The sequence below is a fragment of the Mercenaria mercenaria genome, chromosome 9 (genome assembly GCF_021730395.1).
Source record: "Mercenaria mercenaria strain notata chromosome 9, MADL_Memer_1, whole genome shotgun sequence".
NCBI lineage: Eukaryota > Metazoa > Mollusca > Bivalvia > Venerida > Veneridae > Mercenaria > Mercenaria mercenaria.
The window spans coordinates 26,200,965-26,272,177 of NC_069369.1; the positions used below are offsets into that span (position 1 = coordinate 26,200,965).

Genomic DNA, 71,213 nt, shown 5'->3' on the forward strand with positions numbered 1-71,213 from the left:
TCCGTCAGATGCACTCCAGTATGATCCTAATGCACCGGTTGTATTCCACACTGTCAATCTCAAAACCGGATTCGTAGAGTCGTATCAAACAGAGAATTTCTTCTTTCTCCATCATATGAATTCGTTTGAAAATGAACTTGGAGAACTCGTTATAGACTTAGTTACGTACCAGAATGGTTATGCAATGAATATCATGAACCTTAAAAAGTTGGTAAATGCGACCACACGGTCATGGTTTCAACCTCCATTAATCAAAAGATTCACTTTAAACATACCAAAAAAGACAATCGATGTCAGTACCTTTGATAACCTTACACCAAATCTACCCTACACTTCCAAATTCGACTTCCCAACAATAAACGAAAATTTCAGATTTGAAAAGTATTGTTACGTCTACGGAGTAGTGTACGCTGTAAATGGCTCAGACTTCTTAGACATGGCGTTGGTGAAAAAGGACGTTTGCACCGGAAAAACGGATAAAGCTTGGTATAAGAAAGGCAGCTATTTTAACGAAGCATTTTTTGTACCACGACCGGGAGGAGTCGAGGAGGATGATGGAGTTGTTTTGGTGGACATTCTAGACACCGTCACAAAAACTTCCGCCATGGTTGTCTTCGATGCAAAAACAATGACCATAATCAGTACCGCTCAGTTGCCGACAAATAACCCATTTGGTACGCATGGGAGATTTTTCCCTGAAATAGTGTAATGATTTGTTAATGTAAATTACTGTTGTGGAAACTAGTAAAAATAAAATCCTGAATTTATTGCATATCTTTAGTTGCTAAGCAGCGACCTTTCCACAGTGCTGATAAAGGGAGATCAGTATGAATATCTTTTCTTTAACATTCTGTATGTTTACAGTGCATTATAAATGTGAGTGCACACAAATACATAGCAGAACAACTAAGCTAACGGATCAAAGATTACCTATATCCATTCCACAGGAAAAGAAGCATTTCTAATATACCAAGACAAGTAATTGGTTGAAAAGTTTAGTTTTGAGTAAAATAAAAAAGATCTGAATTTCATATCATCACTGAGTTCAGCAAAGGGATCGAGTCCCGCGTCTGCCAAGACTTTTCATTAAAAATAATTGCATAAAGTATTATTCTTATCTAAATCATTGACGTACAGAACCGTTAATACAGGGACGTACAGAACCGTTAATACAGGGACGTACAGAACAGTTAATACAGGGACGTACAGAACAGTTAATACAGGCATTGACGAAAACCAACTTGTCGTTAATATCGACAGCTATTACTCAGCTGTTACTTAACGATCTCGGAAGCCATTTTTTGTCTAAATGGAATGGCTCTGCTCTGCACTGCATGTTACTTATTCACATGAATATCCTAATCAGACTGTCGTTATGTTATCTCATTATTCAGCTCCATTATACGGCCATGGAAACTGCGGGATATATAAGACAAAATATTTTTTTCGAAAGTCATTTGGTTACATTACCAGAGCTTTTAAGATTTGTAACACAAATGCAGAGGCAATACTTTTGAATTTCTACGAAACATCTAAAACTGTAATAAAAAGTTACACTTTAAGATTAATAATTTTATATCAGAAAAGACATATGGCGTATGTGGGACTCGAACCTGTCGTTACAGAATGAGCACTGTTGCATCATTTTTCTCCACATCACACGTGTAAATGGTAAAATAACGTGTGATGTGGAGAAAAATGATGCAACAGTGCTCATTCTATAACGATAGGTTCGAGTCCCACATACGCCATATGTGTTTTCTGATATGAAATTATTATTTTTACGTGGCCATTTATATTCAAATATGTGATTTTTGCAGTTCAACAATTAACTTTTCCGAGGATATCTGTAATCCTTCTTACCTAGCTGATCTTTGATCCGCCCGCCCTAGTTGTTAAGGCTACTGATTTTTCTGTTTAAATGTTGTTCGGGAATGTAAATTCCTTGCCAGTGTCTCATTGTAAACAATTAGCGACATACTTTGATTACTGTGAAATGGTTTGTTAATGACAAAACATCCATAGTGTTCCTAATCATATAAAGTTGTGCCTAAGAAATTGCCTACCGATTCGGGGACAATTTTTCTGGTTGTTCAAATGCTCTTCATTGCTAAACTTTCCCAAATAAAAAACTTGATATCTTTATAAGTTCTTTTGCCCTTTTTAGAAAATATTTTTCTTTTTTTTTTCATGAAGGAGGACTATTTCATTTTTGGATACAGTCAAACGTACTACCATTGTAAACGATAGGCAGTATAAAATAGTGTAGGTCATTATTAGACTTACGAGGGATGTTCGAAATGAATTGCTTATTTCTATCTGGAGACTTCAAATTTCAAGTTAGCCCAAAAGGGCTCATTTCATGCCCTCGAAGTACTCCCCGTGGCTAGAAATGCAAAGTTTCAGCCAATGTATCCACTTCTTGAAGGCGTCACGGTACGCTGATTTGAGCACAGTAATAAGGTACTGATGAATGGCAGATCCAAGTGCCTGTCGGGACTGGTATTTCCGCCCAGCAAGGAATGATTTCAATTCTGGAAACAAAAAGAAATCACATGGGGCAAGGTCTGGGGAATACGGTGGGGGGAGGGGGGGGGGGATTTCGGTGCATTTTTGATGGACTCTACACCAGACTCAAATTTCTTTTTCCACCGTCGAACTGTGTCATAAGACACACAAGAAGGTCCATAAGCAGTAGAAAGTTCAGTCATCAGCTGCTTCCAAGAACAACCAAGTTTTGAGCGAGTTTTGATGTAAGCCCGTATTTCATCTTTCTTGTCGACGCTTCTACCAACCATTTTTACTACGGTGGTCAATGATTGCATGTATTCAAATGGCAAATTTTATGTCTTACACTTAGTCTAACATGTACATTTATACACCGTTGTGTAGGTATTGAATAACCCTATACAGGTAGGTATTGGTTTTTATCGTGCCCCACGTGGATATCGAGCTAGAGGACAATAAGCAATTCATATCGAACTCTCCTCGTACACATCAGTTGAGATCAAGAATTCTTGTCTACAAAGAGGAGAAAGACAACTTGAAGGTAGTAGCACACCTTACGATTTTCCTTAGGGAAGAGATAATCTAAATAAGCGCAAATTGACGTCCTACTTTGACGTCACAGTGTATGAGCGATATCTGTCTATATTGGCGTAGGAACGATCTCAATATTTGGCGGAGGGGGTGGGGAGTGGGGACGGGCCCGGCCGGTCGGATCTATGATATCATATGTGAAATAAAATGTTTCCTCTTTCTTCGTGAGCGATCTTCCTGTTGATACAATTGCAAACATTTTGATAACACTAGTTTGCTTCTTCATAACCAAAATCTGCAGGTTTTTATCACTAAGTAATTTATTTATATATATATATATATATATATATATATATATATATATATATATATATATATATATATATATATATATATATATATATATATATATATATATATCGAATAGCTTGTCCCGCAAAATGAAAAAAAAAATGTAATATTTTAAATGTAAAATATCTTTAATTGCAGAAGTCAGCAAAACTGAAGGGAGTAGAACTCGTGTACTGCTAGTCATCAAACAGCTGACACCATAATTCTAGATATGGTTACTAGTATACCAAGTTCTTGAAATTTAACAAGAGACTGAACCATTATTGAAAGACATAATGTTACTGGAACTATTTCTTTGAGTAAAGAAATATTCATACATGTATATAGTAAAAGCAACTTTTAACTACAATTTTATTACGTGTTTCTACTGATCTAGCAATTTTTAGACATTGTAACTTGACAGACCTGTTTCTGATAATTAAATACATAAATATATAATAACAAGTCATTTGGAAACATGTAACACGATCAAGCAAAATCATACATGCAGTAGCAGACTCTGTTTAATTCAGTCTTTTCGTTGATAGCACGAAATGTGCAACACCTTTCATGCCCCTAGCACCGGCTTAAGCGGAACTCCATTATCCAGAAGCAGGATCTCAAATACTGAGTCCATATACGTAGAGATCAATATGGCTGATGAAGACTTTGTTGTGACAGTTAATAACATCTGTAAAAAGATCCTTTAGAAGCATATCAAATGTGACCAAGACCAAGCAAAATAACACACTCGGTCTGATAAAGTGCAAAAATTGCTGCTAAAAGGTACTTGAAGACTGCTGTTGTGACTGCTGCTAAAAGCTGTATGAAGTCTCTTCGAAGCACAGAACACAGCCTTTCAAATATCAGCAGTGTACATTCATAAAAAGGTCATGAAATGTGCTGCATATCTCAAGTCCACTAGCACCAACTTTTGCGTAATTCCCTTATACATATTCGTAAAATGAATTTGTGGTTAGAAAGTATTAAATGTCTCCTTTACTATTTTACTATGTAAAAATTTCAAATTATAACATGTTTTTATCAGAATTTCTAGCCTTTCACTTCTTGCGAGACTACCCTTGTCTTGAAGGCAAAACTATGGGGTTGGCCATAATGCCGTGAAAACATAGTCATTTGACTGAAACACGTGATGAAATCGCTAATATTGCGTAAGAAGACGTAATATCTACTACTTTTGAAGCATATAAGGTGGCTTACATTCCTTTTTACAGTCAAGCATCAATAAAGCTTATATTTGGCATGAAAATGGCCTTTACCAGGCGGGAAAATGGTACTAAACGTTGATACATTATCCAGAAGTATCAGAAGATACTGAGTCTAACAACGAGGAGATATCTGACGTCCGCCACATGTTACTTAAAGACTGATGCTGTGAACGCAACCAAGTGTAGAAATCTCGTTTTTCACTGCGTCCGTGAAAGGTAATGAAGAACTGTGCAACACCTCTCACTTTCCCTATCTCCGACTTAATATATTCTAATCTATCATTTTTCCTTGATTTTGTTTGTAATAGAAATATAATAAATTAATAATATTATCATTATGATACGTTTGTCTTATAATATAGGACAAAACAAATTTATTGGCGTAGGTCTCTCTCTAATAAAGGCGCGAATACTTCGGAGTCAATGGACTGTTATCACCTATTAATAATCTGTATGTAATACTTTAAACATTTTTTTTTCAAAAAGAAAACAAAGCCATTAATTTAATCAGAATAAATAAAACTGAAGGTAACAGCTATTTAGTATCAATATTCATTATTCATTAACAGTCATGTTTAAGTACATGTTAGGACAATTCATTTAAATAAACTTTGTAATACGTGTCACACGCATTAAACAGCATACTTTACGGACTTCAAGGTGGGTTATAGTAATGAAAATTATGTTGCCTTGGTCTCATTAAATTGAAGGGATTGTGAGAGGAGGTGTGGCACATTTCAGAACCTCTTAAGAACAGACTCAATCAAACCTTGCTTGCGTTCTATATTTCGAAACGACTTTCTTCTAGATTTTATTATCTTATTTATAAAGAAAATACAACACTTTCCAAATATTAAAAAGACGAAGTTGATACAATCATTGCCAAGAGAAAATATTTATACTTTATGGAATGTCGACGGAAACGCATGTACAGATACAAGATATTAAATGTTTATGGAAAAATGAATCAAAAACGAATACCTTTTTTTTATTTTAACTAGTATGAATAGTAATCAAAAGGTAGCAGTGCATGGCAGTTCATAATGCTAGATTATGTAATCGAAGAAGCGCCCGTGTGTACCGAAGGGAAGATTATGTGGTAGTTTTGCCGAATTCATTGGTGTCAGATCGGTAGCATTGAAGATAGTAAAGTTGGTGCTTTTCGTGGTCATATCAAGGACCGGTAGAACTAATATCCCATCATCCTCTCGACTTCCTCCCGGTGCAGGTATGAAATAGGGTTCGGCCAAGTATTCTCCAGCTTGTGTATACGTCTTGTCATTTCCAGAACAGAAGTCTTTTTTAACAATTGCCATATGAAGAAAATCTTTATGGTCATAGTTATACGCAATGCCGTACGAATAACAATATTTCTTAGACCTATAGTTCTCGTTTATAGTTGGGAAGTCGAAAGCATTGACAAAAGCCATGGATGCATTACCAGATTCGAATATATGTACGTTAACTTCACCGCTCTCAAGATCAAGTGTGTACCTTTTCAGAATTGGTATTGAAGAATTAGCTCTTTTAACGGGGTCATGGAGACTGCTCATTTCCATCTGATGTAGACCTCCAGTGTCTTTGAATGTGCAAACGTCTATAATTACTTCATTACTGAATAAATCCGATTCATAAGCGTTGACGACATGGAGAAAGAACATGTTCTCTGTTTTGAGTGTTTTTACTTGCCCAGTTTTCAAATTGATTGCATATAATTTTGTAACGTCTGTACTTATCCATTCAAAAGCATCCAGGGGTCTGAAGTCTTTCAGCATGCCGAGTGGATTCACGTAAAACGGAACAGCAAACAATACAGCATAATGTTCTGTAACCGCAAAGGAATGCATGTACGACGCCTTGTCAACTTCTATAGTAGCTATTGGCTGCCTTTCACTTGAAGACTTAGTCCTTGTTAAAATAAGTTTGCTTTTCTGCCCTGGAATTGGCGTAGCCGCGGATACAAATGTGAGATAGTTATCTGTGCCGTATTCCGGAAGTGGATGCGCTGAGCCTAGGACTATGGCTTGGTCAAGCCCGGCAGTTGTGTTTGGTACAGGTGGATGAACTCCTTTTAGAGTAACAAGAGAATAAGGGTCAATCGTGTACAAATTCCAGTAGTCGCTCACAATAACAAAATCTATTCCCTTGCCGCCAAAGTTGAATATGTTTACGTCCATGTTATCTGGACCATTCTTGAAAGATTCCAGTTCTTTTACAATATCAAATGGTGGTACAACTTCATCAAGCATTAAATATGGTGCAATGTCATTTGTAGCCAAAGATAGGTTGTATGAGTCGGAATAAACCATCCTCGTGCTGTAGTATGCTGAACCATTTCCAGGGAACCTCCAGCTGGCAAGTTTGGCAAACCCATCTAGTGCGTTTGTGTATTTTCTATTACCAATTTCAAAGCGCCCTACGCCATTTCTCATCTGCAAATAAAAATTGTTACTTAGTGTTATGGAGTAGCCAGTATAGAATACTATCATGGTGATTTAAGATCTATCCTTGTATATACCTTGTTTTATTTGCATTCGAAGCTTAAATATGACTTTAATCGTTTCTTATACATGTACATGAAATAATTATATATCCTTTAAGGAATTATAAAACAGTTAAACTTACTACCCGCCTATCAAACCTCTTTCGAACGATGCGGTTTTATAGCACTTTATTAACTCCCATATAATTTAATTCTGACACAATCATTCAGCGTATGCCTTTTTTGATAAATACATATTTTGCAAGCTTATGTAGCTGACATAAATAAAATTTACTTATTACATTACTATCATAAAAAATCTGATCATTGTTACACTGGATAGCACATTTTTGACAGGTCTATCGCACAAGATTTACTCGTAATGCTCGATTTAATACGGTCTTTTATTTGTAATGACCAGTAAATTCAAATGCTCCGCAATAAAAAGAATGCAAACGCTGAGTACAGCTTTCTCCAGCCAAGTGAGATTATTTAATAAACATATAGGACCCCATTTGATTATACATTTTAAAGTGATCATGAAATAAATTGTCGATGTTTTCCGATCTATCTATGGCTTTTACGACATATCATGGATCAATAACATGCCCGGTGTGAAACGAAGGGCACGTATTCATTCTTTAAAACCTATACAAAGAACACTTTTTTTCAGCGAAAATATATTAAATTTACTCACCATAGTTCCTTTAAGCCATGACGGTAACGGTTTGTCGAAATATATAGGCACATTCTGTAACTCTTCAAGATTTGTCGAGAACAAGATGTCTGCAACTTCGTCAGCATTAATCGTAAAAATCAAACAGAAAATCGTCAGAACCTTCATTGTTGCGAGAGCAGTACTTCAAACATTAGTCTGGACAATTTATCTCTGAGCGTGGTCCATATCAAGTTCATTGTGTCCTTGTATAAATTTATTGTATAATGATAGTCTGTGTCCTATACACCTGGCACTACTGTGTCCACTACTGTGTCGAGGTCAATATGTGAGTTTGTTATCAAAACCTAAAAGTGGTCAATGACGAAATCCATGGTCAGCAAAAAGTTCAGGTGAGTAAAGCGATCGTAACGTAAGTGTCTACCGTGAATAACATTCATATCATCCCAGAACACGTTAACAATGTACTATAGTGCTTGCCTTTGTATTTCTGTCATTTCTTCTAAGTTTTGGTCAAACGTCGTGGGTCCCTTTAGAGGGAATTTCATTTTGTCGGTGTGCCGATTTGTAACATATTAGTTTCTATTTTGTTAAGCAGCTATTTTTCCATATCTACCTCTGAATTTCATATCGGGTGTAGCATGTTTTTTATCCATGCCAGCTTTGTCAAATTTATTCAGGCTTTTGAACAATTCATAATATTCGTGTAATATCAATGTGTGTAGATACGTATGTAACAAGAAGGTTAGTAGCTTTGCATCGAGAAATATGCACTCGTTCTTTATCCAGATAATAACACTTTCCTAAAGTTGCGCAGAACTCGTGCGTATTTCTTGATACAAAGATACTAACCTATAGATACAGATTTATTGAAAAATAAATATATTTATGCAAGTACGGGACGGTACGGGTTTTAATATTATTCAATTGCGGAGCACGAAAAGCTTACGCGCAAATTATCAAGAACTTCAAAATTGTCAATAGAAGAGGTTCTAGCACGTACAGTTCTGGTGTTTTACTACAATTTGATGTCCAACACAATGTAATGTTATGCTGCAGACATCGCCGTAGTGTACAACACTGGACAATCGTATTTGTATGGTTTTAATTTTCTTTATTCGTACTCGGTCATTTTCGACCCAGTAATATAGTTTACTTGGTGCTAGAGATGTCTTTGCTGTTCATGGGAGATTCTCATAGAGCTCAATTTCTGGCGTATATTTATAAACTGCAAAGATATGATTTACTTAATATTGATTCGGCAATTGACGTGAAGTTCTGTGGAATTAGTGGCGGTTGTTTAACAAACTCGAACCATGTCCTGTTCTTTCAAGATTGATTAGTGAAGCATCGTCCTGACTATGGTGTCATGTTCATTGGTGGTAACGATATTGATTAACCAGGCTCTACTGCATTAAATGCAGAGACCATAGCATTACGAAATGTTTCAATTGCTAAGCTTTTCTTACGTTGCTACAATCCGAAACATATCTTTTTTGCCAATTTATTCTAAGGCAACACACCCGCCACATCCCAGCGTACATACACAATGATTTTATTACTGAGAAAAGCAAACAGGGTGTTTAAGCAAGAACTTGGAATACTTAACGTACTGGAATTTGAAAGGAATGAAACATTCTAATGCTAACATTTTACAGATAGATGGTGTTCATTTCAACAACCTGGGATTTGAAATTTTTCCACAATGTGAGAGAAATGATTTTGAAATGCATTGCAGATATGTAATTCACACATGTACTGGAAGATACTGTATTCTAATTGGTGGCACATTTGTATCTATATTATCAAATAACAGTAAGTATAGACATAGTAAGTATATTAGCCGTCATATATGATAGAACCAAACCCATATGGGGTCCATTTCAGTTAGATAAACAAGACTTCCTGCAGGTTTATGAACATGGCAGATCTTGTATATCACAAATTTTCTGTCCATTTGTGGTAAAAGACTAAATGTAGTTAAATGGACTAATAGAATTATAAAGTCTAAACACATTGTCTGTATTTGTTTACATAGTTTAAATGTAGTTAAATGGTCTACTAGAATTATAAAATCTAGACACATTGTCTGTATTTGTTTATATTCTGTTCCACTATATAAATAATGGTTACAGGCAAGTAATCTGCAGTCAAATACACCGCAATTTGTCAAATGGGCAACAAAATATGATCGTTTTTGACAGCTGTCTACATTTATGTAATCAAATGGGCTGCATGGAGTCAAATGGGTTACTAAGTCTATGTTACTCAGATATTTTGTCCATATTGATGTAGTCAAATGGACTACAGTGTAGTCAGATGGACTTCTTTTGTATAGTCACATGGACTATATGTAGTCATATGGACTACTTTATTTAGTCGATGGATTATTTTTACTGTATGGCTAAACACAGGTGACTGCCATACACTTGTAAAATGTTACAAGAAGACATTGTTGTAAATACAGTATTATCTCGTGGAAGTTGATCTTTACATGCTCTTTTAGTAAGTATAGATATAGTAAGTATATTAGCCTGTCATATATGATAGAACCATTTCAGTTAGATAAACAAGACTTTCTGCAGGCTTATGGACATGGCAGATCTTGTATATCACAAATTTTCTGCCCGTTTGTAGTAAAAGACTAAATGTAAGTAACTGGACTAATAAAATTAGTCTAAACAGATTGTATTTGTTTATACGTTTGTGGCCGATTAGTTAAATGGTCTACTAGAATTATAAAATCTAGACACATTGTCTTTATTTTCTTATATTCTGTTCCATTATATAAATAATGGTTACAGACAAATAATCTGTAGTCAAATACACCGCAAGTTGTCAAATGGACAACAAAAAATGATTGTACTTGACAGCTGTCTACATTTATGTAGTCAAATGGGCTACTAAGTCTATGTTACTCAGATATTATGTCCGTATTGATGTAGTCAAATGGACTATAGTGTAGTCAAATGGACTACTTTGTATAGTCAGATGGACTTCTTCGTATAGTCAAATGGACTATATGTAGTCATATGGACTACTTTATTTAGTCGATGGATTATTTTTACTGTATGGTTAAACACAGGATGACTGCCATACACTTGTAACATGTTACAAGAAGAGATTGTTGTAAATACAGTATTTCTCGTGGAAGTTGATCTTTACATGCTCTCGTATATGGTTTTCTATTTCATATGCCACCAAGACAGCGAAGGCTGCTGCAGCTGGGGAAGCTGCTAAAACCGAACGAAGAACAAACCAAATTGAGCAGGTTTCAGAAGCTAACACATCCAATTTATCAGAAAAAGACTTGAACACAATTATATCAAATGTTGTTCCTGCTGTCACACAAGGTATGTTGTAGGTTTTAAAAGACTTGAAGGTACTACCGCCTGACTATTCAGAACCAAAACTTCGGAAAAGAACAGATACCTTTGGAATCCACACAAAGCACTTCAACATCTGCTCCAACACCAACTTTGCCAGCTTCAGTTATGAATCAAAATTCTGCCACATTTTGCATCCACTTTTTCTTGGTATTGATGAAAAAATCAAAGCTAAGATTGTATCAGATCAGTTTGTGGAGTTAGATTCCATATAAAATAAAGGTGATTATCAATATCATTTAGTCGAAAATGGCAGTGGGGAACTCTCGTTCACAGACACCCAACATCTGCTGCTACTTTAATGAAACATTGCGACACAGTTCGTAAACTTGCAAAGCAATCGGGGGATTCCGCTGCCATTTTTACGATAGACAATTCAGTCTCTTAAAAGAAGCAAGATTGGCTTCGATTTCATATGGGGAAATCGATACCCAGTTATACACGCAGGCACTGGTCATGGGGTTAATTAAACCAAAACAAAAACAGTCTTTTCTTGGCGCAAGATCCCACCCAAACAACCCGTGCTTTGATTTTAACAACGGGTCTAGTGCCAGAAAATCGTGCATCTTTCAGCACAGATGTCAAAAGTGCCCCGGTCCTCATGGACGAATTGTGTGTTTTTAAAAAGGTGCAATCAAATTTCAAGTCAAAGAACTGATAACGTAACCCTATGCATGGTGCCTGCAGTCTTAAATAAGGCTACTTTTCATATTGTTACACCAATTAATTCTGATAACCTACGATACTGGCTCCAAAGTACGACTTGGAATTAACTGAATATTTGATGAATGGCTTCACAAAGGGCTTTAAAATACCTTTTACAGGTACTCATTCTAATAAATTTCCTGGGAATTTGAAATCTGCGACTGAAAATTTAGAGGGCATAAAATCACTGTTTGAAATTGATGCGGGTCATGTTCCGGGTCCTTTGAATGAACCACCTTTTAGCAACTTTATGACCTCAACTCTGGGTTTAGTACCAAATCAGGAACCCAGTGAATTTCGTGGAATACATTATTTATCATTTCCAGAAGTCAATCTGTTAAGGCTGAAATCCCATCAGAATTGTGTTTTGTTCAATATCAAAATATTGATGATGCAGTAGAACTTGGGAAAACTATTGGACCTGGTGCGCTTCTGTCAAAATTTATGTCCAAAATGCATTTGAAATCATTCCAGTTCAGTTGTAGACTTGGTAAATAAACAAACATCTCAGGACCTAAGTATTATATGCCTGGTCAAAAGATTAGTTCTACAATGTTTGAAATATAACTTTTTGTTTTAAGACACGCATTTTAAAAGCATTGAAAGGTTATCATAATTTAGTTCCTAAAACAGACACACGTTTGCCAGTTGCATAACTTAATACGGTCAATGGACATAGTTTGCAATTCGCAATTTCTACGTATACTGCTAACAGCCATTTGTTTATTGACCTTTCATGTTTTCTTTCGAGTTGGAGAATTTACTTCTTCCTCTCCCGACTCGTAGATTATAGTAGTAGAACATGTATATATAACATTCAATCGAACTAAATAGCTTTGACTTGGTTCTGAAAAGCTATAAATATAGTCGAGGCAAGACCCATAAACTGCATATATCATGTTGTCACTATGAATTAGGTATGTGCTCATTGCATGCATTGTACTCGCATTATACATTAAGTAACGCTCCACCTGGCCCACTATTTTCGTTTTTGATAATCATCCAGTGACAAGATATTTCTTTTGTACCAAGCTTCAAATGTCACTCACTCGGTTAGGTTATAGTAATGACTTTTACAAAGGTCATAGTTTCCGCATTGGTGCGGCATTGCAAAGAGGTTTATGGGGAGTTTCAGAAGAAAAAATCGATCTTTTGGCAGTTGGTTTTCAAACGCTTATAAAAAGTATATTCGCATTCCTATGGGAGAAAAATTAGATGGGGTCCAAGCTCCAATAATATAGGTACATCATGGTCACAAATGTGATGGGGTCAAGGGTCTCTCACCTTGTGATTATCATGTTAACGAGTATTCTTCAGTTATCCTCTTAAGACAAATATCAGTATTGGATTTTAGAAGTCATACACCTTTGTTTGGGGTGGATCATTTTTATCAAGTTAATATCTAGTTTTCTTATGTTTGTAATTCTTATTGCTAATGGTGCGATGGGATCATGGGACTCTCGCACTTATGTTATCATGTTACATGTACACAAAGTTTATTAGTAGGCAATTTTGCATGTTTTCATGAGTTACTGATATTTTGCTTGTGTGATGGTGCCAAGGGATGCTCGCCTCTTTTTGTCATGTTAAATATACTTGTACCATTGTCTACAATTTCTGCATGCTAGAGGATGTAACACTTCAACAAGTATTCTTCTGTTATCCTCTTAAGACAAATATCAGTATTGGATTTTAGAAACCATACACCTTTGTTTGGGGTGGATTATTTTATCAAGTTAATATCTAGTTTTCTTATGTTTGTAATTCTTATTGCTAATGGTGCGATGGGGTCATGGGTCTCTCGCACTTAAGTTATCATTTTACATGTACATAAAGTTTATTAGTAGGCAATTTTCTAATATTTTGCTTGTGTGATGGTGCCAAGGGATTCTTATATTCTATTTTGTCATGTCAAATATACATGTACCATTTTCTACAATTTCTGCATGTTAGAGAGTGTAACACGTTAACAAGTATTCTTCTGTTATCCTCTTAAGAAAAATATCAGTATTGGATTTTACAACTCATACACCTTTGTTTGGGGTGGATTATTTTTATCAAGTTAATATCTAGTTTTCTAATATTGTAATTCTTATTGATGATTGTTATCAAGTAAATATTTAGTTTTCTTATGTTTATAATTCTTATTGCTAATGGTGCGATGGGGTCATGGGTCTCTCGCACTTATTTTATCATGTTACATAAAGTTTAATAGTAGGCAATTTTGCATGTTTTTATGAGTTACTGATACTTTGCTTGAGTGATGGTGCCAAGGGTTTCTCACCTCTATTTTGTCATGTTAAATATACCATTTTCTACAATTTCTGCATGTTAGAGGGTGTATCACAACACATGAGTAAGCTGTTGATAAATAAATGATACACTCACTTTCTTCGGATGGGGTTATTGCTAATAACTTAATAAATGGAATCCATTTATTATGTTTTTGCAATATGTGGCATAAAGGTTAGATCCCCACCTTTGATGATGCATATCAACTGTTAATATTTGTCTTTTCTTGATAAAATTAGTCACCTATCACATATTATGTATGATGCTGTAACAGAACCATTTATTGTTAATTGTGTTTTCAAATTCGTCATTTAGATATTAAATGACAGATTTCAATCAAAGATACGTGTTGGGTTTTGATTTGATTTACTACATCATCAAACAGAGCTCATAAAGTGAGTGTAAGATATATACCTTGGTTATATGGAGCTAATGCTACGGAGCTTGCATAAATATTATTATTTGCATTACAATGATTCATTTACCTGTGCACATAAAATGAAATATTATTTTTGTAAAACTTTGTTAGAAAAAAAATTATGGACACTGACTCCAGGAATCCACTGACACAGCTTGTTAAACTTACAACTAATGAATTATTATTATACCATATTTGTATAGCACTCTTTTCATACAAAAGAATATACAATGTACGTTCAATAGTGCTTAACAATAGAATGGACATACATGTACAATATATAGTTATAAAAATAAAAGCAATAATACGGATCAATTCTGCAAATTCAGATGCGTGTTTAAAATAATTAAATAATAATTAAAATGATTAAATGCTAAACACAGGTTACTAACATGAAAATTAAAACAATACCGCACTTGCAATATATCTATGCATAAAACTACGAATAGCGCAATTTGTCTGGTTAAACACAGATTACATCTAAAACAGTTTTATACAGAAAACAACACTGAAGTGTTTAAAATACGATTCATAATGAGACTAAGAAAATAATTAAGAAGTTGGTAAGCTGACACAGTCACAGTCAGATTATCACATGTGCATTGTCACTGTCCATAGTATTTTACAAATAAATGTGTTTTTAACGATATTTTTAATTATGAGAGTATTCCACAGTTTCTTATGTCATGTCATTGGGTAGAGCATTCCACAATCATTATCTTGGTGCAGCATGTCGGAAACTTCTGTCACCGTATTTTACAGTACGTGATTTTTGCCCAACAAATAAATTTGAATTTTGTGATCTTAAATTTCTTGAAGGTCTGTATGTATCAAGCATGTCCTTGGTGTACTTAGGGGCTTGATCATGAAGAGCTTTATAGGTGTGGGCCAAGATCTTAATCTCCACTCTGTATGGTACAGGAATCCAATGTAGTTCTTTAAGCACTGGTGTTATGTGCTGGTTACGGCGTGTCCTCGTAATTATACGTGCAGCTGCATCTTGACCGTTCTGAAGTTTGTTTAAACAAGACCTTGGAATGCCATACAAAAGTCCATTACAGTAGTCAAGACGTGAGATAACCAGGTAGTTTACTAGCGACCTTGTGGCATATCGGAGGTGGTGTAGTCCCTTATATGAAGCATGGCTATGCATGCATGACATTTTGAATTAAAATGAAATTTACTTGTTCATGACAGTAAGAATGGAAAAATGTATTAGAAAATATGTGAATCAATTTAATTACACCTTTAAACATTTCAATAAAAAAATCCGAAGCCGATATGGCAGAGAAAAGTTTAGCCTCATATCAAAGATGATATTAGTTAAATGCATGTGCAAAAAAAACAAACGAATAAATAGGAAAATAGAAAAGTGAAAATACGTTATATGATAAATATATGTATGTAAATACATACCAACAAAGAGAAAGAAATGGCAATTATGGTCACAAAAAGGAAAGACATAGATAAAATGATCTTAAAAAATCTTCATGAGGATTCGAACGCTTATACAAAACAAAAAAAAATGGGCAGCTAAACTGAAAGCAATAGTGATATTACTTTTCTAGTTATGTCCAAGCAATATTAAGCTGCGTTTTTTTTATCAGTTATCATGAAATTGGCGCCTCCTCACATATGCGCGGGAATCACGTTATCATTGTGGATTAGTATTTCTAATGTTATAAACAGTCAAACAGTCAAAATTGTCTATAACTATAGATAAATAAGACTAAGGATGAACGCTTTGATGCCTGGAACATCGAGAAGCCGTCATTTTCAATCGAATATTTTTCCGTATCAAATGGGATATGAATACAGGATTTTGTTTTCGTTAGTGAAATACAAAGTCATCTGTATTTGAGACATAAAATTCGTAGGTATTAGGTATGTGTGTGTGTGTGTGTGGGGGGGGGGGGGGGGGGGGGGGGGTGAAGGTGGCAATAAGATCTACCAGACTTTTTTTCATAGGTACCAAATTGTTCGGCAGGACCAAGTTTTAAATCAATTTAAATGTACCAAACAGTTTTGATCTGTTCTGAAAGTCTCTCAGTGTTTTCTTAAATAGTATTTTGTAACACTGATGTTTTTTTACTCCAAAATAGGTATGTTTAGCTAATTTGCATAAAATTAACCACTACCACAACCAACGTCTCAGGAAACAAGATACCACTAAAATTTGATAAAATGATATAATTAATTGTTATCAATAAAATAAAATTGTGTGAGCTATATTGTTTGGAAATGTAGTTTTAACACCTTTATGAAGGAGGAGTCAGTATGTAACATACTTTACACATGTTAAGTTACCATTTCAATAACCTTGTTTTATTACATCAATTATTTAGAAAATATAGATTAGACAGTTTTGATTTGGTCTTAATGTCTCTCAGTGTTTTCTAGAATAGTATTTTGTTACTCCGAAGGTAAATATGCTTTTCTTTGTTAGGTATTTCAGCTAATTTGCATAAAATTAATCTATGCTAAAACAGACATCTCTGGAAACAAGATATAATCAAAACTGAACAGCATGATGAAATAAACTGTGATCAATAAACGTGTGTTATTTGAGCTATATTATATGAAAATATAGTGTAAATACTTATTTGAAGGAGGAATCTGTTTGTAACATACTTTACACATCTTACGTTACCATTCCAGTAATCGTGTGTTATTGTATCGTTATTTTCTCAGAAAATAGTAGAGAAATATTTAGTTATCAAGTAATATTAAATACTATTACAAAATAGTATAGTTCCATACTTCTCAAGCAATGAGATTTTTTTCCATAACGGCGCTTTAAAGTACGTTACCGCTGTATTTTGCTGTATTTAGAAATATGTAGGAAGAAATTTGAATTATTGTTATCAATATTATGATATCATTAATTTGTTAAAACTTTAAAGTATCAATTCTAACATTCTTTCTTTACCTTTGTCAACCAAGAAATCATCTGAAACATTTATTACACATTCAATGTTCCTTTTTCATTTTGAATTAATGCATCTATCAGTTCAATTTTACTAATATCAGTTTTTTAATTATGTTGTTCTTTTATTTGATGGTTTCAATATTGTTGTCAATAATTACATTTTACATTGATTATGTATTTTTATGTATATATCCTGTATATATTAATTATGTATAAATCCCTGCTAACATCCATACACTGATAATAGGGTTACAATTTGGGGCTGCCTTTCATGGAAAATGTTTTTTGATGGAATGTTTATCTTGTTTTGTTTGATGGTGAAGTGTATCTATGCAGTTATTTACGTGAGAAATAAAGCATTTTGGCTTTGAGTTTCAGAAAAACATGCATTGTATTGAGATATTTATGGGCTTATTAATAAAATATTCACTGTTGAAAAGCAGCACTGAACAAAAACTAAAAAAAAAAAAAACAAGATGAAATATTCAGGTAGTTTAAGTTATCTTTAGATTTAAACTTACGAAACTGAAAAAAGGCTGTCAAGAATGTGAACAATATTAAGTGTTTGAAAACCAAAATTGTTAAGAAATCAATTACATTATGCTGTTCAAAACTTCTAGGACTGAAACAAACAAATATCCTCTATGTGATAGCAAATATTTTTTAAGATGATTTTTTGGAAGCATAACAACACAACCAGGCAAAGTAGCAGCTGACTTGATTTGATTGTGTCTGTTCGTTAGATGTAGTGAAATGAGAAATTGCTCTCACACCCCTAGCACTAGCTTACACAGTGTTCTGTTATGACAAAAGAAGATCATAGGCTCTCAAAAATCACTTTATTTTTTATGAATGACATTTGATTACACTTTGATTTTGAAGCAATTTGTATCATGCTCTCGAGTTTCTTTCTACAGTTTGAACTTTTGACAAAGACAGGTCATAAAGGGTGTGTAAAAAGTTCGTTCTTATTTTCACCATAGTCTTCATTTTCAAATGAGTAGGCAACTGCCGCAGTTATTTAATCATTCAAACAAGAACGCATATCAGTTTTAGAAAATTGAATAAAAATATTATAATTTCCGGGCAAACTGGATTCTTTGTCTATAAAACACACACACACACACACACACACACACACACACACACACATATATATATACATACAGTTTACATGTACTGGTCACTTAAATAAATCCATGATCCTGGCTAAAGTAACTTATAGGTATGTTCATCAGAAAATGAAAATGTTCAATCAATATCAGCTACGAAATGTAAAGCTAGCCTGTAAAATATCCAACAGCTTGATTTTATCCGAAATGGCATTATCCAAACTTGGCACATTCTTTAAATGTGAAATCTAGCTTACGGTCTACATGCCAAATTGCATTTGATGGCATTCTTGTATATCAAACAGGTTTTACAGTAACAATGCAAGACGTGCAACAAAATCCATTCGACACTATTCAGTTATTAGGGTAACAAAAACGAATAGGAACGAATTTACTACACACCCTTTACCTTTGTCATAACCTTTGGTACGTAACTTAATTGATAATCAAACTTTATTTGTTATGAATGATGCATAATTTCTCTTAGTAGTGTTTCTCTTAATGTTCTGGTATATCCAGGAATATTCCACCACATAATACAATTTAGTCCTTGTATGTACAATTTAAAATATTAAAAAAATATTTTGTACATTCTGTCATTCTTGTAAATGTTTCAAAATGACTACAACAGTCTTCTTTATTTCATATCTATAAAGTTTTATATATTTCTTATATTTTGATTTCGTATCACTAAAACAGTTTTTTCAACCTGGTACAAGTTTTAAATCTGAAGTTTTTACTTAAATACCTGCATATTTTCTTTTGTTTGTTAGTTTTGGTTTAGCGCCGCTTTGCAACAGAAATTCAGTCATGTAATGTTGAGCAGTTAATCTAACAAGTGTCCATGGATTCTGTACCGGAACTACTCAATTCTCTACAGGTAAGTGCTAAGTTCTCCGTATTATACAGGTGTAAGTCTATTGACATCAGACATGATATCTTTATTGAATCGTCATGAAGAGCAAAGGCCTTATCCAGATATCTGACTCAAGACCCTATGATTCGTCCTATCGAGCTAGACTTGGTTTTGTATATGTTCTTAATAAAATGCTACTATTCTAAAATTTAAAAAAAAAAGAAGCATTTTATAAAACTTGATAATTAATACAGGAAGACTGCGCATATCAGCTGTATGATCATAATATTATCAACGCACAGATGGATATTATTGTTTGTTTTATTGTAAGTACATCTAAAATTATAGTTACATGGATGGTGCAATATATATTTTAGACAATTTCTGAAATAACAGAAGAAAACCGTCTTGATACTTACCGCTAACAGTTTAAATAAATCAGTTTGTGGCAATTTGGGCTTCAATTCTTTTTAAATACCTTTTTAAAAAGCAAACATATTTTTTTTTTTTGGTCATTTTGTAACATTCTCATTAATATTCATGAATATGCAAATTAGTTTATTAACATAAAAATGCTGCTATTTAAAGGCCAGTGTCTTAACTCCATTCTGACACCATTTTTATTGTTTTATCACCAAAACTGACAAAGATATGACTGATTACCATCTATATGGTTGTCCTTTTCAAAAATGAACGGTTGCCATGGAAACATTGAAATCATAAATAGTTCTAAAGAGTTTTTTCATGGGAACAATTTTTATTTTGAAAGAGTCGGTCCTGCCGAACAATTTGGTACCTCTGAAAAAAAGTCTAGGGGTGCATGGTAGACCTTATTGGCCCCCGTACTATGATATGCAGGCTCCGAAACCTCAGATCCCCTTCCTAAATTCCAGTTTGTTTATTTCTGCCCATTGTTTTCTCGTTAAGGCAAGCCAGTTATTTTAACTAGGGACCTTATGTCGTTTTTCATGGAATTACACACTAGTGTATCATTGAAGGTTCCGTGTGCACCGCCGTATGAACACATCTCGAGGATAAAGGGCGTGGACGGTGTAGACCATGAACAGACTCAATTAAATCGAGCCTTCAACATTTCAGTTTTTGTCGTGTTGAGCGACCTGTGGAGTTGCCACTTTTTCTGGTTTAAAGATGACTTGAAACATTTCCTATTAGCAAATTTTCTCTTGCAACACATGATACGCCATATCATGAGCACTGAAAGCGATAATTACGTCACGAGTTGAACTATCGATCACTGGTAAGCTCATATAATTTGGGTATCATTTGAAAGTGTATTGTCTACTGAAAAAGAAAAAAATAAATTACATGACAAAAATATGTTATAGAATGTGTATATTTTTTTTTAATAGTTTGTAATACTTTAGCAGAAATCCAGTTATTACAGTGCAAGATTCAAAAACATGTCTGTAATGATTCTAGCATATTATCTATGGTCATCTTATTTGCTAATTCTTGTTCAGCCGACACAACTCTTTCTAATGATACAAAAAATAAACTTGGGGTCACCAGGCATCGAAATGTTACCCATTGTGAACCTGATACCTTAAGTTAACGAATCAGAACACTTGACCTTGGTCAAGACTGTTGACCTCAAACAAAATTTTAATTCATTTCGCTTACACAAAATCTGTTGTTTCTGATAAAGCAAATGAATCCTTTTCCTTATGAAAGTTCGTGATTATCCTAAGATAAAATAAACTTAATTTGAAATTGAACTTTGAATGAAAGGTCAGTCAGAAACCACAAGCATGAAATAGTATATTGCTGACCTGTCACGCTCTTCGATCTAAGCGGTATAAATACAACCCGAACAGTAACAATAAGTATATCTAGAAAAAAATGGTGTTCCTATCTTGTTCTCTAATTTTGTGTCTGCTCCAAAGCTCAGCATTTGGCGATGTTGGGTTCGACATGTTTTTCAAGACCAATTTAGATGAAATGTCGGATTCTCCGATCGTGTTTGATAAACCTTTGCCACCATGGTTACGAGGAAGTCTGGTAAGGCGTTATATTTATTAGCATATAATTCATTTACTAGTTCGGGTATAAACGAAGCACTAATTCTGCAGACTTGAGGCTGGTTATTTCATTTGTATGAAGGAAATGTGACATAACTGGTTTATGCTTAAGTCGGCCAGTACATTATCTTGTAAAAATCGGTTTGAAACATAAAACTAAGTATGTAAAGTAAATTATACCAATAATCGGTGATAAAGTCTATAAACTGTAGTTATTGAAAGAAAAGATACGTTAAAATTATGTCATTCGCTCAACAGTTATTTAAAGTTAAACGAGAATTTTTAGTTTTGCATATAAAATCAGATAAAGTCACTTAAGAATGGTTGATCCTTCCCCATTGAGCATGCCCATATTGGATAAAAGGTACTGAATAAAGGCCGATTTAAAAATTTGAACGACGTCAGTTCTTGTTCGTGATATTATTGTTATGTGTGTAAAAAGCAAATGTTTCCACGCCTTCTTCACTATCTCACCATTTGAATGTTTTTATTTTAACAAATTAAAAAAGCGATGGTCCAATATCAGCAATATATCGACTTGTTACTGATGGGCAACCAAATATCTGTCCGATATACAAATAATATAGGTCCGGAGATGGCTAGATATAGGTTCATTGGTAAGGCCCGAAATCAGTTTTGTATTCCGTAAAGGCATGTCAAATAATTGCCGGTAACGGTATTTACGCGTTTATCGATCCGTTATTTAAGTCCGATTCGAATTTCAGCAAAGGTTTCACGCATGTGCACTGCAGCGCAAATACGCTTTTAAAAATGAGCATATAGAACACCTCATGAATAAATAACCTTGTCGGAAAAGTTACATTTGACACAAGGAAAAATGTAAATAAATACTTCTTATCTGACTGGTCTTAAAGATCAAAAAAGTCCTGGTAATTTTAAAGTATAAATAACTGGTCACCAACCTTTTTGTCTATTTAATAAAATATTCAGACAATGTTAGCAAGGCTATAAACAAGTCTGGAAATGAAACATTTCACTGGAAAATGAATGATTCATAATTTATGTCTAAGGACATCGAAATACTATATTATGGTTATATTATTATAGATTTGGGCTGTCTCTTTCATTCTTTTGTTATCTCCAACACTAAAGCTAAATGAAACTTCTTTCAATCTTAATTTCTCTCGGGTTATTTTTCTGAATTTTGAACCTTGTCAAGTGATACATGTAGAGGAATATTTTTATAGATCTATATACATCATTCTGCAATTGCCGTAGCATGGTACAATATTTGATACCAATGCTAACAATTACACAAAAAAGTCATTAAAAGAGGTTCAAATAAAAATTAAATTACGGTAAAATAATAACATCAGTAATAGTAGAAGGAAGCTTTCTGTGGTTAGCATACTTAAATAATCTGATATCATCATCAGAAAATGACTGAGTTGCCGTGAAGCGTTTTTACTGATATACGCATATTTGTACATGAACAAATAAATGACTCGATACTTTCAGTTTTATTAGACTCTATGGGGTGTTCCTCGACAAGCAACAGTTTACACGTTTCCTGGTGATTATCTTATGTCAAAACAAATTTGTAATTTTATTGCAGATAAGAAACGGAATCGGGAGGTTCGAGATGGGAAGCCGCCATGTAACCACGGCCTTGGACGCATACGCTAAACTATCAAAATGGACGTTTACCAACAACAGTCTAACACAAACTGCCCGTTTCTCAACCAAGTTTGTACAGTCTGACTCGTATAAGAAGTCCGTCGCAGCTGGAGATATAATGCCATATATGATGCTTGCCGCTACAGACCCTCCTTTCGCCCCCTGGCAAACAATGGAGTCGATGTTTTACGGAGCCGACAACATGAACGTTAACGTCTTCAATTACGGTGGAAGCGGAAATAACAGTGAAGGTTACGTTATTACCAGCGACTTTTGGAACTCTTACGGAATAGATCCTCATACCTTGGGCACACTGAAACCAATCAAGCCGCCGGTTCCCGGTGCACCTACATATGATAAAATGATTGTCCTAGGCTGTTCACACTCGCTTCCAGAGCACGGTACCAGCAACCATATCACTTTCGTCTCTCTTGCAAGCGCCATCCCAGGACTCAAAAGTAAATACGTGTTTTACAGAGCAACTTCAGATGAAGGAAGGGAAAAAATTGCAGAGATAGAAGTTGACAAAATATCGTACATTCATTCATTCGCCTTGACGAAGAACTATATGATACTTGTGGCGTCGCCGTTATTCATCGACCCCACGAGAATTTTCCGTACATTGTCACCAGAAGACGCAATGGCATGGGAACCAAACACAGGTGTACAATTCCACACTGTGAACCTCAAAACCGGTTTTGTAGATACATTTGTAACAGAGAATTTTTTCTTTTTGCATCACATAAATTCATTTGAAAACGAGTTTGGAGAGCTTGCCATAGACTTAGTTACGTATAAAAATGGTAATGCTATGGCTATAATGGACCTGAAAAATCTGATAAATGCGACTACCAGGTCAATGTTTAAACCCCCATTAATTAAGAGATACACATTAAACATGCAACGGAGGACCATTAACATAAATACCTTTGATAATCTAACACCCAACCTTCCCTACGCCGCCACATTGGACTTCCCAACAATAAACGAAAATTACAGATTTGAAAAGTATTGTTACGTCTACGGAGTAGTATACGCTGTAAATGGCTCGGACTTCTTAGACATGGCGTTAGTGAAAAAGGACCTTTGCACCGGAAAAACGGACAAAGCTTGGTATAAGAAAGGCAGCTATTTTAACGAAGCATTTTTCGTGCCACGCCCTGGGGGTAAGGAGGAGGATGACGGAGTGCTGCTTGTAGATATTCTGGACACAGTAACAAAGGAATCTGCTATGGTTATCTTTGATGCAAAAACTTTGCAAATCAGTAATAGCGCCCTTTTGCCGACAAATAACCCATTCGGAACACACGGACGATTTTTTCCTGATATTGTGTGAGAACTTGTTCCACGTTAGTTACGTAGTTTTTTTACAAACCATCTTATAACAACAAAAAAACATCGTTGTTTCCATTAACATTACAGAATTTCATAATCGTTTGCAGACGCTGATATAATGTACCACAAATTATTCAAAGCATATTTTAACAAAAGCTTGTTGTTAACTACATACATAAAGCAAATCAGAACGGTTGCATATTTTAACGATAAATTGTTCAACACAAACTACGGTATTATTCTTGTAACAAAATGTAACTGTGACCGCGTTGTTCCTATAATTAAGCATAGTTATAGCTGCAGATTGGTCCGAAATTATTCAGTATTTCACCGTGTTTGCAGATTTTCTTGTGACGTGTTTGCTGACGTTTATATATATAACATTTATCAACATAAATATCTTTTTAAAAGCTTAAGAGATGCTGATCCGATCAACTGACGTACTGTTTTCATAGGCATTCAAATTACATATAGGGTACATAACATAATCATTTTGTGCAATTTCAATGTTTGTTCAAGAAAATTATGACCGTCTCGTAACGTTATAAGCTAAGATGTGCAGTACTGATTTTGATCAAAATGCGAAGTGAAAAGCTTCAATATGCAGATGTGATTTGTATAAGAATAAAAGTGTCATTTCTGATATGTTCTTGATATAATGTGAATTAGACTTTTGTGTTGTTGTGTCGGGTTTTTAAACTACAGCCCTTCAGTAAGCCAGTGGGACGGCTTCCTAGTATGAAATAATTCTCCTAACCTAGCGAGGTTTCAACCCCACAACGGTGAGTGGCAATGGCAATTTTTGAGACACTTGACACTCGTTAACAAATGCCATAAAACTGTATAATGGAATGTGGTTAGTTGTTATTTAAGTAAATTTCGTCCGAGGTATAATATACTGACGATTTTTGATTTAATTCCGAGGCCAGTTTTACAAAACTTGGTCTAAAAACTGAAATTCTATACTATGCAGTTCTTTGTCGCTAACTACAAATGCCATTTCAATACTAGCTTCCTAGTACTAGTGTCTCGTTAGAGCTCAAATTTACGATGCCTAGTTTCGACGCATAAAAATCTACATGCTGGTCCATTTATTTGTTGACGGACTGCTAAAAAACATGTCTTAAACCATGGTCATCGTTGTGTGTTTTATGAACAGGGGTGAAATTTGACCTTTTTCAAAACCATGAACAGAGGTGTAACTTTCATTAGAATCATCAAAAAAAAATCACCAAAATAAGTCTGGTTTGTTCTGGTTAAATGAAACTGCCTATTCCTCTGGGAAGAAATGCGACCTTGATATTTATGATAGATGACTAACATTTCTGCCAACTATCTCTAAAACCAATTTGTAGAACCAGTAGTTAACATGTAATCATACTACAGAAATTAAGAACAAATCACTTCCCCATCGCCTTAAAAAACTTAAATCTTTTATTTTTCAGTCTGTTGACTGTTAAGACTTTTCATAAAAATAATGGTAGACTCTATCCGATAGAAATAACAAAACTAAAAAAAAACAATTTGTTAGGAAGGAATAAGTGTACCTGAAGATTCAACCTAGGATTTCATCCTAAAGTGCAAAGTTCTAGGCAATAACTGTTGGAATATCCTGTTGCAACTCTGTTGTAAATTCACTGTATCGAATAAAATATGCATTTAAAAAGACAAGGATTTATTATAAGTTGTGCACCAGCAGATTTGATATCGGATTCAAACAGTAAAAGCTCTTGTATTTTACATAAAATGGACAATATCTGTTGTATCAGAATAGTAACCAGATTTCAACATTAAGGAAGATTTACTCCTTCACTTTAAGCCATCCTTCATGAAGCAGTGTTCCGAGATAGCGTGCCACTACAAACCTTTCCTCCACAAGTAACGTTTTAATCATGTCGTCATAGATAACAATTCTAACATTTGTAAGAATATATGTATACCCACTTCAACAATTTCTTGAATAGACTGCTTGATGATCAAGCTTGATTTGCTGGAAGACATAAAACAAGAGGGTCATGATGACCCTATATCGCTCACTTGTTAAACTTGGCTTTGGAATCATAAAGATAAATATTCTGACCAAATTTCATGAAGATAGGATCATAAATGCGGCCTCTATCGTGTTAAGAAGCTTTTCCTTTTAATTGACTGGTGACATAGTTTTTGACCCGGTTTCGAACTTGGCTAGGAATAATCAAGATAACATGAACATTCTCACAGTTTCATGAAGATAGGGTCGTAAATATGGTCTCTGTGTTTGTTTAACAAACACTTTTGATTTCAGCGGATGACCTAGTTTTTGACTCCACATGACCCAGTTTCGAACTTGGCCTTGGAATCATCAAGAGAAACATTATGACCAAGTTTAATGAAGATAGGGCCATAAATATGGCCTAAAGCTTTTCCTTTGATTTGACTGGGTGACCTACTTTATGACCCCATATGACCCAATTTTAAGTTTAGAATAGAATTCATCAAGATAAACATTCTTGCCAAGTTTCATGAAGATAGGATCATAAATGTGGCCTCTAGGTTGTTAACAAGTTTTTCCTTTGCTTTGACTTGGTGACCTAGGTTTTGACACATGACCCAGTTGAGATCATCAAGATAAACATTCTCTGCAAGTTCGTATCAATTATAGCATAAATGAATCTTCTATATGGCCGAAAGGAGACAGTAAATCTAGAACACATGATGGAATCTAGCCGGTTCCGAAATTAACTGAAATCTTATTGTGACTCAAGTTGAGTTCGAGTGTGGTTAAAATTGAATGTAAAATGGCAATAACTGAAACCCATGATGGGATTTGGCCAGCTTTTAAAATGAACCAAGATGTCATGCAAAAACAAACTGTGTGCAAATGTGATTAAAATCAATTGCAAAATGTGGTCTCTATCGTCTCACAAGAAACTGTGGACAGACGATGACGGACCGACGACAGACGATCACAAAAACTCACATTTTCACTACGTGACAGGTGAGCTAACTAGAGCTGTCACACGAGTGACGAATTATACCCCAACAATATGGCCTGGTCACAGAACTAAGCCAATGTCAAAGCCGAACTTGCTTGACCTTTGACCTACTGACCTAAAAATCAATAGAGGTCATCTGTTGGTTATGATCATCCTCCCTATGCAGTTTCATGATCCTCGGCCCAAGCATTCACAAGTTATTATCCGGAAAAGGTTTGAATGTTCCGGGTCACTCTGACCTTTGACCTTTGGAACTCAAAATCAATACGGGTCATCTGCTGGTCATGACCAACCTCCCTATTAAGTTTCATGATCCTAGTCTAAAGCGTTCTGAAGTAATTATCGGAAAACACTTTAAATGCCCTGGGTCACTGTGACCTTGACCGGTGACCTACTGACCTCAAAATCATTAGGGGTCATCTGCTGGTCATAACCAACCTCCCTATCAATTTTCATGATCCTAGGTCCAAGCGTTCTCAAGTCATCATCCGGAAACCGTTTAACTGTTAGGTGTTATTGTGACCTTTGACCTTCTAACCTCAAGTCTACTTTCTGTATTTTATCATGTTACACCTGTGTACAAACATTTATGATCCTAGACCCAAGCGTTCTCAAGTTATCATCTGGAAACCGTTCAACTGGTCCGAGTCACTGTAACCTTGACCTTTGACCTACTGACCTCAAGTCGAACTTGACCTGTATTTCGTGATGTTACACCTGTGTACAAAATTTATGATCCTAGGCCCAAGCATTCTCAATCCGTAAACCGTTTAACTGTTCAGGGTCACTGTGACCATGACCTTTGACCTACTGACCCCAAAGTCGAATTTGACCTGTATTTTCTGATGTCACACCTGTGTACCAAAAGTTATTTAAATTGATCAAGCCCTTCTTGAGTTATCATCTGGAAACCATGAAAACCAACAGACCTACTGACCGCCAAGCTCACTCCTATATAACCCCTCCAAACTTCGTTTTGTGGGGGTATAACAAGAGCTGTCTGTAAAACGCATGCTCAACTTTTCTCAGTACTTGACTCTGTATTAGAGCTTTGCCAGTAAAAGGGGCATAAATCTGTCAAAATTCTAATCAGAGTTGTGGGGATTGTTTCTTATGGTGTAGCCTTTGATAGAAAATAACTATTTTAAGTTTCAAGTCCATAGCTTTGATAGTAACAGATATATTGGATGTTATATAAAACTTTAACAAAAATTCTTAAGCTCGGAATATAGGTTGGTGGTGATTAAACAACTTTAGGAGTGCATCAATCCACATTTATATCCGACTCTAACATACCCGGCTACATTAAATAGTGTAATATTGTAATGATAGCTTATTTCTAGAAATCTGCTACTTCGTTCTTTTTGGTCATTTATATGAAATTTCAACTGCGGAAATTTGAATTGTCTTTTAGGGAAAGAAACAGGAATTAGCAGATGAGTTTTTTGCCAAGCTTAGACTTAGTCTGGCACAAAGTGAAGCATTTGTGCACCTCACCAATGCCGAGTTTATGCTTGACAACTCAATCATTGATCCAAATTTAGAAAAGCTGAAGAGAGAAATAGTTACGACAGCTACAAAGCAAAGTTATTGGGATGAGTTATACCCAGCAAGATGGGCTATACTGGAACGATCGCTGATGGAATTTAAGGAAAGAAGACACACGGTATGTTATAATCTATTTGCTTTTACAGAGGATGTTAAAAAAAGATGACCTTTGGATCCAGTATACAAATACAGACAATTAAGATTTTTTTATGAAATACGAAACAAAAATTAGAATTGATTGTACGGCATATTGTCTTATTTCAAATTTAATTTTATATTAATTCTCGACATCTAAACTGATGATCTTGACAGTGATTTTTCAAACGACATCTCTTTTTTTTTTGTGCATACGTTTCAACTTCACATATTAAATTTTTGATGCAAACATTCTCATAACTCACCTGTAGGAAATTAATTTCACATTATATCACGTTTGTAGAGACAATATCAAAACAGTGATTAAGAACTTGTAAATATCGTCATCTAAGTTAAAAGGATACTGATGCAATAAAATAGACGTAAATAAAAACTTTGAGCTCCACAGTTCATGCAATAGTCAGTGTCAAAATAAGCCGTTCTCGTTTAAACCCTGCATTTAGTTAGTGTATGGTGTTGAAACCTGGATCCATTCTCTAAACTATTAGGCTGTATTGTATATTTCACAATTGAGAACAGAGTAAACCGGACGCATGTTTCACAATTTCTCATCAGATATCATTCTTGTCCGTGAAGGAAATGGTCACAATACATCGTCATGTACTAAAGTCTTATGGTTCGATCTACTTTTCAAGACTATGAAGACGCACTCATTGGACATTTTTCAGAGTATTGCGGAAATAAACAGTGTTCCTGACTATATCTACTGTAGTAGCACATCTTCTTTTAGTGTTTGTAAATGACTAGTGTATATTAGAGTGACCTACGTGGCTGAGTATGGTTAAGCTCATTGAATTTTAATTACTTGCCCTTCGCTGATGTGGACACTGATGTGGATTCGAAATATAGCTTAGGATGTAGATGGAAATAACTACAAAGCAGTTAGTAATACTTGAAAGGAATGTGCACACATTTTAAACTATGCTAAACAGATCTTTCGTGTACTTCAGTTATCCATAAAATACATCAGGTATAATGAAAAGGAAATCCACATTCACAAAAGGCACGTGATCTCGTATGGAAAACGTAGCTGATATAATCGTTTTAAGCTGACTGTAATGGTATCAGTAACTGAACTACCATATACAACCAAATACTAAAAAAAGTAGGACTATAAATATCATTTTACCCATGACAAAATGCTGTCTGCATTTCGATGTTAAAGTTGCAGAAAATCTCTATACAAGTGACATATAATGTTTCGTTAAATCACAAACAGGTTTTGGAGAAAAACGTTTTAGAAGACGCAAACAAGAACATGCCTTTACCGATAGAAACTTCAGAGGAATTGGAACTTTTCCTGCGATTTCATCATGAGGCAGGATTCATCTTGTACTTCAGGTAAGTATTCGTTTAAAATTTACATCATCGTAAAGAATTTTATCTCTCTCCCAAGTACTAGAAATGTTAATGAACAACTGAATCTACATCAACGATACTATGTATGCTGGTACAGTGATGGTCTAGAAAGGAAAGAGTCTATGTAATTAACGCTAAACAACCGAGTCTTTCTTACTACGTCGATTTATCTGTGATAATCTTTAGGTATTTTCCAGAGAATACAATCAAATTTTTGTTGATCAAAGAACTTGGCTCTTGTTTGATTCTACAGTAGACACATTTACACTATCTTTCTTTTAAACGTAAAGATTGTTCGAGTGAAGCGCTGGCGGGACATTATGAGTTAACATTTAGTAGTTACTATTTAGTACTTATTACTTAACACTTAAAACATATCACTTGGAACTACAGTACTTATTTCGCAATATTGCGCCAGAAGAAAATATCAACCAAGATGGATGCCAACAGAAAAGGTAAGACAACATTTATCATTTTATTTGTATCAGACATAGAGTTTATTTATTCGTTTTGCCTGTCCTTCCCTCCCTCATTCTTCTTTCTACTTGTGCCTTTGCACTTCCATTTCAAACACTCTAAACATGCTCGTCTAGAAATAGGCCTAAGTATTATATGTTTCAAGTCTCGCTGTGGTTGCGTGCAACGCCATTATCGTTAGGACACCAGTTACTTTTTTGTACCATGAAGTGGTCTGGAAAGTGAATCAATAAGCATCATATCTTGTCAGAATTAAACTAACTGAACTCTATTTTGTAATTTTCAGTCACCAAGAGAAAAAAACAATAGCAACAATACATCAGTTGTCTATTATGCGGGCCTTTTTTTACTCTGGCGAAAGTGCATGTCTCTGTTAAAAATGCGGTAGTTCCTACAGATCTGCATGTATCTGAAACAGGACTTGAGAGACTACAACAAATGCTGATGTATTTCGAGCAAGGAAAGAAATTGTTTGCATGCTGCTTGTGCGATATAAAATTCATCTATGTGTAGGACAACTGAAAATAATACTGAAGAAGAACGGTTTACATCGACGGCGCTGTATGTATACACCGGTTTACGAGGTTATTGCCTTTGTGAACAGTGAATTTGTGAACAGTGAAATGCAAACAAGTGACCGGTGTCTTGGATACAGAGCTGTGTGGCGTTGCCTGGTCAACGACAGTGAATTACATGTAAAGCAAAAACTATATTGCAAATACTACGCAATATTGACCATATGCTACGTTAATTAAAGCTTTTCTCTTTGCTTTATTATACTAAAGTTTGATTAGAATACACTGATATGACCACTCATTGCTCAGTGAGTAAGAAATGGTGGATATTTATTGGACAATGTAAATATGCATGCATAACAACGAGACATACATTTATACATCTTTTATTCAGAACATTTTGACATTATTCAAAATATAAATATGGACCTTATAATGACGCGTCAAGTTTCATCAAACAATTCGAAGTTATTTCTCGAACTGTTTATTGAAATATGAAATTGCTGCAAAGATACGAAAGCGTCAATTTATGCGGATTCATTAAAAATTACAATAATTTCGTTGTATTTGCTTTACTTTGATTAATATTTCGTGATTTAAAACTGTCAAATGAAAATCATATACATGTAGATTCTAATTTTCAATGAATCCACAATAGTCTATGACTGTCCCTTTAATATACAAACATGTACATGCACTTGCCATAATGTTACATTTCATTACAAATAATTCGCAAAATTTTCAAGAAACGAAGCAATCTTCAGATCGAGGTAATTTCTCTAACCAGATGGCCTAATGATAACAAGAAATATCTTTAAAAATGATGGTCGGCGAATTGTAATAAGGAAAGAAGTTTATGAATTTTTCATCTAATATTCATCTTTCATGTAACATTTTGCAAAACTAAACACCGCACTTTAACAATTTAGATGGTTCTCTTTTAATTTTTCGCAAAGGTTTCGTAGGGTTGCAATTTTGTTTCGTTTATCCTTAGACGAATAATTACAGCAGTAGTTTGATGAAGATTCATGAAGCGGTTCATGAGAAGAGGTCATTAAACGTGTTTATATTTTAGCTAAATTGGTCCCTATCCCCATTTGTAACAAAATAGCAAGAGACCTTACGATATTGTTACACATCGAGTTTGATAAAAATCCATTACATTTTAGTGGTTAATGCAAAGAAAGGCATATCTACTTTTAGCTATAGTGGTCCCTAATAGGGCCCAAGTTCCTATTTGGAAGAGGACCTTATAATGATGCTCCAGACCAAGTATGACAAAGATCCACCAAGCTGTTCATGAGACGCTGTATAAAGGCATTTCTAGTTTTTAGCTCCAGCAGCCCCTAAAAGGGGTTAAATGTCCCAGCTGAACAAAGTTGGCTGCGGGCCTAATATTGATGCTACAAATCAAGTTTGATTAGAATACATGAGAAAAAATCAATCTAAGGATTTTTTAATTTATTATTTTTATTTTATTTCTAAAATAGGCCAACTGATCCCGCTTTAACAAATGCATATTTGCTATTCATGAATCTTTGGACATTGACGTCACACCTATAAAAAAGTGAAGGTCAAGCAAAACATACAATTGTAATTATTTCAATATTTCTGTTTCATAAGCAAAGTTTGACCGTAGTCATATCACATAGATAAACTGTATGCAGCGTACCTTCATTTCAGTGTAATGAGATTCAGTCATTATATAGCATATATATAATAAAACAGATTTCAACTGAGTTCAATATTTGCATACCATACTAAAGAAAGATATTCATATATAATAAATCAGTTAAATAATTTATAGCAAATATATCAAAGCAATTGAATACTCATTTTAATATGCAATCTGAATAAGTCACAAAAGCAAGAAACCTTTTCATATACAGACGACAATTGTTACAAGGAAAATCTTTTAAAGCACTTCTCTACATAAAAGACTCTTATCACACCCTTATTCATGTGATACGCAGACCGTATTCAGCTCTTTCTTTAATTTGATATATGTTGGTATTTGAACAGGCTTTTATCATATTTATTAAACTTACTTATCATTTTGAGATATATCAATATTCTTGCTAAATATACTGAGCCAAAGTTAGCTTTAAAACTGTGAACAGCGTCGTTTAGGATAAACGCTTTGTCTACATTTCACTCAGCGTAGCACAATCAACAGAGTGATAGAAATTGACACTCTCGTCCAATCAGGCAGAGTGTTGCATAAATCATCCATTTTGATAAATTATCTATAATGCGTTATCAAGTAGTTTGATTTGCTAACTGAAGTCACGTGGCATAGGTAACGAAAACGAATTTAGACGGCGTCGCCGAAAAATATGTCAGAATCAACTTTCAGCGTCAAAATATTTTGACTAGATTCTCCTGGCATTACGAATACACCAGGCTTATACTGTCCTGGCAGAGAATCGCCAAACTATTTTTAGATGTGATTAGTAGCAGCACAGCTGGGCAGACAAACACCATGAATAAAAAATATCTCTCTCACACCTTCGATTAGGTGAGGTAAAATAATAAATATTTGACTTACGTGACCCCTTCTTTTCTATCGTCCATCTTAGTTGCACGTCGACTTCTGGCGCGAAACTTTAGTTTTAAGTGTTTAGTAATAAATTTTAAGTCATAACTCATTAGTATTAACTGCTAAATGTTAACTCATAAATGTCCCGCCAGCGCTTAATGTCTCACAAATTTGTAATGAAAAACAAGTACCATTATAAGTCTGCTGAAGGTTGTGACCAGTTGGCCACGGCCTTCATTCCAATACATATTCAAATATTTCTTTTCTTATTTTAAAATATTTTCCAGTGATTGAAACCCGAAAGTCTTTTGAATCAAGAAAAGTACTTAAATAAGGAAGGAAGGATATTGTTTCGCTGTGAAACAAATATTTTGGACTTATTTCTGTAATTATTACAAAATGCCCATTACAGTGTTAAGTCACATGGCGACTTCCTGGTGTATATGGTAGAGGAGGACCCAAAATGGCCCTTTGGACATTGTCTTAGTCATAGACGGGCACCTGGTTAGAACCAACCTCCGTAAGCCAGCTGAATTGCTTCCGTACATGGAGAAGTTTACACCTCAAGCGAGGTTTCGGACCGCCTTGGTGAGGGGCAGACACATCTTTTTGTTGGGAATAATGTTAGAACGACAAAATAGGTCATATGGCGTCTTTCGAGCTTTTGAAGTTAGGGGTAGACCCTAGTTGCCCTCCATGTATCGTTTCATGAACCATCGGCCTTCCATAGAGCCAGCTGAATGGCTTCCTCACATGAAAGAATTTTATACCCTAAGCGAGGGCATGTGTTTTGAAGTCAGTGACCTTAACCATTCTGGCACGGAGTCTCCTGCAAACAAACTTTCATTTATTCAAACATGAGTTAAGTACAAAATGATTATGTTTTATGGTAACCATTATTTGGACTTAAAGCAAAATCACAAAATCACTTTAAGCAAAATCACAAATGACTCGGATCGATATTGTTTCAAATGAAAATAATTTTGTCATCATTTAAACATCTTTCACCTGAAGCAATACAATAGCAATATACGAGGGGTGTTCAATAAATACCCGGAAAAGTGCTCTCATTTCTTTATTTCTAGTCCCATTTTGCTAAAATTTGAAAATAAGATGGATTTGGACATATCAAATACGTTACACGTATATCTAAATTACAGATTTCATGACATGCACAATATTTGTTTGCTGTCTCCTAGGCAACGTCACTACCTCAAAAGCGGCCCAACATCAACATCGTTGTCATATCACATACAATTAATCAATACAACTCGTGACTACCATTGTTTCAATGTTTATTGCCATTAAATGCATTTTTACATCTTCCGACGAATAAATAAAAACTCGTATGATATTCTTGTCGTATTGAAGAAATTGGACACTGACCTGTGGTGCCATATCAAGGAGCTCTTTAATTTATAAAACGTGACCGAGAGTTATTTTTCATGTCTGTACCACGAGTCGTCAGCAATATTCTTCTCGTGTGTTTAACGACCCCCCGGTCATTATTCTATAGAAAAACTGACCCCTCCAAGTAAAATACTGACTCCCTAAAGATGACTCCCTTCGAATCTCATAGAATAACGACCCCGGTTATTATTCTATAGAAAAAGTGACTCCTTACATGTAAAATACTTACTGCCGAAATTACTACATTCGAACTCTCATACAATATCGATTCCCGGACATTATTCTAATTAAAAATGTTACTCTTTCCGTGTAAAACACTGGCTCCAAAAAGACTTTCGACGATAATATCTATTAAAAAGTGATCCCCACCAAACCTAACGGACAATTATACTAGATCTACAACTCTAATACCCTCCATTGCCAATAGTTAACATTTTGATTGTACTACTCCTACTGGTGCCGCTACTTCTATTGCTATTACTACATGTACTTCTTCTTCTACTACTACTTCTACTACTTCTACTACTGCTACTACAACTGCTACTACTTCTACTACTATACCTGCTTCCACTAATACGTCTTGTACATCTACCTCTTCTTCTCCTGCTGCTGTTGTTGCTGTCACTTATTCCTCTGCTGCTGCTGCTGCTGCTGCTGCTACTGCAACTGCCACTACCACGGCCACTACTACTACTACTACTACTACTACTACTACTACTTTCTATTGTTGCCGCTACCGTACTTTACTGCCCCTGCTAAGTATTGCAACTTCTATTAATACTAAGTTCTATGCTAGCAGTTTCTTGTGCAGTTTTCTTCTGAAGAATTACTTCATACCGAAGTTTGCAGGGATTATTGACACTGGTGTGTTTTGTGAACGTATTGTGAATTGTTATTTTCCTGAAAAAAATGTATACACCAAGATACAGCGTCTAGAAATAGAATCCCTTTTCCCGTTGCGGAATGCTCTGATTTCTGTGTCAAGTGATGGTATCTGGGGCTAATGGTCAAACGGAAGGACGGACGGACGGACGGACAAGGGCAAATCTATATGCCCCCTTCCCCCGAGTGGGGGCATAAAATGCAGCAGTTAGGCCTTAGATACATGAGGTATCACTAAATTTGACCAAAAGACCGGGGGTCGTTTTTTTTATGGGAGACAATATTCTTCGTGAGGTTCAGTTTACTTCACGTGGGGGAGTCATAATAGTATGATCTGGAGGTCATAATACTATGACCGGGGGGTCACTTTTTCTATAGAATAATGACCCCCGGGGGGTCGAAATACTTCATTACACCGGCACACCTTGGTTAAAGTTTTGCATGCAAGTAAATACAGCTATCATATAAAGGCATATAGTTTTGAAACTTATTTTTTTCCTTTTCTAGGTCAATTATCAACCTCACTGGGGCAAGTTCCATAACTTTGACATGTATTTTGAGCAAATTGTGCCCCCTTTTGGACTTAGAAAATCCTGGTTAAAGTTTTACATGCAAGTTACTATCTCCAAAACTAATGTAGAAATTGAATTGAAACTTCACATGTGCCTTCGGGGTTATAAAACTAGTTGATAGCACCATGTTCCATAACTCTGACCTTCATTTTGGTCAAATTATGCCCTCTTTTGTACTTAGAAAATCCTGGTTAAAGTTTTGCGTGCAAGTACATACAGCTATTACTAAAAGGCATATAGATGCCCCATGTGGTTCTGGGACGATCTGTGTATGGAAAGAATTGGTACCACTGTCTTACCCTTGCATGATCGTAAGAGGACTAATAGGGTCTTAACACTTGGTTTTGCAGTAACTCTTTGATTCCAGCAGGCATGCAAATTTTGATTCCACGCTTCATGTTTTTATTTCGATGTAAATGAGATATGGAACCAAAATTTGTAGTCCTGTTTGGCGCCATTTAACCTATACTGTGTTGGTGAGCCGTAAAAATCCTGGTTAAAGTTTTACATGCAAGTTATTATCCCCAAATCTAATGCAGATATTGAATTGAAACTTCACATGTGTTTTACGGGTTATGAAACTAGTTGATAGCACCAAGTCCCATAACTCTGACCTTCATTTTGGCCAAATTATGGTCCCTTTTGGACGTAGAAAATCCTGGTTAAAGTTTTGCTTGCAAGTACATACAGCTATTACTTAAAGGTATACAGATTTGAAACTAATTTTTTCTCTTTTATAGATCAATTACCAACCTCACTTGGTCAAGTCCCGTAACTCTGACATGTATTTTGGGGAAATTATGCCCCCTTTTTGACTTAGAAATTCCTGGTTAAAGCTTTACATGCAAGTTATTATCTCCAAAACTAATGTAGATATTGAATTGAAACTTCACATGTGTCTTCGGGGTTATAAAACTAGTTGATAGAATCAAGTCCCGTAACTCTGACCTGCATTTTGGCCAAAATATGCCCCCTTTGGACTTAGAAAATCCTGGTTTAAGTATTGCGTGCAAGTACATACAGCTATAACTTCAAGGCATATAGATTTAAAACTTATTTTTTCTTTTTCTAAATCAATCGCCAACCTCACTGGATCAAGTCCAAAACTCTGACATGTATTTTGGGCATTTTAAGACCCCTTTTGGACTTAGAAAATTCTGGTTAAAGTTTGCGTGCAAGTTACTATTTGCAGAACAAATGCAGATTTTAAGTTGAAACTGCACATGTGCCTTCGGGGATATGAAACTAGTTGATCGCATGAAGTCCCATAACTCTGGCATGCATTTTGGTCAAATTATGTCCCCTTTTGAACTCAAAACTTCTGGTTAAAGTTTAGCAATGCAGGTACTGGATTGAAACACTTTAGATATCTAATATTTTGGATATTGTTTTCCTGCTTCTATGACAATATTTCGAATAGTCGAGCATTGGCTGCCTTAGGGACAGCTCTTGTTTCAATGTTTTAATTGGTAAACACAGAAAACGCATGTTGCTGTTTATAAATGCACTACCCTTGCAGGCATTTTGGCGTTGAAATAAGAAACATTCTCTGTATTTAAAATGTTTTGGGTTAATTTGTCCTTTGTTATATCGGTAGAAGTGTGAACAGTGGATAATAGTTTTGGTATATCGTTAAACTGATATCTTTGATTCCAGCTGAACACGTACAAAGTCAAATTCTTAAAAATACATAATATGCAGTGTTCTGTTGGGACCATTGCATAGTAATTACATGATTTTGATTTTCGCGGCAATTACATTCAGAAAACAAACAACGTAACATTCCTAACCAAACACCATACTAATAAAATGTTTCAAAAGTGATTTGTATAAGCAAAAAAGACAACTGGATGCTGCGTTCTACAATATCATATGGGTAAAAAGGACTGCCAGCCATTCTGTAAATTTGTCACCATTTTTGACTGAAACATCGATGGAAACGAGGGAGTATTGAACAAGCCTCTTCGAGAGGAAACTGATGGAAAACGCTGAAAAAAAACAGAGGATGGATCAAAATTCCAGTCAAAATTTTCCACCATTTTCCACCAAATGCCAGTATCCAGAGTATTTGTGGAGTATTGAAACATTTTCCATCGTTTGCCATGAAAGTGTTTTCACTGTTTGCCACTGATACTACAGCCACATTAATGATGTAAATTTGGTATCATATTTACAGAAAGGAAAGATGTAGTTTTTTTTATTGCTCACCTTGGGCGCTTAATGCAGTGTCAGTGTTTACTTGATTTCAGTGATGGTAACCTAAAGGACTTCATACTTCTACAACCACAATGGCTAGTTGATGCGCTGAAAAGTTTAATAACGGCAAGGAAATTTTGCGCCAAGGACCAAGAGTTGTGTATATATTGGTTTGAATTCAGCAATACAGGAATTTTGAAAAGAGATTTAATAGGTAAGTAGTACTTAGTTAGATCACCGGAACCGAAGGTTCGGGTGAGCGGTTAGTATAGGTGGATAGTTTTGCGTCCACTCAGCCTTTCTTAGCGGCCACCTAGGCTAAAATAAAAATATCTTTAAATTAATTTTCCCATGCACTGTTTGATGGATCTTCATCAAGCTTTGTCTGTAGCATCATTGTAAGGTCCTCTTTCAAATTCGTTCAATGGGATTCTTGGTCCCTTTAAGGGGATGCTCCCAAATTCGTTCAAATCCGGGCGTTTGGCCCCTTCGTCTTATTAACCGCTTGATGGATCTTTATCAAACTGTGTTTGTAGCGTCATGGATCTTCATCAAACTTTGTCTTTAGCATCATTATGATATATTTTCTTGTTCAAATGGGGGAAACACATCTAAATGACTTCTTCTCATAGACCGTTTGGTGGATCTTCATCAAACCTAGTCTATGAGGTCATGTCCTACATTTGTTCAAATACGGAAACTTTATCCCTTTTTGACACAATGCTTAAGATAGAAAAACAACTATACAATTTTTTTCATGAACGATTGACAGATTTTGATCAGACTTGTTCTTGTTCAAATCCGGGAACTTAGCCCCTTGTTGGAGTCGATAGGGTTAAACAATGAAAATAACTTTAGACAACTTCTCTTGAAGCTTCATCAAAGTTGAAACTTTGTCTGTAGTATTCAAAATGATAAAATATGTGAAAAGACAAATGGAAACGTAGAACGCAACCAAACGACATAGTAGTAGAGTCTGTTCAAGAGTGGTTATGAAATGTGCAACACACCTCACGCCTCCCTCTCCCCTAGCAACAGCTTAAGCGGAATTCTGTTATAGTAAAAATGAATGTTCTCCATGATCCAAAAGGACTAAAAATATATCAACACTGTTAAGTTTCTTCAAATGGATACACGTACCATATAAGGGGACATTGGAGATAACATAGAAATATCTTTACTTTTCTTCCTTCAGCTACTTGGTAGATCATCATTAAACTAGGTCTGTCGAGGTCTGTTGCATTTTTTTTCTTTCACATTTTTTCAGTTGGGGTAACTTGTACTCGTTTTACGATTTTAAACAAAACACATTTGTTCCCATTCATGATTCAGTGTGTCATACATATAATCAAGGTCAAATGTCAAAAGTCAGAAGAGCGACTTAAGGCCACTATGGTTGTTTTGTATTTAGTTAACTGAAGTACATTGCATTATTAGCACACCATTTGTACACTTTTTAAACGATACACATTGTATTCACGCTTAGGGATATCGGTAACACGAACAAGAAGCTAGAAATATGGGTGATTCGGACATTTTTAGCTCGACTTTTCGAAGAAAAAGTAGAGCTATTGCTATCGCCCCGGCGCCGGCGTCGGTGTCGCCGTTGGTTAAAGTTTTTGATAAAGTCAAATATCTCTGTTACTATCAAAGCTATTGACTTGAAACTTAAAATACTTATTTACTATCTACACCAGGAGAAACAATCCCCGTAACTCTGATTTGAATTTTGACAGAATTATGCCCCTTTTTAACTTAGAATTTTTGGTTAAAGTATTTGATAAAGGCAATTATCTCTGTTAGTCTCAAAGCTATTGACTTGAAACTTAAAATACTTATTGACCATCAAAGTCTACACCAGGAAAAACAATCCCTATAACTCTGATTTGAATTTTGACAGAATTATGCCGTTTTTATACTTAGAATTTTTTGTTAAAAATTTTGATAAAGTCCAATATCTATGTTACTATTAAAGCTTTTGGCTTTAAACTTAAAATACTATTTACTATCAAAGTCTACACCAGGAGAAACAATCCCCATTACTCTGATTTGAATTTTGACTGAGTTATGTCCCTTTTTAACTTGGATATTTTTACTTGCAAAGCTGTAATTCAGAATCAAGAACTGAGAAAAGTCGAGCGCGCTGTCTTACGGACAGCTCTTGTCTTTATTGACAGTTTGTGACAATTTTAAGAGACAGTACATGCATCAGTAAACAAATGCATTTATGTTACCAACAGGTAGAAAACATCCTTCATTTAATGTTGGTGAAAGTTCATACCATGGTTACAGATTCTCTCACTGATATTTTAACTCAAAGCTGTTGAAATCTTTTTTCCAGCATCTATTCACAACTTCTATAATCAGGAAATTGCTAGTGGTGCATTTTCCATCGCTTGGATGTTTGACAGAATAATACCCGAAATAGCGGCGTTCTATTTCTTTGCATAAACATTTTACATCCAGACAGTCGGAGATTTCCCAAGTCAGTTCCTAAAGAAACAACATTTTTTTATTTATCAACTAAGGAGCATAGCTTAAGGTATAAGATCCACAAATCAGCAGTGCTATTAAAATGAATGTTGATGCCTGGTAAGCTCATATAATTTTGGTATCATTTGAAAGTGTATTATCTACTGAAAAAGAAAATATAAATTACATAATACAATTATGTTATAGAAGTTTTGTGGTTTTTACTTTATTGTTGTCAAAATGATTCCTCAACAGAACTTCAATTATTACAGTGTAAGACTTATCATTCCGCATTCAAAAAACATAAATGTATTGATTCGTGCTTATTATTCATGGTCATCTTATTTACCAAGTTCTTCTTCAGCAGACACAACTCTTTCAAATGATACAAAAACATAGGGTCAACAGGCATCGAAATTTTATCTACTTGTGGATAGGATTTAATCTGGTTCTTCACATCAAAACTTCTTCTTCAATGTGTTTACAAGTAGATATACTGGAGTGGCGTCTTCTATATGCGTTGTTTCAGTAAAAGACAACCTGCACATGAGTAGACTGTATTTTTTTAAAAGATTCAAAAGGCTATTTGAAGTAGATTAAAATACATACAGCAAGCCTGTTTATACTTTGGCCCGAAGTTACGAAGCCTCCCCCTCCATAAGGAATTTTTACACTATGATGTTTTGAAAGCACAATTTCTGTAAAGCATACACCTGTTTTCTAAGACCTGGAAATTGGTGCACTTCAGGAAAAAAACCTTTTACAATACGTTCTCATGAAAAACTTTATTATTTTATGGGAACATATTTCTCCTTTCATCTGACATTCGTTGAAATTATTTTATCATTTCCGAATGGTGACATGTCAGTTATATGTTATTGTACTTTTTATTACAGGTCATTGTGTCTTTTCTTGAATATAACGTTACAAATTACGTAACGCCGAAAATAACGTCAATTTGTATCAACTATTCATTATGTATCATGGATAAGTGCAAGTTCGTGGATATAAGAAATTAACTACCTTTGCTATTATTACAGATAAGTTAATCAGTAAAACCATACTTACAGCCAAGTCTTTAATCCATTTCCATATTATTCACAGCAAATTCACCCAAATACAAGCGAATCCTTCCAAAATCAAACGTAAGCAACATCAACTTTCATAGGAACAGCCATTTTAAAAAGCATGCAAGTTCGTGGATTACGTCAGTTAAGTCACACACTTTCACGAGACAAATCAATGCCAATAATAAAAACTGTATCATGTTCACTAAGGCAATGATCAAATAACTGTTGAGCACATTAACACTAAATTTGAACTTATGTAGAACTGTTTAACTCTTTTAGATATTTGCGGTATTGTGAGTCATTTACTCCTCAAAATCAACACAATGGGGACAATAAAATGTGTCACATTTTTCTACAGATATAGTTGGGCAGCAGTATTTTAGATGTACCCAGTGCAAGCGAGGCCTATCCTAAATCATACCATCACACTGTGCCCATTGCTGTTCATGGTCATGTTGAGAGGCTGGTGCCAACCACATACAAAGCATGGGTCTTCGTCAAGAACAGTTTTTTTCATCAGTGTTTTGATCATGATCCATGGGTTCCCTGTTTGCATACCTGTCTTTGGGCTACATGCCGGTTTAGTTGCGGGAGGAACAAAATTCATTTTCTTCTTTGAACCGACTGTGTCTACAGCCTGACCAGTGATTTTCTTCTTTCCAGTTTTGTTTGAATTTTCTTTATGAACTTTTCATTTGCAAGAGTAATTAGTTAGATAGTTCTTTACCAGACACTACTTTACTTTCTAGTGTTCCTGGTTATTTTTGTCAGAGGACACTTGTTTGATTTTCTTAAATCAGACTCTTTCTGTTTCATGAAATCTGCAGGATCATCAACAGGGTCATCAACAATGACACCAATTGCAACAGTAGACTGACTGTCATCACTATTACAGCTTTCAAACACCTGGGCAGGAATGAGCTATTCCACCGAGATAGCTGCACGGTTACATGAATAAATTCCACATTTCGTGAACGCTGATTGGAGGTTTTCTGCACAGAGAGCTTTAGCATATGCCTCACTGGACAATTCACTGACAATGTACCTTGAAATAGTGGCACTAGTAAGCCAGATAAATTTATGGCACTGGTTGTTGTAAATTGTCTAGAATGGACCATAAGAGCCAACGTCCATGGGCTGTTATGTGAATAGTGAGCTGGAAGAACAAAAATAAGAATGACATTCCTTTTCAAGTGCCCACTCAGTAAGATCAACAGATACATGCGACTTATGGCCATCCACAAAGTCTGTTAAACGTCCTGGTATGAATTTCATGAAATGTTGTTCAATCAATTCCAGTGACGGAAAATCTGTGAGTATCCAGTCCACTTACTGTACCATATGTTCCAGGAGATGATCGTCTGGTAACTCTGGAAACATACGCTTTCCAGGGAAAACATGATATGGAGGAACAGGCACTCCACTAGCACTACCACACTAACCCAAAATTGTTACAGTTTTACTTTTTCCAATAGTAACAGCAGGTGGATTTCAAGATGCATGTACAATGTGCGGGGGTTTATGGTCCATGGAAATACCCTTTTCATCTACTTGAATATTAAATGTGGCTTGTCAAGCAGACTGTGTTTATTTAGTGTCTTATACAGATTGCTAAAGTACTCATTCACTTTTTTGACTCACCAGCTTTGTCCAAACATGCCCCAACCTTCTTGGCTTTTGAACTTTGAGTTCCGGCCAGCGTTTCCTGAATCCATCAAACCAAGCAAATGTTAATGGCTGGTCAGCTGTTCTCTTTCCAACCTGTATTGCAAAGCCTGTAACAATGTCTACAGTTTCTTAATTAGTATGTATCCGTATCCATACATCGCCATCGTTTTTAAATGTTGGACGTCTTTGCTTCTTCCAACAGTGGCAAAACAGGCTCCCTTCTAGTTGTTACACATTTTGGATTAATCTTTCCCTTAACTCTGTCCTTTAATGTCTGTTCTGGCACCTGATATATCTTAGCAACCTTGCAGACAGAAGCCTTCTGCTCATTTACAAACTTATAAGCATTTTGGAGAGAGGTTGGCGAGTACAGTCTTTACTTTTGCTTGATGGGAACTGGATTTGCCTGAAATTAATTAAAAATCAATACTTAGTGGGTGCACTCAGCTACCGAAATCAGAACTAGGCTGTCAAAATGAAAGTCTGCCGAGCAGCTGGAGGGAAGTTTTGAAAAGTAAAATGATGTTTATTGATACATGTCATGTTAGATAATTCAATTGTGGAAAAATAGGGAATAGCATAATGGAGGTAAAATGCATGACTGTAGATGTATCTATTGTTCCTACTTGCTTAAAACACATATTTTGCAGCTTTTTCTTTTGACAGCTAGCGTTTCTTTATGTCTTGAACTTCCGGTGTCAAGCGCATGTAGGATCAAAGTATATCGCGTGCTATCAGTCGAAATAAAATATCTGCGAACTTAGACCAGTTAACGATATACAAAACAAATAATTAATTAATATAACCTCATTGAAAACTTAACAAAATGAGAAATCATTCTCTTAAATATTATACTAGTAGTGCGTCTATATGTGACTGTACTCATTGTACATACGTTACCTTATGTCGTAATTATACTATTAAATATTTAATGTAAATATAGCGTATATTTTGTAGCAATGTATAAAAAATGGCTGTTACGGACAAACGCCCAAACCGTTCCAGATCTTAGAAAACAGGAAGCAACTACCCAACAAAATTAGAGTGTAGAAGATTCCTCATGGGTGTCCTGTAGCCTAGTTGTTTTGGGATGTTGCTACATTCAGAAGTTTGGTCTGTAAGGTTATTTCTATTCCATACAAAGTTCACCCGATTCACGTGCAATTTGAAAACAGATTAACCCTATCCTGCTAAATTTTTATAATGAACTTGTCCATAAGACAGTACCATTCTTTAACTGTTATTAAAAGAGGAGTAAACCAAATAGATATTGACTGAATTGCAAACAGTGCAAGTCATGATCAGACTGCAACGATGTGCAGGCTGATCATGATCTGCACTTGTCGCATATACAGAATCAATCGTGTCCAGCATGATAAGGGTTAAGTGCATTCGGATTTGAAACAAGAAACATAATCTGTCAACTTTGACTATCCCGATGTAAAACGTTTGCGCGAACAGAAAAGGCACCAAAATTCCGGGTATTATTTTGTCAAACATCTAAGCGATGAAAAATGCACCACTCGCAATTAAGTTGTGAATAGATACCGGTATTTTTTTTGGGGGGGGGGGGGTGGGGGGGGGGCGGGGTTACCGTTGAACCGACACAATTGAGGTCATATGGCGACTTTTAAGCTCTGACGGTGGAGGAAAACCCCAGAGGCACCTCCGTGCATGATTTCATCACAAGCGGGCACCTGGGTAGAACCACCAACCTATAGTAAGCCAGCTGGATGGCTTCCTCACATCAAGAATTCAACGCCCCGAGTGAGGCTCGAACCCACATCGATGAGAGACAAGTGATTCGAAGTCAGCGACCTTAAACACTTAAACACTCAGCAACGGAGCAAAACTGTATTCATTTATTTGATGCCGAATAACACTAGATTCTATATTGTCCAAAGTAAGTTAAACGGTGGACAGATGTGTCAGTATGTGAAATCCTTACCTACTTTTGTTTACAATGATGGCAAACAACACAGAAATTGTCCGAAAACCCATGACACTATTTGTTCGTGTTACAGATATCCCTAAGCGTGCTTTTGGATGAAATCTTTTGTAGATGCAGTTTGGAGTGCTAGTAGTCCCTTCCACGAGCGTAAAGATCTGATTTTAGAATTCATGGAGAAATTGGGAATAATTGCACGACCACGGCAATGTGCAGGTCACAGAAATGATGTAAGCGACCTATTTTAAAAAATAAGAAATTACACCCTGTATAAAACCAGCAATCCAACAAATGGATTGCATATTAACAATTGTTTACAAAATTAATCTTTTCATGTTATTTACTGCAATACTGAGAAAACAATGAACATTTGAATGTAGAATAAATTAAATATGAAGAGTGAACAGTATATTATTTCTGTTTTCACGAATGTGGTTTTATGGGGATGTAGTTTAAAAATTTTAGTGAATTAAACATAATGCTCATTTTAATGAAATATTTGTAAAATAATAAAAATTATTAAGAGAATACAATACGAAAATGTTTAAGCACAGTGCATGTTTGGTGATTTACCACTCCACAATTAGTCGCTACGCTTTCCTATTTGATGGTGCGATGACTAATAAAGTGAAAGACTCCTTGATGCTTTTCTCCTAAATCCTACGAAAAAGGAGGGAGTGGAATTTTGTCTTGCAGCTTGTTAGTCGTGCCCTTAAAATTAGGATCTTGGTGACTTCAGACAAGATGTTGAGTACATTGATGTAATTATACTTTTTATGACCCTATTTATATGTTTCACTTTATACGATCCGGTATTTTGTCACTAGTGTTAGAGCCCTTCTCAGCGTGGATAAATTTCATTTACACTTTCTTTGCCAACTTTGTTGAAAATAGGGTAAGTGCGAGGTTGGCATGCCCTAAACGCATTTACCCCAAGTTCATTTATAAAATCAATTTATTTGCGTTTTACCTTTACAATTAAGGAACGACCAGGTTATGAAATGAATGGCAGGACATGATTATTTTGTTCAATCTTACAACATATATTTCTACTGGTGTTGCAAATATCAAAACAATTGCTATATATGTAAACGATGTTGATAAAATTTCAAATTTCCGATAGTTAGAGGAATATATTAAAAATATGATTTTGTTTTTACAAAGGATGTGGAGTTCTACGTTGCCCCTTGTGTGTTGAAACAAACAGTGCCGGACAGTCTCATCATGTTTAATTGTGGAGGATGTAGGTCTACCACAAAATTGTGTTTCACAACACCTTCAAGGATAATTCCAGTCCAAATGTTCAACAAGCTGTTGGCAGAATGCATTACAAAATGGCCGATTTCAAAACAAAATGGACAATACCTTATGTTTTGCGGATGCGGAGTTTTCGATTTGACAGACATGCATGAAATATACGTATACTTAAGGGACAATGTAATACAAATTTGGATCAATACGTACAGTGAGTTTACAGAACTTGATAGGGATTTATGCTTAAATGTGAGAGATTACATCACAGAAAGTTTATGCCAGTCCGTCAGAGGTAGTTGTGAGATAGAAACATATGTTGCTTGCCCTGAATCGTTTCTCAAGGAAACACAGTGCATGTGGAAAGTCGAATATTTGTCCGAGAAAAAAGAAATTCGATGCAGTGGTCATGGACGTCGACATGCTGTTCGCACATCAGAAATATTGAAATACTGGGTTCCAAATATTACTGGTATGCATTTTATACATTTAAATTGGAACATATATTTTCAACAGGGAACCGTCTTTTATTATCCCCCCTCCCCCCTCCCCCCTCCGCACTGTCCCCCTGTTTAGAAGTATGTCTCCCACCACACAGTCGTGTGGGAGACATATTGATTTACTCCTGTCTGTGTGTCTGCCACAAAGCTTGTCCGCACTCTAAGTCGAACATTTCTCCTTCGATCTTAACCAAACTTGAACAAAATGTGTTTGACCATAAGACCTCGGCCAAGATCGATAACTAGCCAAATCGGCCAAGGCACTTTGGAATTATGGCCCTTGAACATAATTACCAACACTACCGGTGCAGCATTGTAGACCGGTTACTCCAACACTACCGATACAGCATTGTAGACCTGTACAGCATTGTAGACCGGTTACTCCAACATGTAAAAACCAATAGGCCAAAAACAGTATACAAAGACAGACTTACTATTCAGATTATTAGGCAGTTGTGTGAGACATGCGCTTTTCTCAAAAGCACCTCTAGTTTAGAATTTCTTTTCAATACGTTTTGATGCCATAAAATCTAGTTATTAAAAGTATAAGTAATTAAAAGGACATCCCAATAAACTATAGCTAAGTGTTTGCAATTAAGCCAATATGTCTAATGTAACGAAAATACGTTGTTAAGAAAAAAATGATGTATTGTCCAAAACATAAGTAAGTATATAAAAAATTAAGAAACTGTTCGTAAATCGGTTAATCTAAAGGTACGGTTATTGTGTGCAGTATCCAATAATAAGACGTCGTATACATTACCAGACTGTATGTTCTATTATGAAAGTAAAATAAAACGAAATACAATTTAATGATGGAAGAGATTAATCGTACGGAGAAATAATGAAAACGACAGGTAATACTCTTGTTCCAGCTGCTTCTATTGTATTAAACAGAGAAACCATGTCATTTCAGATAACGACATTTTTACAGCTGCATTCCTTAAACAAACACCGAAAGAAAAACAATTAAGCAGGATGGCACAGAAAATTGGCAAAGAATTTCGTTCACTTGGTTTCGAGCTTGGAATGACTCGTGCAGAACTAGATCACATAGATATGGATGAAAAGAATCGTACACCTGTGGACAAAATCACAGCTATGCTAAGTCATTGGTTGAAAAAGTCAGCATGTGATGCTACATTTGATGAATTATATAGAGCAATGATTAAGACCGACATTGATCCGAACAATGTTCTAACGGGACTTTAACATGTTCGGAGCTGACAGACAAGTTTAGCTGACAAACAGTAAATCTTCAAAGCGTATATGAATAATCTTCCATGAAATATTCCCTAGTCTATAAAAATTGCTGTTGCTTTTGGTTTGTTTTATGAAGCATGGTCGCTAACTTAGAAAAGTGTAAGAGAAAGTTTTCTATGGCTGACGTTTTACAGCATAACTTGTATTCGGCAAGACAGAGTTGAAAATGTCAAGGAGTGAAAATGACACTTACCAATTTAATAGTGTTAGTTATTGCTAAATATAATGTAACTACTGTGAAGAGATTTCATTTTTTTAATTCGTCGTACTTTAAAGATTGCCTTGGAGTCGTAATTTTTGTCACAATCTAAAGACAGAAATAGTGGAATTAAATATGTTACAACTTCCAGGGCTTTTATCAAATGATAATGAAATTATTCTTAGACAATCTAGCAAATTTTGAGTTAATGGCACCTCAGCTGACAACTTTCGTTTATTTTCAAACGTAACTTTTGTCCAGATTTTCTAGTTTTGTTATATGATGTGTTTAATATGAACAATTGCTGTACTTTTTCAGTGTACGATTATTGCTAACAACACTTCTTTAAAAATGTAATCTAATATTGATTTTGTTAATTATATTACATAAGCGCATTGGCTGCAACCTATTGTTTCTTTCTATCTATGCAATTGTATTATAACTGAATGTTTTATAAAATGGCAATTTATTTGTCAGTTTTGATAGCTTTCCTACATTAGGGGTGATCAGTTTTAATTTTGCCCTTCTCTTGCATGTCGTACGTGCCTACTATCAAGAGTCAAATCGGTCGTGTAATGGGAGTTTCGAGATGCTGTTTTGTCAAAAGTTTTTACACCTGTTAAACACCCTCCGTAAATATTTGTAATATTGACATCGGCCGATGTTTTGAGTTTTTCACAAATGCACATGAGATAACTTTATATTACTTTATCATAAATGGCCCATGTATTTCAAATAGCAAAACAGCTAAACATTTGTAAACATAATTACAGCATACCATTATTCTATTTGTGTTAAGGGGAAATTGTATAATAGGATATGACCAAAGACTATGTGTGCATGTTAAACTTAAAGCTATATGCTCAGGTGACATTGATATTCTCTAGAATGTGACTGGACATTTATTTGGGTCATGTGGAAATAGATACATTTCAATGAATCTGATTTGAAAGGAAAGGAAACAGTGCATCATTTCTTTGTAGCAAATATTACAGTATACAGTCTATTATATGTTTGCTTGCTAGAAATGTACAGAGTAGGTTTGGTTAGTCTGAAATATATTGGAATTTTGAGAAACATTTTGTCTAAAGAATTGTAATGCAGACTACACAAGAGTTTTTCTTATTCATATTATATTAAATTACCTATTCTTTTAATTCGTGTTACTTTTATATTGATGTATATCTGATTTTTAACCAGTCCATTGAAAGTTGAATTAATTGTATAATATCCCGTATGTAAAACATTGTAAGACGCACATAACATTAAAAATTCGATATATTTAGCAAAAAGATTAAGTTGAAAAGATCTTTGGACATGTATTCAAAATATATGTTGTATTTGACGAGTACTGAAATTTGTACGAAACTTAATGTTTCGTGTACGTTTTCGGCAAATGTTTTCGTTGCGCTGATTAACTGGAATTATACTATGTTGGTTATTACTTAATAGCACTTTTATAACTAAAGTTGAAACCCGATACCTCGAACTCACTTATCCAATAAGTCCGGCATCTCGAATATATTTCCAAGTCCCATCCCAAAATACGTGCACAAAATATCATTTTAAGTCGACATTCGGTTATCTCGACCTAAAACGCCCGATCCCTTGGAATTTCTGATACCGAATTTCAACTGCATTTACATTTGTACTATGAAGTTTTAACTGGAAGCACTACTTGTATGTCTGTATTATAGAAACATTTCATTAAACTTCATTTTTCTTACCTTCATGCGAAGCAAAAGGCAAAATTAAGGGCTTTAACAAATTTTGCCTTATAATGTCAAAGGCGCAATAAACCTTTGTCGCCTGTCGGGCTTCTTTAAACATCGGAAACGTTCTGGCCACATGTAAACAAAACAATTCATCGTTTACGTTTGTTTCACCTTTATTAAGTAGGTTGTTCAGGACAAGCAGATGACTCCTATTGATTTTGAGGTCAATTGGTCAAAGGTCAGGGTCACAGTTACTCGGAACAATTAAACCGATTCCGGACGATAACTTGAGAACGCTTGTGCCTAGAAACAGGAAACAATATAGGAGGTTGATCATGTCCAGTAGATTACCTCTATTGAAGTTGAGGTCAGTAGGTCAAAGGTCGAGGTCACATTGACCCAAAACAGTAGAACTTTTTTGCCAAATAACTGGTAAATTATCCAACATTATTGATTTGAGATCATTACGTCAAATGTTCAGTGCACAGTGACCTAATTATTTCTGTTCCTTGTGAAGTTTCTGAAGAGGGGTGAGGGGGAGGCATTTCGTGTTCTACGAGCTCTTGTTTATTTTGATATTAGGCGTATAAAAAATTAGTGCCTTGTTGTTGTTGGTGCTATTGTAGTTGATTGTCCAAGTAAAATACATTTGTCTAATTTGTATAGATAATCGAATTAAAGTCAGAAAATATGAAGTAAAACCCTTATCAGAGGCGGAAACAGTGTAGTTCTTTGTGTTATAATATTTGAACTTTACATTGGATATATAATAATGGCATTATGTATTGTACATTCTATTCATTTCATTATTATTATGCCCAACTTTGAAAAGAAGGTATATTGTTTTGCAGATGTCTGCCGGTCGGTATGTCGGTTGGTCGGTATGTAGACCAGTCCGTTTTCGTATGATTTCTCAAGAACATTTTGGCCAAGGATCATGAAAGTTGATAGGGAGGTTGATCATGACAAGCAGATGACTCCTATTATTTTTGAGACCAATGGGTCAAAGGTCAATGTCACTTTGACTCGGAACAATTAAACCGTTTCCGGACGATAACTTTAGAACGCTTGGGCCTAGGATTAGGTAATCTATCAGGAGGTTGATCATGACCAGCAGATGACCCCTATTGGTTTTGAGGTCATTTATTTCAAGGTCAAGGTCACACTGACCCGGAACAGTAGAACTTTTTGCCAGATAACTTAAATAAGAGAATACTTTTGTCTAAAATCACATTTGATACGGAGGTCACTTATGATTGGTAAATTATCCATAATTATGTCTCCCACACCACTGTGTGGCGGGAGAATTATTGATTTACTCCTGTCTGTCTGTCTGTCCATCTGTCACAAATCTTTTCCGCACTCTTAAGTCCAACATTGCTCATCCGATCTTAAGTTATTCTTAACCAAACTTGAATAAAATGTGTTTGCCAATAAGTCCTCGGCCAGGTTCGATAACTAGCCAAATCGGCCCAGGCACTACGGACTTGTGACCCTTGAATTACCGAAAAACGCTCAGGTCTTGGGACACATAAAGGACCTCTAATGTAATAATAATTTGTAGTATGAGTCCTTTTAGCCCCACTTTTCTGCGCTCCAAGTCCGATCTTCACCAAACTTTAACAAAATGTGTTTGCCAATAAGTCCTAGGCCCAAGTTTGATAACTAGTCAAATCGGCCCATGAATTACCGAAAATCGGGTCTTTGGGCTAATAAGACCTTTTTACTACTAATCATGAGTAGTATATAAGTCCTTTTAGACCCAAGACTAATCATGTCAGATGATTAAGCTTTTGAGGTCCTGTTGCATGGTTGACTCATATACTACTGTTTAGATAATTGAGTAATTGTGGGAGACATGCGCTTTTCTCAAAAGCAGCTCTATGTATTGATCTGAGATCAGTATGTCAAACGACCAGTGCGCAGTGACCCAATCATTTCTGTACCTTGTGCAGTTTCTGAATGCATCAAGGGGGGGGGGAGCATTTCGTGTTCTACGAGCTCTTGTTTATTTTGATATTAGGCGTATAAGAAATTTAGTGCCATGTTTTTGTTGATGATGCTATTGTAGTTGATTGTACGAGTGAAACACATTTGTCTAATTTGTATAGGTAATCGAATATTAGTCAGAAAATATGAAGTAAAACCCTTATCATCCTAATGGGCCCCAGGGATATTATTTTTATACACGTATTTTTATATATTGTACAATGTTTTTCAGACGTAATTTATCGAATATGTTTTGAATGAGAGGTGGAAACAATGTAGCTCTATGTGTTATAACATTTGAATTTTCCATTGGATATATAAAAATGGCATGATGCATTGTAAATTCTATTCATTATCATTATTATTATGCCCCACTACGAAAAAGGAGGGGTATATTGTTTTGCAGTTTGCCGGTCGGACGGTCGATATGTCGGTTGGTCGGTATGTAGACTAATCCGTTTCCGGATGATTACTCAAAAATGCTTACGCCTAGGATCATTAAAGTTTATAGGGAAGTTGATCATGACAAGCAGATAATCCTTATTGATTTGGAGATCAGTTGGTCAAAGGTCAAGGGCACTTTGACCCAACACAATTAAATAATTTCCAGACGATAACTCGAGAACGCTTTGGCCTAGAATCATAAAAGCTGAAGGAGTGGTTGATCTTGACCAGCAGATGACCCCTATTTATTTTTAGGTCCCCTGATCATTCTGAGTTTAGTAGGTCAAATGTCAGAACAGTTAAACCGCTTCCGGACGGTAACATGAGAATGCTTGGGCCTAGGATCATGAAAGGAGGTTGATTAAGGTCATAATGACCCGGAACAATTAAACTGTTACTGGACGATAACTTTAGAACACATGGGCCTAAGATCAGGAAACTTAAAAGGGAGGTTGATCATGACCAACAGATGACCACTATTGATTTTGAGGTCAGTAGGTGAAAGGTCACATTGACCCAGAACAGTAGAACTACTTTTGCTAAATACCTAAAGAATACTTTGGTCTAAGATCACATTTGATACGGAGGTCACTTAAGATTGGTAAATGACCCTGAATTATTTATTTGAGGTCAGTATGTCAAACACCCAGTACACAGTGACTTAATCATTTTTGTTCCTTGTGCAGTTTCTGAATGCTTCAAGGGGGCATTTTGTGTTCTGCGAGCTCTTGTTTATTTTGATATTAGGCGTATCAGAAATTTCATGCCATGCTGTTGTTGTTAATGCTATTGTAGTCGATTGTACGAGTTATACAGCTTTGGCTAATTGTTGTAGGTAATCAAATAAAAATTGGAAAATGTGAAGTAAAACCCTTAACCTAATGGACCCCATGGATATTATTTTTATACACGTATTTTATATCACATACAATGGTATTTTTTCAGACATTGTTAGTTTATCGAATATGTTTTTAATCAGAGGCGAAAACAGTGTAGCTCTTTGAGTTATAATATGTGAATTTTCAGTGGCTATATTATAAATAGCATTATGCATTGTAAATTCTATTCATTATCGTATTATTCCCCCTCCCTCCCCTTCAAAAAAGGAGAGGTACTGCAGATGTATGTCGGTCAGACGGTCGGTCAGTATGTAGACCAATCCGTTTCCGGATGATAACTCAGAATGCATGAAAGTTGATAGGGCGGTTTATCATAACAAGCAGGTGATTCCTATTGAGTTTCTAAAGGTCAGAAGGTCAATGTCATAGTGACCTAACACAGTTAAACCGTTTTCAAATGATAACGCGAGAACGCTTGGACTTAGGATCATGAAAAAAAAGTTAAACAGTTTTTGGACGATAACATGAGAATGCTTAAGCCTAGGATTATGGAAGTTGATAGAGAGGTTGGTCATAACCATAAGCAGATGACACCTATTGATTTTGAGATCAATAGGTCAAAGGTCAAGGTCAGAGTGAGCCGGAACAGTTAAACGGTTTCCGGAGGGTAACTCAAGAATGCTTGCGCTTATGGTCATGAAAGTTGATAGGGAGGTTGATCTTGACAAGCAGATGACTTCTGTTGATATTAAGGCCAGGAGGTCAAAGGTCAAAGTCACAGTGATCCAGAACCATTATTCGGACGCTAGCTTGAGGACGATATGACCTAGGATCACGAAACTTGATAGGGAGGTTGATCATGACCCTATTGATTTTGATTTATTTATTTATTTATTTTGGTTTTACGGCGCACCAACACAGTATAGGTTATATGGCGCCAAACAGGACTACAAATTTTGGTTCCACATCTCATTTACATCGAAATAAAAACATGAGATATGGAATCAAAATTTGCATACCTGCTGGAATCACAGAGTTACTGCAAAACCAAGTGTTAAGACCCTATTAGTCGCCTCTTACGATCATGCAAGGGTAAGGCAGTGGTTCCAATTCTTTTCATACACAGATCGTCCCAGAACCACATGGGGCCTATTGATTTTGAGGTCAGTAGGTCAAAGGTGAAGGTCACAGTGACCCGACACAGTTAAATGGTTTCCGGATGATAACGCAAGAATGCTTTGACCTATGATTATGAACGTTGATAGGGAGGTTCATCATGACCGGCAGATGACCCCTATTGACTTTGAGGTCAGTAGGCCAAAGTTTAAGGTCACAGTGACCCAGAATAGTTAAACGGTTTCCGGACGATAACTTGAGATTGCTTGGGCCTAGGATCACGAAACCTAGTAGAGAGGTTGATTATGACCAGCAGATGACTCTTAATGACGTCAAAAGGTCAAAGGTCAAGATCTCAATGACCCAGAACAGTGGAACTTTTGTCTACAGTGACTAAATAATTTCTGTTTCTTGTGCAATTTCTGAATGCTTCAGGGGAGGGTATTTCGTGTTGTACGAGCTCTTGTTTGCTACTGCAAAGGTTAGTTTGTCTGTTATCCTGTAAAAAAGTATAATTTTGATTTTTGAAATTTAAGTAAAGTCTATCACTGCATATTGACAGTAACATATATACACTGGGATGTATCGAGTAAGATGTCTGTGGAGCTAAAAATTTACAATGTGTCTGATGTCATCAGTCACGTGTTTATAATAGCCTGTACGTCTTCCAAATTAAAACTTTTATGTTCTATCTTTATTGAGGTAAAGTATATAAATGATAATAAAATCTTTTAGTTAATAATTTCACTGGTTTGTATGTTGTCCCTGTCAATTAACTCCTCTGTTCTAAAAATAAACTAGTGTGTGTTTATGGCACTTACCTTCTACATGCATACTGAGTAAAAGCAGACGACAGAAGTTATTACTTTATCTTGTATTTTTTATTATTTTCATAAATGTTACTATTGCTTTCATTATAACTGTTAGAATATACTGAGTGAAACCTGCATTTTACATTTTAACTGAATAAGAATGTACATAAGTACTGTTTTCTACTGTTCAATAACTTAGTGGTCTGGTCATTTGCAATTACCACAAGAAGTTTTTTTTATAACGGAATCGCTCAAGGAAACCCAAGCTGTTATAACAAACACGACATTACCAAAATTTTGCATATTACTAATAAATTATGTTATTTAATAACATGAACATAATTTCAAGATTAATATCTCTATGTTCGAGTTATTTTGAGTACGAACACATTTTGAGTACGGATAAGTACGAGCGTAGTGACAAGCTTTCAAACTTTATATAAATTCTGCAAGAAATTAGATAAAAACGTACTGACTAATACTTACCAAAATCATTAATCGAACAATCACACAAGTTAAACATTCACGGTTATCTACAAAAAAAATGCTTCTGCTGGTTTGCGTCCACAATCAACATATTGATTACACTAATGTTTGGAAAGTATGCGCAGAAATAGTTAAGAGTTATAAGATATACTCTGCACAATGGAAGGTTTAAAACAAGAATACATTACAGTTATTAGGTAGTTTTAAGACACATGGAACTTAAAGGTTTCCAAGGTCCCCTTTGACGCTATGTCCGGTGGTAGCCCATTCCACTTCTTGATCGTCCTTGGGAAGTAGGATTCCTTGTGGTAGTCATTATTGCAATGTAGAATTTGAAATGAATGTTCTTGCATTCCTCTTGTATGACGAGTTAGTGGAAGTAAACGATCACTTTTATCGATGGTTACAAGTTCATTCACAATTTCATACATCATACTGAGTCTTGCCTCCCGTCTGCGGTCTTGTAGCGATTGCCATTCAAGGTGGTCTAACATTTCAGTCACACTGAATCGATTTCCATGTCTATGCAGTACATATTTAGCCGCCCTCCTTTGAGCCTGTTCAAATTTATATACATATATATATCTTGCTGGAAGAACGGGTCCCGTACTGTTGCGGCATATTCAGTATTTGTTCGAACCAGACTTTTATATGCTTGCTCTTTCACTTTTGCAGATGATATATATAAATTGCTCTTCGAAAAGCCAAGAGTTCCGTTAGCCTTAGCACATTTTTTTTCCAATATGCTCAGTCCATTAGAGATTGGATGAAATGTAAACTCTGAGGTATTTAACTACTTGCACTGATTCCAAGATGTGTCCATGTAGTTTGTAGTTATGCTTGATTGGATGATGTTTACGTGAAATTGTTATAACATTGCATTTTTTCTGGATGAAATGACATTCCAACGATTTTTCCAGATTGCGAGAGTATCGAGATCTATTTGATCTATCTGTAGAATATGGGTATCTGATTTTGATGACTATTGTATCGTCAGCAAACAGTCATTCTTGAGATGTTATACCCTAGGGCACATCGTTTATGTAGTATCGAATTAAGTTTGGCCAAAGGACCGAGCACTTGGGGACGCCAGATTCAACACTAATACTTTCAGATGTTATCCCTTCTACGACCACTGATTGTGACTTGCCACTAAGAAATCTTTGTATCTACCGATTAATCTAGCCGTCAATTCCGTAATGTTTCAGTTTCTTTATCAGTAGTCTATGACTAATTTTGTCAAATGCCTTTGAAATGTCCATGACTAGAACATCAGTTTGTTTACTAGAATCCATATTTGCTGTTACGTTGTATATAAATTCGATGAGTTACGTTTCACAGGGGCGCCCCATCGGTTTGTTTACCGGAATCCATATTTGTTGTTACGTCGTATATAAAATCTATGAGTTGCGTTTCACAGGAGCGCCCTCTTTCATCCCCCACGCCCCTCCCCCCGTCTAAAATCATGTTGCAATGGAGTGCGCATTCGATCCAGTGAAAAAAGTAGTTTTATGCAAGAATATATATAAGCAAGTCCATCATGTACCAGTCGCATGGCTTGGCCTTAAAAACGCTTAATTTGGTATGCTAGCATGAAACGTCTTCAAATTCTTGTACATCCACTTGTCAGCAGTTTCTGTTTGATCCCATATACTACTTTTGGCGGCGTATTAACTTGTATCTTGTGTATACATGGAATTGTATTCCCCTCAGGATTTGGAGGTTTTGTATCAGACTGCCCTATAACTGTGGACAAACACTTTATGAATGTATTTATTGCGTTATATATCTACTTGTTTTTAAGTCAGTGTTTTAGTTGTTATTGCATGTATATCTTGATAAATATATATTATAAACGTGTATTAGTAACCTCCATCACTCCGTCATATGAGATATCAGCATGTTACCAGACATATCCGTGGAAAGCGAGCATTGTGACGCAACTTTAGGACGTTTGCTTTTCCAACAGCCGCTGCAAGTTAAAAATTTTTGTCGTTTCAGAAAATTATAATTATTGCAAATGTATGCACCATTGTATCAATTTCAACAGTCTTGGAAACAGAGAATCCACATACTAATTACACAAAAACATTTACCCAAATGAAACTACTAGACCTCGATCTATTCCTGATTCAAAATCAATGTAAAATTTTACTACACTGCTGTATACTCTAAAAGAGTGCAACAGATCTAAATGAATACAAGTTTTTCGGGTCCATGTCTTAGCTTGTTTTTTCCAAACCGGATTATTTCAGAGATTGCAACGATTTCTTTTCTATATACGTCACGTCATCATATTAAGTATGACCTCTTTCTAAACGTCACAAAAAACTGAACGGTAAAAAATTTGTTGTTCAAATAGCCGTCATTAGCTGACGATTTTACAGTAATACTGCAATATTAGATCAATTAAAACAATGTCAAGAAAAGACAAACAACTGTACAAGTATATAGTATTAAACAGTATTTAACGCAGTTGAGTATTTTTAAAAAGTCTACTTTTGAAATGAAATAGTCTAGAGTGTGCTTAAAGTACGCGTGGAGCCCCGAACACTTTACAGGCCTAAATGTATGTCGTGCCCACATGTAAACTACAGAATCCCGATAGTCACCCTTGACTTCCGGTGTCCAACAAGGTACTGTCCTTGGTCCTCTGCTCTTCTTTCTATACATCAATGACCTACCACAGAAAGTGTCATCAGCATCCCGCCTTTTTGCCAGACGACAGTCTCCTATACAAGAAAATCCGCACAGAGCAGGATGCTTCTGCGCTACAGGATGACCTTAACCGTCTGCAACAGTGGGAGAAGGACTGGCAAATGTCATTCAACCCCTCCAAGTGTGAGGGTGTTAGAATTACAGTAACCCAGTCAGAGCCAAATACTCCATCCATGACCACGACCTAGCTGAAGTAACTTCCGGCAAATATCTTGGAGTCACAATCACCAACAATCTGACCTGGAACGCACACGTCGACGACAAAACCAAGAAGGCCAACAACAAACGCGCTTTTCTCCGACGGAACATATCTAGATGCCCAAGGGAAACAAAGGCTCAATGCTACACCAGTCTGGCCAAACCCATCACTGAATATGCCTTAACCGCATGGGACCCCAACACTAGCAGGAACATCCAGCAGCTGGAAGCGGTCCAGCGAAGAGCAGCCAGATTAGTGATGGGTGACGACAAAACCACCAGCAACACCAGTCAGATGATAGGTAGCCTAGGCTGGGACCCTCTACAGCAGAGAAGAACCAATAACAGACTGGTGATGATGTACAGGATCATCCATGACATTATAGACATCCCTGGTGGACAGTTACTTTACAATCCGTGGTCGAACAATGAAATACATGCTGCCATTCTGCCGGACAGCAGGATACCAACACTCCTTCTTCCTAGCTGGCATTCGTCTGTGGAACCAGCTGCCGGAGCAAGTCGCCACAGCCCAAACCTTGGACGCCTTCAAGGTCGGGCTTGTCGCTCACCACAAATAGAGCCTTACTGGGTTTTTATCATCTTTTATCACTTTTTATCTTTCACTGTTCGCTCGTCACAACGACCTTGTACATAGTTTTCATATGCGACTATGCTCCAGAGTGTGCCCTGCATATTAATGGAAGAAGAAGTCAAATATAAGAAACAATGAAGATAAAAGTCTAACAGAAAAAGCCACATTTAAAGATGTAGCACTACGCATGCATAAATTATACACGCTGTCGTCTTGTTCTTAAATTGTCCTAACTATCAGTTTGGTGCATTCGAGAAAATGGGTTTAAAGATTCAGGATCCTTTTCCTTGCCGCCTGATTGACAACAGTGTTTGGAAACTGGTATGGATGGATGATACATTGTTCTTTGGGAGGAAGTAACCAGTTTTCAGTTGTTAGCGTCGAACTAGTCGACTGTCAGATTTACAAATAAGATGCAATTTTAATGGATAAAAGTGCATATTTGTACTTTAAAATAATAAGAATTGCTAGAACTGATTTTTCAGTGGCAAGAATAAAGGCAGCTATCAATTGAGTAAAAATTAGTTGGATGGCCTAGCTATAGACCTTGAAATTAGAACATTTTGACTTCATATTGAACTTTCAACTTTTCAGTAATCGGTATTATCGGGGGCGGGGAGGGGGGCGGTTGACATATCAAATAAAGGATAATTCGATTTATTCGTTATATCCTTTAAATGGTTTGATAAAACGAATTTGCTTCGGCGGGACTATTTTGTGATGCGTGGCTCTGACCGTGTTTTCTCTGCCTCGTGCTACCGGGAAATGTACCCTTACTTTTTATCTTTTTAAGTTCTGGAAACGAAAACACAAAGGCGCGAAAACCTGGCTTTGCCAAATTTTGATGGAACAAGAAAAGATGATGGATTGGTAATGCCGCAAGTGCTTAATATAACAACGAAAAGTACGAATTGCATCTATACTGTAACTTACAGCAACTCGGCCAAGTTACCATGCAATCTTCCCGATGGTATTGATTTATTTGACTACATTTACTAGCACCAGTACTTCCGACTGATGATGCTGTTTTGACCAGGATACCATCTCTATTAAACAGATGAAATATATTTTTGTATTATTATATAAGTGTACGGCATTTTCTGTCACTGGCCTCACGCTGTCATGACCGTAAAGAGAGTATAACCATGACGAACTTGTACGCCCGCTAGAATAAGTGTTTTCAATATAACTAGCATTTTTATTTGTTTCAAATGTATAAAACTGCATCGATTAAAGAGACCGCTCTTATGATGTGCATAATCGTTCGAAAACGGTTTCAGTTTTGTATGAATAAATCTTTTTTTGTATGACTTTCAGTAAAAAAGTGCCACATACATCAATCGTGAATGAAACTTTCTGATTTGTCATGCAGATAAAATTCGTTTCATTATCTTTAGTGTCAGTACTAGTTTAACTTACGATATCACTTTCAGGTAAAGTGATGGTATCTCACCATACCTTCATAGCTCAAACAGGTGTGAAAGCAAATGTAGAAACTGCCGATTGCCGGTGTAATATTAAATTTTGACCCCGTTGAAAATTGACCCCATGGGTCATTTTTCAACGGGTTAATGATCAATTTTCAACGTTGAAAATTGACCCTTCCCGTTATTTAATGACCCACCCACGCGTAAAAATTTGATCCTCGTTGAAAAATGATCAACTATAGGCAGGTCATATTTCAACGTTGAAAACTGATCCCAATAATCTTACGCAATATGCCTTTTATGACATTATAGTTGTACCTTCTCATTCCACAATATTGTTCTCGCATAATTCGCTGTCCTCCCGATTAGGAGGTGTATGAAATTTTGACCCAAAAACATCTGTTCCTGGGTATTGTTCGTGTCATTAGGGCGATTCAATCTCGGGTCGGACTCAGAAGAAGAAAAAGAGCGAAGCGCCCAAGGACGCCCATACAGTCTGGTCATATCTCAATATTAAATACAAAAACTCTCGTTGGTTCGAGTGACAGTACTTACCGTAATATTTATTTATTACACATAATTGTACCACTTGTGTATCAGACAAAAAGTAAGTATTTGTTTTCTAATTTAACGAGAGAAATTGCCTAGCGTAAGATAAGACACTATTTCAGTTTTTGGTTAGCAATTTGGCAAAATATTTGGAAAAACATTTCTCTAGTTAGGACAAACGAAACATAAAAAGCCTTCTCAGAATTTTTCAGATTATGAAGAAATTATCCGATCGGACACCTTTAATTCTATGTTTTCAGCGGAAAGTAGGACACTTTATCGCTTTAAGACTTTTAAGCGTTTTGTGACAAAGGGATCTTGCTAGAAAAAGGCGTAGTTATTGGTAACCGGATAGCCTAATTGTTTAGTTTGGCAATACGATTTCCGCATAAAGTTTCGGAATTAGCGCAATACTATCTCATTTCACGGTTTGACATGATCCATTGAAGATAATGGACTTTATCCAGGTGCGTTGGTAGAAGATGTTAGCGTCAAGGGCAGATCCCTAGTAGTGGAGCCAGGCAAGCAAAGCCCCAGTCCCTCGCTTTTTTTAGATATGATCTTAGCATAAAATTTTAAAGATATTTTGACATAACTAAAAGTCAGAATCTGAGTCTTTGTGTTTTCGTTTTCGGCAAAGGTCCTGATTTTATCAAATTTTACCAAATTTATCAAATTTTAATCAGTTTCAACAAATTTTTAATGGTATAAACTTTAATCTAAATAAAACTAATAGAAATGGCCTCAAAAAACTTTACAGAGGACAGACACATCAAAAACATTCCAAAATAGACATTTAAAGTTAGGCCAGCATTCTTTTATGTATGTGTTAGGGACCTATGGTGGCATACAGCGCAGGTATATGAAAAGGCCACCATAAAAAAGTTCAGTAGTGATGATGTACAGTATGAAACCAGACGACGGCAGGAAGAAGGTAAATAAAGTACAACGAATTAGGTAATCAAAACACCGCGAAATTTAGGCGTTACGTACACAAACGCGCGCGTAGTACATCCATCATGTAATATTACATTCCGCACCGCTAGAAGAAAAACATAGCTCGAATTCTATAGCAATTTTGGTATGATAATATCAGAATTTTAAGCAAAACTATATGAAAACAACCGATATTATTATTTTACGTATTCATCCACAAGGATACGCGCTGTTTCCCTTCCTGCCACTTCCGCGTCCTGTCTATACTCTGCTTTTTATTACTAAAACAGCATAACAAGATTAAGAAGAAAGATTTATTTGAAATTTTTAAACTTTAAACGCTTCTTTCGATAAGTACAATGCAGCTATATGTAATTAAACAGAAATTAATTTTGTTTGACAACACTGCTTACTCTGTGTTTTCTAAAATGTCACCATTTTATAGTTATTAAACAAATTCTGTTTTTGAAATTATTCTTAAAGAAGCTAACCAGCATGCCTGCGATAATTTCTGGTTCTTTCCAGTGTGTTTCTCTACTACAAACAGACGATCTCCGACGTTTAACTAACCGTTGAAAAATGACCCTATTACTGATCAAAATTTAACAACTGATCAGGTCTCAACGTCTTTTTGATCAAAATTTAATGTTGAAATGTTGGCAGGGTCAATTCTCAACGTTGAAAAATGACCCATGGGGTCAGTTTTCAACGGGGTCAAAATTTAATGTTACACCGGCGACTTAGGCGGGAAAGGCAGCTCCCGCACATTCTGTTGTTGCAGCAATATCTATGTCGTACGAGCGGTATGTGTTGGCGCTCTGTCTTGCAGCAACTGCATGCCACGTCCACCGGTTCGTAGGTGAGGAATTGCGATGTCCTGCTGGTATTTAGCTGCATTAATGTTCCCGCGAACAACTATCAAGTCTGTCTTGGTGTGTAAAGATACTCCGGCCCATACCATCCCGGAACCACCGCCATACTCGTCTCGTTGTTTAAAACACACGTGTCCCATCCTTCCGTCGTTGTGGTACAAGTTAAACCGACTCTCAGCCATGAACAGGGCATTTGACCACTCAGTTCGTGTCATACGCGTACGCTTGTGCTGACGCGCTCATTGCTTCAGCTGTTGTCGATGACATGACGTCAGAATAAGTCCCCTGAATGGCCGCCTAGCTCTTTTTCCCTGTTCGCGGTGCCGCCTGGCGACTGTTTGCCAACTTACGGGTCTAGCATGTGTTACACTGGTCGCCCTCGCAGTGCCTGTCTCTGTCTCGAAACGATCTCGAAGATGATCTGTAACGATCCGAGCATCCTGTGCAGGCGATATCACTCTTCTGCGAGGCTGATTGGGCTCATCGTCAACTCGGCCTGTGCGCTGAAACTTCTGCCAAAAGCTAGCCATGGTGGACACATGTCTGCCAAGGCCTCTGGCAACCTGTAAAGAAAATAACTCAATGTTAAAATTTCCCTGATAAATGTACATTTGTATTGTAATTTATTGTGAATAGATTTCATTTTGTAAATATTTGCAGTGAAAATATCGCTATATGATTAAAATCCGATTAAATTACGTGTCTGAGAGAATGTTTAGCATGCAAAATGCTGATTGCGCGAAAGCGCACTTGGATAACCATCCTAACCATTACAATTTTAATATCTTAATTATGTTTTTTCAGGGTGATCAGAATTCTAAAATAACTAAATCAAAATAAAAAAATCGATAGCTTTTACCAACATTTCCGCGTGTAAAGTGTTGAAATAGTGCAAGTACCAGGTGCAAAACTGCTGGATCATCACGGTTGAAATATTTTATAATCTCTGTACAGCTAATGTAGCTTTATGTATAGTTTCAAATTAATACATGGAACCATATTCGAAAAGACAGAATTTTAAAACTTTTAAACATCTATCTCAGACAAGCGCCTTCAGGGATAGTATATTTATTGATTGTTGGACAGTACATTGTAGATTTAGAGGTGCGGGTTAATTTTATCTTATTTTGATACTTTTTAGTTTATTAACCAAAATTACGATAGGCGTGGTTTGAAAACTATTAACAACTCGTGCATTAATAATATATAGTTTATGTAAAACGCGAAAAAATAATCAAATACCTTGATAGTTTCTCTCAGTTCCTTATCATAGTATCAGAGTATAGATTTCTCGATTAAAAAGAAGTTATATTACTGTAATGCCCCCATCACACCAAACTAGTTCTCAAAACGTCCCAACCCGTCCTTACAAATAACGTTATGCTACAAACGATAAGACTAAACTGGAACTTTGTTATTGTGCGTCATCGGAACATCATGACGTCACTTGTACTTACAGACATCATATTCCCTTGCTTTGTTTAAACACGCTACTAAAGGAATGCAAGAAAGAAAGGAATTCGTTTTGCTTCTGTTATTCTACACTTTGGTTAAATATGGTATGCACGAAAAATAATCTATCACTGGTTGTAGATACAGTTGGGAACATCCGGCTCACGGGTAACTGTTTTGGCAATAACTTGGCAGAGCCTCGTTACCGCCAGAAACAGTTACCCTCGAACCGGATATTTCCATTTGCATCAACAACCAGTGACAAATTATTATAATATGGTTGAACCAATAATGAAAATCCATTTAAAAGTGTGGAAATATATTTTGTAGTTAGCGGTGCAATCAGCTGTAATATTTGTGATATGCATTATTATCGTGTAACATAATACAATATCTAAATGATTATGTACCATACTAGTAGCTGTTGTCTAACATTTTCATATATGAAAATACAAATATAACTGAAATAATACATGCCCATTTCGTAGACGTGTAAGGCGCAATCTGATTAAATTGACATATCTCTTATCTTATTACACTGTATTTAACAAATCCATCGGTTTAACTATTCATAATTTCTGTTGAAATACAGGATACTGAGGCAATATAAAACTCGTCTACTTTATTTACAAACTGAAATATGTTGAGCATTGGTTCCAACAATTTTAATATCTAGAATATCTCTGTATATGCTTATTTAATTTAGTGAAATCAAACACACAATTTTTAAATAAAGTGAAAGTTTTTGCAAGAAAATGTCAATTTCATAGGACAAATTATAATATTTCGGATGGGATACATGGATGTATATTAGACAAATGTAACTTTAAAAGTCATCGACATGTAGATATATCTCTAATCTATTATATTTATTTATTAAATATATATAAGGTAGATAATGAAGCCAAAATTAAGAAAATAATAGTCTATGTGAAAGTTTGGCAAGAAAGTATCCATGGCTTAGGGGTAATAAGGTACAATAATTACTAAATAGGTAATCAAGCAGCACTTCCAGGCTATCGGATAATGGCGGAAAAAAATACTCATTTTTTCCTAGTTAAAGTGGCATTTTCATGTTTTATGTAAGCCAGTTCCTGTTTTTATTTCATTGTGGACCTATACTTAACATTTTGGTGTAAGCCAGTTCCTGTTTTTATTTCATTGTGGACCTATACTAAAAATTTTGGTAAATGTAAAAGAGATTTTTCGTTTGTTTTGCGTTTATAGAAATGTAAACTTATTTTTAAAATACAGTGTTAAAGGGTAAGGAAATCCTCACAATAAGTTAATTCAATAAGAAAGCCGTCTTCAAGAATTTCATAACACTGAAAGAATTTTTACAATCCGACCACTATTGAAAAAGATATGGCAGTTTGAAATTTAAGAAAATGGCTCATCATTGAGGCAGCCATTTTAGTGTGTTTATGACGCCATTTACACACTGCTGACTTCTTTATTTAGCAAATAACCTTTAAAACAGATTAATTTTCAAATGTTTTTCAGTGTAAAAAAACAAAGAAAAATATCAAACAGGGAATGCCACGCACCAAAAGCGCAGCCTCCTCAAAACGAACCCCCCAGCACGCAAAAGCGTGCACCACACACACACACACACACTCAAAGCTTACACATAAGGACAAAACGAACAACAACACACACACACACTCAAAGTTGTAAAACATGATAATTTCTTTCATTATAGCAGGAAAAAGTAAAGAAATTATTTTACAGAAGTAAGTATACATATGCAGTTCAAATGTGCATCTTAAACTTAAATAAATCCGTCATTTTGTATATTGTTGCCGTGGAAACAAAAATGGCCGCCAGTTTGATCAAATATTTAAATGCTCATAACTTTCTCATTTTTACTCCTATTTTGAAAATTCTTTCACTTCTTTAAATGATATAAGAAATTCCAGCTGACGAAACTAACATTGGAATAACATTGCCTTTCCCTTTAAATCCTTTTAAATCCGCAGTCTATCAGGAAAATATTATTAGTTATCAAGCGAAATGAAACTATATGTAGTGATTTTTCTTTTTGAAATGGAAGTTTAGTCTGATTATCTCAATTCACATACTTTCTGATAAATATAAATGTCCTAAAAAGGACAGAAATTTACCACAGAAGTACGCCCAAGAAGATTATTCAAGCTTTTAGAGTGATTCTGAATAAAATTTGTAAAAAGATCCTTTGGAAGCATAGAATGCAATAAAGCCGAATGATAGCAGGCTCGGTTTGATTGAGTCTGTTCATGAGAGGTAATGAAATGTGCAACACCTCTCACGCCCCCTAGCACTGGCTTAAGCGGAATTCTATTACACATATATTGAATGAAGTCCATTATCCCAAATGACCAGAAAAATATAACAACACTGAATCTAAGTACGGGTAGACTTTTTACAACCGCCATACGGCACTTAAAGATTGATGTTGTGATATAAGACACTAAAAATGCTATAGTTTTTTTTTTGTTTTTTTTTAAAGCAGTGACAGTTGATACAAACGGAATTTTTTGTGACTTTTGCGGAAATGGTTTTGTGTCTCGTGCTCGAACTTGAAGAAGAATGAATTTAAGATAATTAGGGAGAAAAGCTAGAGTGTTATGTTTTTCTGTAAGCACTGTATACATGCATTTTCCAGAGTGAAAAGAGCAATGTCTGAAATTACAACCATAGAGGCTAAAGTTAGAAAGTTAGACAAAAGGATGGAAGTGATCGAACAGGAGCAAATATCTGAAGAGAAAATTAAGGATGTGGTGAAAAATGAGGCTACGGATATGAAAGAAAATGATGATACGCCCTTGTCAAAGAAAGAAGTAGAAGATACTGTATATGAATGTTTGAAAGAGATAGATCTACGTGAGGAAAAAAAGAAAAATATGATAATATCGAGAACCTGGATGGCAGATGCAAGGAGGATGAAATAAAGATAAATCATGATATCTGAAGTAATGGGTGTAGAAAGTGTTAAAGTTGAAACATTTGTGAGAATTGGAAAATTCTAAAAGGCTAAGAGCGAGGCCGATCAAAGTATTTTCGATAATATTGTAACAAAGAAGAAACTTCTGGATGCATGAACTACTACTGTTAATAAGTAAAGATCTGGAGAATATGCACATACGTACTGTCAATCTAATATGAGCCCTATGCAAAGGGAAGAAGATCAGGTCTTGGGGAAACTACGGTATGATAAATGGAAAGAGCATGAAGATCAACGGGCTGCTACGGCCAGAGGTATGGCCGAGTGGATCTTTCGTAACAACAGATACTAGTTATTCAAACTTGCGCTCAAATGTACATAAAAGTTGTGTTACAGTTGATTCACAAAGTTCAAGTTTTTCAGATGTTAATTTTACGGTTACCTCTAGTCAAAAACAGGAAGACTTAAACTGTTAATCTGTTAATTTGAATGACAATAATCTTGTAGATTCTAATACAGGTTTTTGCAGTACAGTTACTTTGAGTACAGTTTTGTGCAGTGAAAATGACTATGTGGATAATGATTCATGTTTCTCAAGTATGATTTTGCACAGCAGTAATTTTGAAAATGATTCTACTGTTGCATCAACAGGTAGCGATGACAATGTAACCTTTTTACTTCAAATGATTTCACGTCTATTAGTGACAGTGGTGAAAGTACTTTTAGGTACAGTGATTTAAGTTTTTCTTCAGAATATAACAATAGGAGAGATAAAGAAATTTTTTCAGTTTTTACACAAATTCGGACAGTGTTTTGAATAAACGGGATGAACTTCTTTTAGAAATTAATTGGAGAAAACCTTGATATTATTATTATAACTGAATTTTTCCCAAAGACACTCAAGTCAACAGATTTTAGAATTAGAACTAGATGGTTACAATTTTTCCCATAGTTATGCTGAATAAAAAGTCGAGGTGTTGGAATTTACATAAAAGACAATATATCATTTGATGAATGAAATACATTAAACAATCGCACATTCGAAGAGAGTTGCTGGATTGTTTTCCGGCTGAAAAATAATAAAAAAAGATTATATTCGGTGGTATTTACCGTAGCTCCTGAGGACCCACTAGTGGAAGAGCTAATAAGATTAGACTCAATGAACTCATCAGTTTAGCTATAAACATAAATTATGATTATTCAATTATTGTTGGTGACTTTAATATTCCCGACATATTATGGAATGACCTAACAAGTGCACACAACGAAGACAATTGTGAATTTATTTTCTAGAAAATATCAAAGATAATTTTCTGACACAGGTGATACAGCAGCCGACAAAGACTGAATCAAAGAAGTAACATTTTGGATTTATTCTAAGTTGATAACATAGAAATTGTTGATGATATTAAATATTTAAACGGGTTAGGAGCAAGTGACCACATATCGTTGCAAATTAACTTGAATTTGATCCCAAGTTGAAAATAACACAAAAAATAGAATTTTTACAAGGGGGATTACGAGCAAATGAAACTTGATTTACAAGATGTTGATTGGGAACATTTAGAAAAAAATAATGTGAAAGAAAGTCGAAACTTTTTCAGTGACAAAATTCAGAGTTGAGTTGAGAAAACAAATAAGAACCACGTAAGAAAGAAAAATGCATGAACTATGAAAACATGAAAGCAAGAAAAAAGCAACGAAAAGCCTGGAATACATATATACATACGAAACGCAGATCTGATTTCCAAAAACATTGTGAAGTAAAAAATAAATGCACGAAAATTGTACGTAAAACTAAGAAAAAGTTTGAGAAGAGAATAGTGGAAAATTTAAAAGAAAATCCAAAAGAATTTTAGAGTTACATGAAATCGAAAACAAAGTCAAAGTCTTGAATCAGTGATTTGAAAGATCAAAAAGGAATATGAGTTTGTGATGATGAACAAAAAACTAAATTGTTAAATAACGTTTTTGCTTCTGTTTTTGTGATAGAAACAAGTGATTTTAACAAAACCTTTTTTCACCACGGTGAAATTCCTGAAGATTGGAAATCTGCACATATTAATGCTCTATACAAAAACAAAGGTGAAAAATCAGAATGTACAACCTATAGACCCATATCTTTAACATCAGTACCATGCAAGCTTTGTGAAAGATCAGTCAGAGATGTATTGATGCATTATATGGAAACTGACAATTTGTTTAGTGAATCGCAGTTTGGATTCCGGAGTAAACGTAGCTGTGTATTGCAATTACTGGATGTTCTTGATGATATATTGCAATTTCACGATCAAGGCAAACAAGTTGACATGATTTATTTAGATACACAAAAAGCTTTTGATAGTATTCCGTACAAACGACTTATTGAAAAAAATACGGAAATTTTAGATTGGATAGAACATTTTCTTACTGGTCGTAAGCAGCGTGATATAAGTAATATTTCTGAGCAGTTATCATTACAAGAAGATCTAAATATTTTATATGCAACTAGAGTGAAGATTGGCTGATGAAACTTCATGTTTCCAAATGTAAATGCTTTCAGTTTGGCAATGTAAGACATGAATATAAATATCAGATGAGAGAGTTATGGATTCAAACATGAATTACCTGTTGGCAATGATGAACGTGATTTGGGGAAACGTACAACGAAGAAGTACAAAGCTTATTCATGAGTTC

General features: G+C 35.5%; 5 protein-coding genes and 1 long non-coding RNA gene across 6 annotated transcripts in view; 4 read left to right on the plus strand and 2 right to left on the minus strand.

Moving 5' to 3' along the window:
- The window catches only part of LOC123546756 (carotenoid isomerooxygenase-like), a 5,292-nt gene extending 4,524 nt beyond the window's left edge, over positions 1-768 (plus strand). The window contains exon 2 of the mRNA XM_045333291.2: positions 1-768. This exon is cut by the window's left edge and continues 689 nt beyond it. Within this exon, the coding sequence (XP_045189226.2) occupies positions 1-709 (709 nt within the window). The 3' untranslated portion in view covers positions 710-768.
- Positions 769-5,594: 4,826 nt separating this feature from the next.
- On the minus strand, positions 5,595-7,973 carry LOC123547836 (beta,beta-carotene 15,15'-dioxygenase-like). The gene is made up of 2 exons (XM_045335082.2): positions 7,778-7,973; positions 5,595-7,030 (listed from the first exon to the last, which is right to left on the minus strand). The coding sequence occupies exons 1-2, from the start codon at positions 7,922-7,924 to the stop codon at positions 5,645-5,647; spliced, it is 1,533 nt and encodes a 510-aa protein (XP_045191017.2). The 5' UTR covers positions 7,925-7,973; the 3' UTR covers positions 5,595-5,644.
- A 647-nt stretch (positions 7,974-8,620) lies between these two features.
- On the plus strand, positions 8,621-11,415 carry LOC123553819 (uncharacterized). The gene is made up of 2 exons (XR_008372357.1): positions 8,621-9,571; positions 10,962-11,415. It is a non-coding gene; the product is annotated as an uncharacterized LOC123553819 (long non-coding RNA).
- Positions 11,416-15,272: 3,857 nt separating this feature from the next.
- LOC128559238 (uncharacterized) lies at positions 15,273-15,719 on the minus strand. The gene has a single exon (XM_053550470.1). It carries the CDS (start codon positions 15,717-15,719, stop codon positions 15,273-15,275), a length of 447 nt encoding a protein of 148 aa, XP_053406445.1.
- Positions 15,720-21,413: 5,694 nt separating this feature from the next.
- On the plus strand, positions 21,414-24,982 carry LOC123546058 (carotenoid-cleaving dioxygenase, mitochondrial-like). Its single transcript, XM_045332245.2, has 2 exons — positions 21,414-21,473; positions 23,070-24,982. Exons 1-2 carry the CDS (start codon positions 21,414-21,416, stop codon positions 24,465-24,467), a joined length of 1,458 nt encoding a protein of 485 aa, XP_045188180.2. The 3' UTR covers positions 24,468-24,982.
- Positions 24,983-27,112: 2,130 nt separating this feature from the next.
- Positions 27,113-54,674, plus strand: LOC123546061 (uncharacterized). Its single transcript, XM_053550471.1, has 7 exons — positions 27,113-27,142; positions 28,856-29,107; positions 30,365-30,486; positions 39,149-39,309; positions 46,368-46,483; positions 47,418-47,976; positions 48,921-54,674. Exons 1-7 carry the CDS (start codon positions 27,113-27,115, stop codon positions 49,214-49,216), a joined length of 1,536 nt encoding a protein of 511 aa, XP_053406446.1. The 3' UTR covers positions 49,217-54,674.
- Positions 54,675-71,213: the final 16,539 nt, after the last annotated feature.

What these genes read in the sequence shown, in the direction of transcription:
- LOC123547836 (XM_045335082.2), bottom strand. Translation starts at nt 7,924, where the DNA reads ATGAAGGTTCTGACGATTTTCTGTTTGATTTTTACGATTAATGCTGAC. An exon ending in CATGGCTTAAAGGAACTATG is followed by an intron (nt 7,031 to 7,777) that starts GTGAGTAAATTT and finishes TTTTATTTGCAG; the next exon opens with ATGAGAAATGGCGTAGGGCG.
- LOC128559238 (XM_053550470.1), bottom strand. Translation starts at nt 15,719, where the DNA reads ATGTCATGCATGCATAGCCATGCTTCATATAAGGGACTACACCACCTC.
- LOC123546058 (XM_045332245.2), top strand. Translation starts at nt 21,414, where the DNA reads ATGTCGGATTCTCCGATCGTGTTTGATAAACCTTTGCCACCATGGTTA. An exon ending in CATGGTTACGAGGAAGTCTG is followed by an intron (nt 21,474 to 23,069) that starts GTAAGGCGTTAT and finishes ATTTTATTGCAG; the next exon opens with ATAAGAAACGGAATCGGGAG.
- LOC123546061 (XM_053550471.1), top strand. Translation starts at nt 27,113, where the DNA reads ATGAATCTTCTATATGGCCGAAAGGAGACA. An exon ending in TATATGGCCGAAAGGAGACA is followed by an intron (nt 27,143 to 28,855) that starts GTAAATCTAGAA and finishes ATTGTCTTTTAG; the next exon opens with GGAAAGAAACAGGAATTAGC. An exon ending in TTTGAAAAGAGATTTAATAG is followed by an intron (nt 39,310 to 46,367) that starts GTAAGTAGTACT and finishes AATCTTTTGTAG; the next exon opens with ATGCAGTTTGGAGTGCTAGT.